This window comes from Papaver somniferum, chromosome 5 (genome assembly GCF_003573695.1).
Source record: "Papaver somniferum cultivar HN1 chromosome 5, ASM357369v1, whole genome shotgun sequence".
NCBI classification, from domain to species: domain Eukaryota; kingdom Viridiplantae; phylum Streptophyta; class Magnoliopsida; order Ranunculales; family Papaveraceae; genus Papaver; species Papaver somniferum.
The window spans coordinates 176863784-176924731 of record NC_039362.1 but is presented as its reverse complement, the minus strand read 5'-3'; the positions used below and the strand labels follow the sequence as shown (position 1 = coordinate 176924731).

General features: G+C 38.2%; 2 protein-coding genes across 2 annotated transcripts; one reads left to right on the top strand and one right to left on the bottom strand.

Annotated features, from left to right (window-relative positions):
• The first annotated feature begins 12368 nt into the window (after window positions 1–12368).
• Window positions 12369–13408, top strand: LOC113280151 (F-box/LRR-repeat protein 12-like). Its single transcript, XM_026528808.1, has 2 exons — window positions 12369–12411; window positions 12498–13408. Exons 1-2 carry the CDS (start codon window positions 12369–12371, stop codon window positions 13406–13408), a joined length of 954 nt encoding a protein of 317 aa, XP_026384593.1.
• A 1762-nt stretch (window positions 13409–15170) lies between these two features.
• On the bottom strand, window positions 15171–23903 carry LOC113280149 (20 kDa chaperonin, chloroplastic-like). Its single transcript, XM_026528807.1, has 5 exons — window positions 23888–23903; window positions 15940–16121; window positions 15695–15850; window positions 15297–15374; window positions 15171–15182 (listed from the first exon to the last, which is right to left on the bottom strand). Exons 1-5 carry the CDS (start codon window positions 23901–23903, stop codon window positions 15171–15173), a joined length of 444 nt encoding a protein of 147 aa, XP_026384592.1.
• Window positions 23904–60948: the final 37045 nt, after the last annotated feature.

Sequence of the window (60948 nt, the reverse complement as noted above, 5' to 3'; positions counted from 1 at the left end):
CTACTTAGTACCTGATTCTATGAGATGTACACATTACCACTAGTGGAAAATAGAAATAAAACCACTGTCAGGACAAGAAGTTATATCGCTAAAAACGACTGTGTCCATCAGCAGTAATCTAGAAGTGGTTTTTTCCAAAACGACTGTGTATGACAAAGGTTGAATTCTTTAAAAAAACTACTTTCTTCAACAGTTGATCGACAAGTACTAATAGACACAGTAGTTTTTATTGAAGATATTTTATAAAAAAAATTGATATTGATTCAGCTGAATCAACTGAACCAAAAACTAAAAGCTGAATCACAATTAAATTAATAATGACTTCAAAACTGAATTCAAACTTAAAAATGAAATTTATAATGGCATTAAAACTCATTTTATATTAAAATATGTATTCAGTTTACAGTTTCAATTAACAAAAATACTGCAAGTTCCAAGTCTGAAAACTTCTAATACTAAGTTGGAGAACCTTAACCTATATTCATATTGCAAGCTTAAGATAATGAATTGGCTTAACTAAGCAGCAAGGTTCTACCATCAGTTCATCATAATCTTCATCTGATAGCCAAGAAGCTCAAAAGCTATTCACCATGACTCTTTTTATATTGTCTTGCAACAAGCTTTGACTACTGTACAAATTCTATCATTCTTTCTTTTGTAGCTCCACAACTCAGTTCAGTAGAAGCAAATTTTCAGAATCTGCACATTTTCATCTTAATATTTATGAACAACATACACAATTTCAGAGTTTAAATGCTTCAAGGTTAATGTTCATAGATACATGTTTATGAGATAATCCAAGATATATACTTATGAGCTATATCAGTTCATGGAGAAAGATCAAAACTCATAGGGTCGGGATGTAAAACAGTTAGCTGCTAATGCTTATCTGAAGTTATAATGGATCTTACCAAAAACGCAGAGATATCAAATTTTACGTTAAATCTACCTGAGTTCTTGTCGAGCTCAAATGCATAGATTTTCATACAGATATTATGTAAAGGGTTGAACAAAAATAAATGGAAACTTACCTTTGAATTAGTGGTTGTTCAAAGATGTTCACGATTCTGCAACATCCTTTTTCCTCATTGCAACTACTCTCCATTCAGAGTTCAGATATTGTTCAACTCCAACAATGAAACAACAAGGAGGTTTAAGGATACAATAGGATATATTCTAGGTAGATTAAATAACACAACAATGCCAATGGTATGCCAGCTAGGAACCAACAGTCCATTTGTAAGTAGACCATGCTTAAATTTAAACAATGCAAATCTGGTAAACCATTTGCCAACATATACACATTTAAACTAAAAATGCATTCTGAAAACCAACAGGGGTGCTGAAATATTTTAATTAGGTGGCTTAGTTTCAATGAGAAGTTGTCAACCTGCATTCTTGTACAAGCAAGAATCCCTAGAGTCTCCCTTTTTTAGTTAACGAACACGATAAAAATGACATGCAGAGAGTTGAATATTTATAAAACTGATAAACTACCTGTTCTTTAATATCATCGTAATTCTTCTTACTTCAAACCTCTCTTGAACCTGCACATGAAGTGACCAATTAAATTGCAATCCCTTTCATACCAAATCAACCTGCTCTGCCAAACCTGCAAAGAGATACTACTAAGTTATACTGAACTCGTAAAGTACTACAATTTCGTAGAAACAAAGACCCATTTAAGTACAAACTTAAAGGTATTAAGAAGAAACAAGAGCTCAGAAACAAATCCTATGTAAGTAAGTATCATCACAATCAGGCATATCATAATTGATCACAATATTGACGCGTTCAATGTTTATTCCTGTATTAACCAAATCCTTGAAACCTTTATAGCGAGTCAACCTATGAAATGTAAAAAAAATCCACCTTCAGGGTATGCCTTCGCTTTTCTTAGTGATTTAATTTTCAGCAGTAAAGGCAGTATTATGTTGACTTAACCATAAGATTATTTTAAAATAAATTACAGTAGTATACTTGTACATTAACCAAATCACCAGCAGATTCACTAGGCACTCGCACCTTCATGCATAAATATCAATGCAACAAGACCGAATGTAATTAGATAAAATCTAAGAAAAAATAGAATGTATACCTTTCTTCCTGGGACATTCCAGAATGGGTGCAAATTGATGGGAAGTTGCACTGAAGATGAGGCACTCTTTTTTAGTAATTCCTTGTGGGTCTTGATGCTAAAATTACCATTGAACACAACAACATTAGTATCAGGCGGGGTAAGTGCTGAACCGCTCAAACTCGTGGAAGATCTCAACTTTAGATATAAGCATCAACATAAAATGATCAAAATAAAGTTTAGTTGCAAAACTTGTAAGCCAACCTTGCGTGGGAACACAAAATTATAACAACAACTTATCCAGCCACATACTCAATTTGCTACAGTGTCAAGAGGCCAAAGACAACAGTTTTTCCCATCCCAGACTTTACTTGACAGATAACATCCATAACCAAAAATAGCTTCATTCATGTTGAACTGATTGACAACCAAAATTTCCAAAGTATTAGGCTCTTCCATAAAGAGAAATACAATACCAAAGAAGTTCAAGTTTTTAACTAACAAAAACTATCTATGGGACAACACAAAACAAAGCCTCGGTATTACTACTAAACTTCAAACTATCTACAGTGGAATCGTTCCTTTGTATAGTACACAAAATCACACAAAAAACGAAAAAGAAAATAAATGGTCACTATAACTAGAAATATACGTGGAGTCATGGAGTAAGCCTTATTTAGATCTAAACACACTAATAAGGAAACGAATAAAAGTTGAAGTTCTGAGGAAGTTATCTAATACGAACTGCCTTTAATTATTCAGTTAAGAGATATAGACAATTTAATTTAGATGCACATAACACCATGATAAATACAAGGGACGAAAAACCATATTTAGATGAGAGAAACCTCAAGGGGAGTTGAAATGACTAAAATATATATGATAGCTTGTTCCTCACCACTGTATTCTGGACATTTACCATCCCTATGAAAATATAGTGCAGCAAAAATATAAAAGGTTGATTACTAAAGATCCCAGAAGCCTTCATTACTCTTTAATTTACGTTAAATCACAAAACTGCCTTCAGTTCTTGTGGCGTGAACTATATGAGAACAAAAATATTATATGATCAAAGCAACTCTCTTTCCCATAACATGAAGACTTATATCTTCTCAGTCAGTACCTAGTTTTGATATTCTGATGAACCATACAAAATCTTTCATACTATGAATTTTTCACTAACACAATATAAAAATATAGATTTATATACTAGCTGAACAACCTTCAAATCTCCAACTACCCACACACATGAACGAAACAACACACAACATGACACAATTATAAATCTGTACACACAATACCTTAAGTGATAAAAATACTGAAAATAAAGTGAATACAAATCAATTGGATATATGCTCAATCCCAAATCGACCACTGCTTTAATAAAAATCTCTGAGTCCAGAACTGTACATTCCAACATACCCCCTTCACTATTACAAAAGATTCACATTAGCCTCAAACTTTAAACCTTAAAATTCCATACATACTACCAGAAATCGAAAAATAATTCCAATTTCTAGGGCTTTAAGAAAAAACCAAAACCAAAATCAATCTCATAAATCCAAAATCATATCAATTTCACTCACAAGATGTAATTAACTTTCAGAAATCCAAAATCACTATCAATTTCATAAAAAATTATTTCTACATTCCAGCAAAATCAATCAAAATACAAAAGTTACATCAATTTCGTTAGAAAAATTTCTCAAATCTAGGGTTTTGAAAAACACCCAAACAAGCTCAGTCTCAAAAGACCATTCAAAAAACCAAATCTAAGAACCAAAAACCGAAACTAAATAAAACCCATAAGTAAAACCTATCCATTATAGAGAACTAACCTCATGAAACAGAGAAATTTTTCTAAGAACCCAAGATTTCTTCACACAAGATACATATGAGAGTTTCATTTGTGATGGATCTCTTTGAAGAATAAGAAGAAGAAGAGGAAGAAAAACCTAATATTGATTCATATGCGATTTATTGTTATGATTGAGAAAGAAAATCGACTGAAACATAGAGTTCCGAGAGAGGGTTAAAGGAAGAAAGAAGGAAGGAGGCCGAAGGAGTAAGACCGAGATAGAGATAGAGATAAGATAAGAGAGAGATGATTATAGAAGTTTCTTTCTCTCACATACGTTTTTCAACTCCAATTAGAGCTTTGTATTTTTACAAATATACCCCCTACAAAACAACTGTGTCAGAGAGAAGGTTTAGTAAAACGATTGTGGCTCACAGTACCTATAGTTACAGCTGCACGGAAACAGTGGTGTTCGTGAAGACCAGAAAGTAGTTAAAAATGAATTTTCCACGAGTGTACGTAGACTACGGGAAAAAGAGTAGTCATAGTTTGTCGCTAGAAGGTTTTGCTCACCAGCTTGAGTTTTTATATTCCGTCATTTACTTTACTTATGCATCTTCTTTAAACGAAGAGATCTGAGCTCAACAACGATGAATCTCACTTTCTAGTGATGGGTTTGTCTATTATTTTCGCAAGTTCTTTGAGTTTATAGCCTCTAAAGAGTTGGGATTTGGAGGCTATGAACTCAAAGCCACCTGCTTCACTAAATCCGAGTTATGAGAAAATTCAAGGGAAAGTTGGGTTTATTATGGACGGTGACATTCATCAACCTATCAGACTTCTTCTGATAATACCAAACATCGGAGGTTAACTTCGCTACTTGATTCCGTAGATATCTAAGCTCACCAGTGCTACCAGCTGGCAGGCAAAGGTTGTCTCAGGACTATGCAACCGAATAAGAACAACAACAAAGCTAAGGGAAAGAAGGAACAACCTATGGATTTGGAGGACTCAACATCCAGAGCAGAATCAGCAGCTTTACGCCCGTCCTCAACAACCTTAGAAGGATTATTACCCTCTCGAGTTCTAGGAAACAAGCCTCCTAGGATCTTTGAGTTTTCCTCAGATCATCCTCCAATGAAGATACCCTAGCAAGAGAAGCAGCATCACTGGACGAAGGTTGATGTGTGCTAACAAGAGCATATTCTTGACAAGCGTGCTCCAACAGAGCATTCAAGTGAGTACACTTAAACCTATAGAACTTGAACAAGGTGCAGCCAACATCTATCTGTTTGTAAAGCTTCAAACAAAGAAGCATAAGAATAAACGGAGGGTCAAAACAAATTATGAAACGGTAAGGAGGGAATCACTTACTGAGAACGCTGAGACGAGGGAGGAAATCAACGTATGTTTCATTGAAAGCCTCCATCTCTTGGATGCTACCCCTGCGAATTTCACCAAAGCTATGGCAGAAGCGAAGGCAATCCAGGTCAAAAAAATAGATCCTTAGCCGCACGATATTGAGCAGACACCACATCCAACTGCGAAGCTACTTCAAAGGAGCTATCCATATGATGACGATCAACCGCAGAAGAAAAAGGACCCTTCGAGTCCCGCATAATGGCTTCAATAATGACATCATCAGAACTACCAAGGCTCAAGCTCTCAGGAAGCTTACCCTTGCTAGACTCAGCAACAACTCCATCAATCGCTTGAGAACAAACATGGATCACGACTACTGATCCCTCACCGCGATGAAGAGACGGCATGGTGGATGATCTGGGAACCGAAGAAAAATCTTGAGCACCACCTAAGTCCATATCACCAGCAGAAGGAAAATTTCCCAGTACGGTCCAATCTGGTGACGAAGGTGGAGGTCCAACATCTTTGCTGAGACTGGCAGTAGAAACAGACTGAGCGCTCCCTAACGGGGTTGGCGTAGCATTGAAGGAGAAGCTGGCCAATGAAATCACAACCTTCTTCTTCGGCTGAGAATATGAGCTGTTAACTCTCATCACTGGGGTAACAACCTTAGAAAACGAACCACTTGATTGAAGCGAAGTAGCAGGAGACGAAGGAAGACTCTTGGAAACTACAACAGCATCCCCAGTAGTAGCCGAGACAACATGCAATGCTCCTCCAGGGACAGAAAACTAAGGAACTTTTGGAGATAAAGTAGGAGCTGGATCTTGAACACTAACAGGGTTAACAAATGGAGCATCACCACCAGCTACGAGGTTCTCACCCTCCATTGAGCCAACACGGATGGGACTGGGGTTATCTTTGGAAAAATCTTCCTCAATATCATCCAAATGAGGGATGAGGCCAGTATCCTCAATATCCTCCATATCTTCATCATCCGACACCTCCTTACCAGCGTTGGGATCTTCATACGATGCCTCAAGGTCAATAATAACCTTCAACTTGCCCTTTCTCTTGGAGGACTGTGGAAAAACACATGTGACAACTAAGAATCAGGGGCAAGATACTAAGGAACCTACAAACACAAAGGTATGACAATAATCATTGCCTCCGCAGGTGTTGGCGTAGCTGTTTCAGCTGAATCCTTTCTTTTCCTAGTCCTAGTTTCTACGAAATTACCAGCAGAGCCTGGAGCAGTCCTAGCAGCAGAACCTGGAGCAATTCCAGCATAAGAAGTAGGGGCAGACTACAAAAGAAAGTCATCATAATATCAAACAAAGATATTAAATCAAAAGCCTTCAAACAGAAACGAAGGTTACCTCATGAGAAGCAGCAAGGTTGAAAACCCAAGGCTGATATCCATCATACTTCTCTGGCAAGGAAAGAGTTGTACGAGGGACGTTGGGATCTGCGGAAGTAAAACCGTAGGCCCAAGGACTCACCACACGAAGAGGAGTACGAGCCCAACGATCATCATGATCAAGAAGGATGCGGTCAGACTTTGGTAAAGGTAGCTTGGCAGAATAAGGGATAACAGTCAAACCAGTCTTATCGATCCCCTCCAGCAGACGAAGGCTGTTACCTTCCCTGATTTGCTTAGCAGTAACATGGATACGATGAGGGCCTACACTCCAAGGAAGAAGATTGCTCTTCTAAATAGCATCAGCGTACGTAACATTGAAGTTGGCGGGGGTATAATCCTCATGCTTATACCTTCCATCAGCAAAGGGGTCATAAGACTTCAAAGTGGTCTTTCCCTTACTACGGTATCAGCTCTCACGAAGGGAACGCCAGTAGTTACCGGTATACTGCATAACTCCTTGGACCTGAGTCTTGTTCACCAGGTCATCCCTGGTAGACAAAACATCGTAGTAGAAGGGATCCTTTATACTAAACAAATGGAGGACCATACCTGCGGCCAACTGACCAACCCTAATCAAGAGGTTATTCTCATCATAAGGAAAACTCAGGATCAGGGATTCGATGAGCACATCGGAGCCATTAACAAAGGACATATCGAACTTATGGAAGCGGAAAGACTTGGTGATCTCAGCCAAGGATAGATGAGCGTAGCCGTCTTTATCACGAAGTGTCAGCCTTTGAAGTTCATAATGAGGAGGAGGAGGTGGAAGATCCTCAACAACAACTTCTTCTACCTCTGGATCCACAGCAGTCTCAGGGACAACAACCATCTCAGTACCAGCAGGGACCTTGGTATCCTCAGGGGGTGGAGACGGCGTAGCATCAGGATGTTCCATCCGCGGAGGTGGGTCAGTATACGAAAAGTTTCTTTGCCCCTTATGCGTAGGCTTCTTCAGAAGTCTCATAATTCCTAACACCAACATGAAGAATGCCTCATCAAAAATGGCGGACTGAAAATCACAGCCGACTCAAAAGCAAATTGGGGGCAAAAACAAGCATACTTTGGGCATGGGTTTTACTAAACCAACCAAAGGAAGCGGTTTAAACTCATCATAAGACGAAATCAAAGGTTATTTATCACCATGATTAAGATTGCAGACGAGGAACAATCATGGAAGAATCATCATCAAAATACGAAATAGGAGCAAACCCAAGTTCGCATGCAACATGAACAAGTAAAAGAGAATTAAGATTCTCACATGCAAGTACAACAACAACTTCCAACAAATCGAAGAAGGGAAGACATAATTAAGCATGGAGAAATACGAAAATCAACAGCGAGGAGCAAAGTATCACTTACGTGTATATGATGATCGAGTGATCGAAGGAAAGATCAAAATTTGACGGTGGAAGAAAATCTCTGTGAAAGAGACAGAGAGCGACAGTTCGAGAGGGAGAAAATGAGTTAATAAAAATTCCTCCTCTTTATTCTCTTCTTATAGGCGGCTGAAGAATCCAAAAATTTATATGTCTCGAAATTCAAGGGGAAGATATTGCGTGAAAGGACGTGCGAGGACCACCAAATTGGTACGTGCAAAAATGGTGGCGTTACGGGAGTTTTCTTCAAATCTTGATAAACGGTAGAATATGAAAGAAATGGGGCAAACTGTGAATACCAATATTCCGCGGAGCCCGTTTCACAATCTCAGTGGTCGCATACAAGATAACTGTGTAGCCCTCGCTATATAGAGGAATCCAAGTGATAGAGGATACCTTCGTAGATCTAATTTATCTCGTCCCAAGAAAGGATTCCTCGACGGCTAATATGAAAGACGTAAAAGCCTAGTCTATGGAAAAGCAGCTGGCGAAGGGACATAGGTAGATGACATATCTAATCAGCATTAAATGCACAAATCTCATATCTACACGCATAATCAAGGCACGCGGAGAGAGGTGATGTGGCGGAACCAGATTGACAGAGGCTGGTGGTGAACGAAGGTACAATCTGTACTGAGACTGGGGAGTTCTCGAAGGAATGTGGGTCAGCTGAGGTGGCAGAGTTCGACTAAAGAAAGCACGCGGCGAACGAAGGTACCATATGTACTAAAGGTATATCAGGAAACGATGGACCCAGAGGCAGCAAAGATATACTTGGAGCAGAAGGGGCTATAAATACCAAGCCTCACCAACAAACTAAAGGCATTCAATATCTAAGAGAGAAGATCTAGTCTTAAGCTTATACCTCTTTAATGTTTAGAACTTAAGTATTTACTTCAACTTGGGTTCTCTCTATTACTTTGGGAAGCATTTAAGATCTTTATAACCACCATAACTTAATACAAAACAATCACTCATTACCCCGTGGACGTAGACGAAAGTCGAACCACGTAATCTCTTGTGTCTCATGTTAACTTAGCAAATTTTACATTATCTTTGTATTCTTAGTTGTTATTGTGATCTTGAGTACCTTTTACTACTTAGCATTATCAGTTCAACGGAGACATCAATACTACTTAGTACCTGATTCTCTGAGCTGTACACATTACGTAGATTACGGGAAAACGAGTAGTCACACCAACATGGTATACCATTCCCAGCTGTTTCTTGTTCCAAAATGTAGTTGTGAGAAATCTCACAACCACACCCTTAGTAAAAAGTATAGAACAATCTAAGTAATTTCCATGAGAATCATAAGAACATTCATTAAGATCTTCAAATTGGATACAAAGGGATAAAGAAAACCTAACTTTGTCTCCAAATAATCTTTTCTCTCCTAAATATCTTTTCTAAACTCTCAAAAAGATCTCCCTCAATACAAGGTCGCTCAGCTCTTATATAGGAGTTTACATAGTGGACGACAGCTAATAAAGCCCCTAATTTCGGATCTGACGTGCGTCAATGTCGCGTGGACTTTATCATTAACGCACGACTTCTTTACTATCACACGGCTCTTCACACTTTACTCGTGATTAAGCTGACGTCATCCGATATGTCATTCTGGATAAGCTTCATGCTGTTATCTTCGCTTTGTCTTGATGATCATTACTTCGCATGATTACTTGGTGTGCCGTATTTTGTATGCACAGGGATGATTGTCTCCACACCTACACCCATCTGAACATTTTTAAAAACCTACCCAAAATGCAATTTTTCATGAAAGTTAAATATGTGATTCATCCAAACTGTTTTTAGGCCACCTAGCAATGCATGCCGGCTTTAAGCCAAATTTTGCTCGATCATAAGGTGTGGATGTTGTGAACCTTTTTAAAGCATTCATTAGATGAAAAGTTGGTGTAACAAATGAGATCTTAAACGCGAATGAAGTATGCCACGCAATCGTTTATCATGAAAGAAGAAGGTGGTGCATGTTAAATTTTCTCAATTTTATTGTTTAGTTTGATTGAGTTGTTTCGCTAATGAATGCTTCCAAAAATATAGCTATTCCATTTTTTTGAGGTTGGAAAGAATGAAGTTTGAGTTTGGAGGCGAGACGAAAAGCAAAACATCCATCAAAATATGACTTCCAAGATGCATATAAGATTGAGGTTAAAGATGGATGCTAATCTTTTTCCATTCTTGGTCCAGGTAAAAGTGCCCGTCAAACTGAGTGTCCCCAATATTGGCACTAGATGATGCTTGGTTAATTACTTCAAGGTTTTTCCGATGAATCCAGTATGAAATTGAGATCGCAGATAATAAGGAAATCAAATAGATTCCTACGTGGTTTTGGGAAACCGAACCAAAATATGGAAATATGTTCCAAAGAGGTTTTGGGAAACCAAATAAAAATTGAAATCCTAGGTCGACCATGCCCAATTAAGGATAGTTATAAATATTGATTTTTAGCTCATAGCAGAGACACAACGAAAAGCTTGTGAGGCAATTATTAAGCTGAATGAATTGTGAGCTTGAAAAAGAGAAAAGATGGCGAAAACTGGTTGCCCAGCTGGTAATTGGAGACAGAATACAAGCAGCAGTAAACAGAATACAAGCAGAGAAAAGAGTCAAAAGACAGGAAGAGCAAAACAGAAAGCCGATCGGAAAACCCTAGAATATGAAAAAAAGGTGTGTGATAGGGTGAAGAAAGCTTTAAGAGGAGAATGGACAAAACAGACAGTTGTAGACTATGTCAAAATTGTGGTTTTCAAGGTGAAGAATGATGATGCTTATAGAAGCGAGCAGAGGCAAGTGTCCAACGATCTTGAAAACTTCCAAGCTCTTCGTAAAAACCTGGAGGCTGAAAAAAATTGTTATCCTATCTCGATGTACGGTTCTGAAATTCTGCGGGTGAACGCAATGAAGAAACAAGCCAAGATGCTGAATAGTTTTTCGAAGATGTTGTGTCATAGAAAACTTCTGGAGGTCCATAAAAAGTGGATTCGGAAACATTTAAATAATTCTGATCCCGATGAGCTGTTGCAGACTGCAAAACGGAACACAAGATATACATATGGGGAGCTGAGAAGAAAGTATGATGAAGATGTTCAGAGTGAGATTGACAAACGAACAAAGAAACCGCTGGGGCATCTGAAGACTTTTCCGGTCAATCAAAGCAAATATCGTGCTACTTTCTTTGTTGAAAGGAAGAATGAGTTCAAGCAAGTTCAGAAACAAATCTCTCGCGAGGAAATCATCCAGAAAGGGTTATCCACTTACCTTGCTGCTTATAATTATACATTGGAGGTTATAAATAATTCAGAAGGGGATCTGAAATATATTCATGAGCGTCACCTTAGTCCTGATGATATTGATAAGGCAAAATACTTTTCATATTTTTTCATATGATGATTGATGAATATTACTAGTTATTTTATTTATTTTTCCTTTCGGATAATGAGTTTGTCATATTGCTCAATAATCTGAAAGTTTTATTATGTTCTTGTTTGGGTTATATTTTCTTAACAAGCATTATATTTTCTTAACAAGCACGTTGCAATTGTGATACTTGTTTTTGGTTGTTCGTCTTCATAATTAGTAATTTTATACCCCAACTTTGATTGAACTTTCCGTGTATAACCCTTGATAACCTTTCAGAACCCGTTGTTTTGTTGGTTTGGTTAGTTGCTTTATGGTTCGCAACAGAAGGTTATTATTAGATAGATGCACTTCCGAACAAATAAAAGTTTTGACCTGGGTTTGAAAGGGCAGCAAGAGCCTTTAGTGTTGACTTGCTGCCTTGTCATCTTTGGGAGACTCAATATCTCTACGAGTTCTTTTTCTCCACCCATCTCTACTACTCGCATCCTTCTTTCATCTACGTGCAACTGAGAAGAACATGTTCAAACATCTTTACTACCCTCATCCTCCTATAATATTCAAAAAGCACATGTTAAAAACCCTTTTTTATGAATCTTTTTATATGAGGTCCCGAAGGTATGTTTAGGGTTATTCGATTCTCTTCAATTACATGAGTCGCCAAAGAGGTATTATAACATAAACCTATTTTTTTTATCACTTTTACATGTCGTTCTCCATTAGTACTTAATTAATCATCCAGTTATAAGTTTCTCTTAGAACTGAATAATTCAAGAGTACCGCAGCCGTAGGTCTATAACATGCTGATATTAATTTATACAATCTTGGTTTTACCTGATAATCTATGGTTGCAATCTGAATGTACATGCAGGAAACTTTAATTAATAAGACTAGAATTTTCAGTTCTCCTTGGTGAAACGAACAAGTACTGTCTTATAGCACAGTGTCTTGATAATGAGTTTATCATCCAGTGACACTGACATCAACAAAGGGTTGGGTAAGTTACAACTTACTTCAGGAGCAGTACAAGAAGAAATATTAATGATGAGGTGCATTCTTGCAAGATAAGCTTGTCAATTACAGATCTCCCAGATGACTGTCTAAGCCATATACATAAGAGACTAAAATCCGGTACTGACCATAGTTCGTTTGGTTTGGTTTGTCATCGCTGGCTCGATATTCAGAGAAACAATCATGTGTCGTTATGGGATATCGATGATTCTGAATGTAGTTTACGTAGATCATCAAATATTAGTCCCGAAAGCTTTTCCATAATCCTTAGCAAATTGTTGACTCGATTCCAACCCCTCAAAAGCTTCTCCCTATGCGGTTTGCCTGACATAACAGATTATGTTACATCACAGTCACAACTCTTTGGATCAAAATTTCGATTTCTGTGCTTAAGATATTGGTCTAAGTATACAGATAAGAAGATGTCTTTGATATTTTCTTCATTCCCTCACTTGGCATCAGTAGGTATGAAGGGTTCTAACATTACCAATAAAGGTTTAGAAATCATGGAAAAGTGTTGTGCAATCTTAGAGACAATTGACCTCAGCAGCTGTCAGATGATTACTGACAAAGGTTTAGAGGTTTTGGCAAAAAGTTGTGCATCATTAAACAAAATCGACCTTGGAAGCTGTCAACAGATTACTGATTCAGGAATAAGGTTTCTCATACAAAACTGTTTGGAACTCCATTCAATTAGAATTTCATATTACGGCAGTGTAACAGGTATTGGCTTTCTTGGGTGTCAAAAAACCTTGTCTAATGTTTATGCAGTGGACGTGCCTAAACTTACAACCGAGGGGATTAAAGCAATTTCGGGTGGAAGCAGACTTCAACGTCTGTGTCTATCTGGAAATCCAGTTAATACTGAAGCAGTCTTTAACAATTTCAAAAGGTTGTCCTCTATTAAAGGTACTGCAGCTAACATCTTTTCAAGAGATACAGCAAAGGACGGAAAGCTATTGGCCTGTATTGCAGAAACTTGAAAGTCCTTTACATTTTTGAATGCCTAAAGTTATGTGATCATGGGATGGAAGCTTTGTGTTATGGTTGTAACAAGCTTTCCTATTTATCTGTATACCCTTGGTGTAATTTTGCTCGTGAGCTTTTCAAGCGAGAAAGACCCAATGTGTGTCGCCTAGGATCACTACAAGAAAACTTGGTTTGAGCAACCAAAATCTTAGCAAGAGCCCAAAAGTTTGGTCGCTTTAACATTCAAGCAACCAAAATTCCGACTACCATAAGTTTTAGCGGTTGCTAACCTGTTACCGCTACTTCTTAGCTACCAAATAATGTTTTTGGTTGTTCAAGTACTTTTTCCAAGTTCTGTATAGCGAGTGCCATAGTAGGTTAGTAGCTATTTACGTCAAGCGACCACAGACTAGCAAGTCAAAATAAATTTTGGTCGGTCAAACCTGTCTCAGCAACCAAGTTTAGAATCACCAAATCAGAAGAGATCACGAGCATGTAGCTAGCTTAGATCATTGGTTGGACAGTTTACTAATCATCCTGCATAAGGGTTCGAAAAAAACAATGAATTTAATCCAATAGATATACACCCAATCGTAATTCAAATTCTCCCCTAAACAATTGTTTGTGTCAAGTTACACTTAATCCAACTTACAGCTGAATTCAATCGACACTTATGTTCAAAATCCGAGAAACACTAATAAAAACTCAAAATTCACACTAGTACAAGTCATTTATTCTATCACTCAACACACTGCCAGATTTGTGTAGATAATGACTTGCTTGCAAGCATTATTGCTTCTCCCCACTTTCTTCTCCTCCAACAGCTTTTTGTAGCTCCATTTGAAACTGCTCATATTAATGCAAAACAGAACGACAAGGGTCATTACGCATACATCAAGTTAAAATATGAAAACACAACAGATAACATAAGCAGAAATAAGAACTAGGAGAGAGTGACACACCTCAAGTTGGTCGGAAGGCTTTTTTTAAGCTCTCGCTGCAATTGAATTACTTCCGATTCAGGTCCAGACCTTTAAGCAGAAATGAATACTAGTTATGCCTTGTGAGTATATAAAGATTATGCAAGATGGTGACTATAGCAAGATTCGTAAAATGGGTATGAGCATATACTAGTGACAAGCAAGGTGCTGAGAAGACCGCAGGTTTTTCCAATCAAGAAAGAAAATAAAAAGAAAAAGAAATGTAGGTCTGCAGAAATGATCTAGCAGAACCAATCTTCGAACTTTTGTAAAGACCCGACATTAGATTCATGGTTTACGGCAACTAGGTGAATACAGAACACTTATGATTGAACTCCTTGTCTTGTTAAATAGGTTGTATTTTAAAGATGAATCAATATGAGTATTTACCCTGAACTGAAGTTACACATGTTCTTATGAGTTCCCCGTTAGTCACCAAATTGATATTCCTGAATAACTAACCAAACAATCATTATGCAAGGTTAAAAGAGATATGCATGACTTACTTCTTTGCTGGCTTGATTTGTTTTTCAGGTGTTGCATTCGTGTTTGTAAACTCTGAAATGAAGGACCTTTTATCTGCAGAATTATAAGAAAACAGTGACTACTCATGATGGACAAACTATGATAAAAAAAAAACATAGAGGGGAATTGCCTAAGTAAATGTCAAGATAGGTGTAAAATTAGCATGGCTATTGCTTCGAATGGCACAGGTCACATCAGCTTACATAGTACATGTACAAAGAAAGGACAAACTGATATACCTATATAAGAATTTCTACAATTCAATTGTATACTATGAAGCACTCTAAATGGACATTTGTACACAGCTCAAAGGTAGGACTTACATGGATATTGACTGAAATGAACCTAGAAGGTAATGCATGTGTAACTCAAACCCGTAAAACAGAAGTTTTCTTACCGTTCCAATGGAGGGCTTCTCCTTGCTATCCTCTGTTAGAAGTAACCCACCAGCAGTTTCCTTCTCGGCCTCCTCAACCTGAACACGATCATGTGTAAGAACCACTATTAAATAGGCAATCACTCAAATATGTAATCACAAATTATACTACAACCAAAATAATGCAAAGAGTAACAACCCCAATCTAAAATATTGCCTGCTTAGGTAAAAGAAACCATGTTCACATGAACCCAATACTACTATGGTGCCTCATAGTGCAAGGTCCAACCCTCCCCTGTAAAATTTACGTGCAATTGTTTTTCCAATTTATTACTCTCCCAAGCCATTCTTTACTTATATCGACACCTTAAATTTCTCTAGATTTATGAAGAATCTGACTATGTAAAGTGGGAACAGACGTTAATTAACACGCGTTCGCTCAGGGGCTTAAAATCCTTGACATCTTCGATCTCGAGAATACCAACAATGCCATCGTCATTCAATAAAAGATGGATTACTCCATTCAAGTCCACTTCAGTTCCGGCATATTTGGAGTAAATGATTTGAGCACCAGTCTACCAACAAATCAGCTTACAATTGTTAATGTCAATTCAAAACCATAGACACACAGAAGATAAATACCCTTAGCTGAGTTAATCATTACCTTCACACTAACATCGACTTGGGCCTTTCCGATGGTCTTACCCTTCTCAATAGCAAGGAGCTCACTTCCTTGTGGCTTAGTCTGAGCGGTAGAAGGCGACTGAATACCACCTATGGTCTTCTGCTCTGCTGTCTTGGTTACAACAAGCACCCTGTCTCCCAAGGGCTTGTGTCTACCAACGGCTTGAGGGCAGTGTACAGTAAAAAAAAAAATAGAGCAAGGTCAATTATAATAAAAAGATTCCAACTAGCAACAAGTGAGTAAAGGTAGGATCCCTGAAAAACAGTTGACAGTCATGGTACTTCATTATCACATACAAATGAAGATGAACCAGCAACTGAATCCAATGGATTCACATAGAAATGATATAGTTCACAAATGTTATCCCACACCTAAATAGGCTTCAAATAAACACACTGAGCAAAAAAATCTACCAAAGCATAATGCCTAATGGTGAGCATAAGAATGAGCCTTTTCTTTCACAAACCCTCTAATATCTCAATTATGACTCAAACAACATAAAACGCTTGTCACTTGTCAGCATAATGGTAGGCATCAAAATGATCCTTTACTTTGACAAACTCTCTCGTATTGCAACAGAAAGCAAATCAGACTACTGTTACCCACATGGCTGCCCGACTGGAACAACATAAATCACATATTTGTTAAATAAAAATATCTTCTAATCAGAACCCCAATCAGCGATTCATAAGATAATGACTAAGCAATCACAACCGAAAAAGCAATACCCAAACGATTAAAATTCACAGGGATTTTAATTTGGGTAGTAAGAAATTTGTAATACACAGAAAGCCCAATTTGTTAAGCTCAACTCCATCACTACCCACTTCTAAAAATCTCAAATTTCCCCTATTACATGAACACAGAATTCTAAAAACTCAACCCACATTTCAATTGAATGAAATCCCACTTTGAAGAAAATCAATTTTGTTCCTTAATTCAATGAAAGTCTATCTAAGAAAAGTAAAATAAACGAAGAAAACATCTAATAGAGAAAGATACAAGCCTGTATAAAAACTAAATAAAACGAGCACGCCCAAAGAGATTTAAGTAAACAGATGAAATATCTAGCTTACTAAATCTTGATAAATTCTTGGTAAAAGAAACAATTTTCACTGAAAAAAATTGAATTAATCAATTGTCAACAATAACCGGACAAAATCGAAGTAATAAATTGATTAAAACCCCAAAATTAAATGAACCGCTCAAGAAATCCAAAAATCAAACAAATCCCATACTGATAAAACCCTGGATCTGAACAATATATAGCATCAAAACTTTCTCAAGGGAATAGAAAGAGAAATCAGAACAAACCTAAAACTGTAACGGCCGCGTCATTCCCTTTCAATTTCTGAGAGAGAAACGAGGGATTCGAGTTCCTTTCAAACTGTGAACTAGAGATGTTACGTATTTGAGGTTTAATTCCGGAAACAAGTTTTATTTTTTGTTTTACTTCATAAGATATGTGATGGATCAGAGTTTTTTTACAGAAATTGAGACATAGAAAGAAAGAAAGAAAGAAAGAAAGGTGAGATAGAAGCTGTGAAAAGGTTCCAAATGAGAGAGAAGGAGAGAGTTTCTGCCTCAGGGTTTCGATTCTAGATTTACCAAACATGAATTTTAGATTCCACCCAAAAAAAGCGCCAACATTCCCGCCAATTCGTTTACCCTAAGATGTTTTCGCGCCACATAAGAGTTGTAGTTTTGGCACCGTTGGATAAGGTAGTAATCCGAATCCATGCTTGTGTTTTGCGTTTATAGCCATACGATTAAAGATCCTTGTTTCCTATTGGCTAAATATATATCATGCGGATCATATCTGGTAGATTTGGTGTTTTCAATTGGCTAGATATGCATCATGAGGATCATAATTGGTATCTCTAGTGTGGGAAGCATCTTGTGTGATTTTCATCGGTAATTGATCTCTAAATTACAGTACTAAGTATCGAAAAATAACAAGAAATTGAGTAAAGTTAAGGTAAGTTGAGTAGCAAAATGTTGGTGGATAATGCAATTAAGAGAGTTTATGACAGAAGGGGAAACCGATAAAATTCATAATTTATTGTAAGTTGAAAATACTTTGTTAGAATGTTAGAATTTCTTTCATTATCGGTTCATTCTCTAAATACAAATTCTCATCACGGAAGGATTCCCCCTTTTTGGTACAAATTGCCAAGAGACTGATTTCACGGTGAGGGGCCGACGAAGAATCCAAGTTGAAGGGTTATTGAAAAACAATACTTTTGAAATAACATGTGAGCGAGGTTAACGGACATTCGTCTTGAATTGACGGATAACCGTATGAACCAGTTGAGTTCAATTAAAATTGAGTGAGGTTGAGTAATAGTAACAAAATTGATAGATCACAAATGAAATTTACCAAGGTCGATGGACATTCCGCTAAAAACAAGGTTGGCAGAAAATAAGTAAAACTAAGGGAAACCAATTGAAATTTAGTTTGGATCAATAGGTAACCACACAATCCTTGGAATCCAGGAGAAATCGAGCAAAGTCGAGCAATATGGGATAAGACCGTGATCGATAGATAACGGGTGAAATTGACTAAGGTCGATGACAATACATTCAATTAAAATAATATATCACTACGGGAAAAATATACATCTACAACTGGAGATTTACAACTCTTCGCTAAACATCGTAGAAAGTCATATGTTTTACAACTGGTTTCAAAGGAAGAGTTGTCGTATATCATCACTGCCAACCCTTAGGAAACAAGGAGTTGCGCTAAGAAAACAAACGACAACTCCTTAAGCAAAAAAGTTGTGACGACATTTATCTATAACAACTCTGTTCCATAAAGGTAGTGACTAAGCCTATCACAATTTTCATAAGAGTTGTTGAAGAACATCAAAATATGATGATGAAAAATAGTGTTAGAGGGGAGATTCGAACATGAACCTACTGCATGGAAGTCTGGCTCATCAACCATCCTTACAGTTCACAAGTTTTGTTTTTTTTTCTTTTTTTTAATAAAAACGTATAACAACACTTATAAGTGTTGAAGTAAAAATATAGAAGTTGGAAAAAATGAGATTAGAAGGGGGATTCGAACATGAATCTACTGCATGGAAGTCTATCTCATCAACCATCCTTACCGTTCACAAGTTTTGGTTGTTTTTTTTTCTTAATAAAAATGCATAACAACACTTATAAGTGTTGTTGAAGTAAAAATATAGAACGTTGGCAGATATGAGGAAGGGGGGATTTGATCCTCAGCCTACTGCATGAAAGTCTACACCACTAACCATTCTTACACTATCACAAGTTCTGTCAAGTTTGTGGTTCTCGGAGTCTGGTTTTCATACAATATGCAGAAATACGGTTTGTTTAAGGTTTCGTAGAATATTCCGAAGGAATCTTACCTGTAAATTGATGGATTCGTCGTTCTTACCAAGTTTCTGACTTAGAGTAGTCAACTCGCAGCCAGGTTTCGATCTCCGAGCCTGGTTTGCATGCAATATTCATAAATAGGGTTTTTTTTAAGGTTTCGTAGAATATTCTGAAAGAATATTACCTGTAAATGAATTGGTCGTTCATAACAAGTTTCTGACTTAGAGTTGTCCACTCCTGGCCAAGTTTCGATCTCGGAGCCTGGTATGCATACAATATGTAGAAATAGGGTTTGTTTAAGGTTTCGTAGAATATTCCGAAGGAATCTTACCTGTAAATCGATGGATTCGTCGTTCTTACCAAGTTTCTGACTTAGAGTAGTCCACTCGCTGCCAGGTTTCGATCTCGGAGTCTGGTTTGCATCCAATGTGCAGAAATAGGGTTTGTTTAAGGTTTCGTAGAATATTCCGAAGGAATCTTACCTGTAAATGGATGGATTCATCGTTCTTACCAAGTTTTGTGTGTGTTTAAGGTTTCGTAGAATATTTCCATGGAATCTTACCAGTAAATGGTTGGGTTCATCGTTTTTGTGGACTTTCAGACTTCTTGTTCATAGTTTGTAAGTCGTTCTACCGAACTTGAAGTTTGGATCGACACTGAGATTCATATTCATCAATTTCGATGATGTATCATGCTAATTTTGAAGTCAGAACCCTCTCAGAGCTTCGTGGTTCATAGATTATAGGCCATTATACCAAGTTTGAAGTTCGAATCGACATTGAGCTTCATATTTATCGATTTTGATGATGTATCATGCTAAGTTTGAAGTCAGAACCCTCTCAGAGCTTCTTGGTTCATAGTTTGTATGTCGTTATACCACATTTGAAGTTTGAATCGACATTGAGCTTCATATTTATCAATTTCGATGATATATCATGCTATAAATGTGAACTAAAGCTACTTCATGACATGTATGACTAGTCAAAATTACTTCATGACCTATGTAACTAGTCGAAATTCAAACCGGAAGTACAAAGAGAAAGCACAAAAGCACAAAGAAACACACCAATTATCGGATTGATTTCTTATTTTTCAACTTTATTCTTATACATTTTTTGTATTTTTTTTATATCAAAATGTCGATAAGAATGTGCTACATTTATTCATATTTTTTTTGGATTTTTTTCGTGTCGAAGGTTGATAATCAAACCGAATACATGAGCTCGTATTAGCACAAAATGAAACACATACTTCTCAATCCGCATGAGCATCCTAAATACAATCTCAACCGTCAAGATCTTTTCTTAATCCGTATGAGCATCTCAAATACAATCTCAACCGTCCATCATTTTCACTCGGATTCACTCTTTTTTTTTTTTTTTTTTCCGAAGCATAATCCTCCTTCAACCACTCGAACCCAATTCCTATCTGTTTTTATCTCAATCACCACCGCTGAAGAACACCTCTACTCCACAGATGACGGAGGCGCTCCATCACCACCGCTGCTCTTCTCTCGACCCCTTTTCTTCATCATCTTCTCTCAATCTCTCTCTTTAAATCCCCCTTTCTCTCATCCGCAACAGTCAATAGTAGCAGCTCATCAAATCCAGATCTGAACCAAATTCTAATCAACCCCATCACTGATTCAAGTTACACAACCTAAATAGTGAAATTCTATGGGTGATTTGGATGAATTCTGGCAGTAAATGGTACCATTGGTCTGTGAGGTTCTGTTTGAGAGAAGAGTTTTCTGAGCTTCAACTGAAAACAGAGATGGGTTCGATTGATTCCCTCAGATAGATAGAAGATGGTACCCTAAGAAAACTCTATCCATTTCTCTCTCTCGTCTTATTCCTCCTTCTTCTTCTTCACAGCGACCCTGCCATGTCCGCCACCACCTGCTCCGCCACCAACTCCTCAACCACCACCATAATCACCACGTACACCGCTCCACACCCATCATCATATACCCCTTCTCTTAGCTGTCTACTTTTCCATTTTTACACGGCTCTCTGAAACCCTAGGCGTGTACAAATGGTAAACTAGGTTAACCTAAAGACGCAAATTGGAAGCAACAGAAGATGTAAGAGACGCACAAGAGGGATGGGTCGAAATCAAAATCAAATTTCAGAGAGTTGGTATGATTTAATTTCGATTTAGGTGAAACCCTAATTTTTGGGGATTTTGATATTTTGATGTTGCATGTATAAATAGGTGTTAAGGGTTGTGAAATTCCCGATACCTGGACTAGCCAGTGTGTCAATTAGGATTAGTTTTAAGTTTTATTCATGTTTGAATGTCAATTTTCATTCACTGTTTAGTTCTTAGGTTTTGTTTAAACTCTAATGTCTTTAATTCAATATCAGTTTCATGTGAGTGTATTGTTCATGTCCTGTTTGTGTTAAATTCCATGTTTGTAATGTTGATTAACATGATCCTGTTTTTAAACATGTTCTAAATTCACCACTAGGGTGAGAAGACCCTTAAGCCATGTTGGTTAGCCTTTAGGTTGATTCTTGTAGAACTCAAAATAGTCTAGGATAGCTAAATTCCTAAAAGCCTCACTGACTTGTGATTAGTGGTGCTGTAAAAAGACCACTAATGCTAGGGGTTAGTGGTAGCTCTAAGGGATTAACCAGCCATATTAGTTAGAGTCCTAGAAACCTAAATGACCTGTGATTGTTTATGCTTTAATCAGATAGGCAATGATAGGGGTTAATCTAAGGATTTTAGGTTAGATAACTTGCCACATGAATTGCCCTGGCCAAGAGACTAGCTTGAACTAGACCCTCTTGTCCATCAGGGACAAGGATTTAACCTAGGCAAACTATCTAGGTGAAAGAGAACTCTTAACCCTAGTGACATAGGTCATGAAATAATTTAGAGTAGTCACACAAGTCATGAAGTAGTTTTAGTTCACACACACAAATTCGTCATCTTCGAGAAAGAAACTTGCTCGGAGATTGAAACTTGTTTTTGATTTGATGTATCATGCTAAGTTTGAAACCATAACCCTCCCGGAGCTTCGTGGTTCATAGTTTCTATGCCGTTATACCAAATTTGAAGTTCAAATCCATACTGATCTTCATATTTATCTATAATGAATAGTAGAAATTACTTCATGACCTATATGACTAGTAGAAATTACTTCATGACCTATGCGGCTAGTCGAAATTCAAACCGGAAACACACAAAGAAAGCACAAAAACACAAAGAAACACACCAATTATCGATTTCATTTTTCATTTTCCCGATTCATTCTTATGTATTTTTTGGATTTTTTTATATCATAATGTCGATAAAAATGTCCTAAATTTATTAATATTTTTTTGGATTTTTTTTCGTGTCAAATGTTGATAACAAAACCGGATACATGAGTTCGTATTAGCACAAACAGAAAAACACTTACTTCTCAATCCGCATGAACATCCCAAATATAATATCAACCGTCAAGATCTTTTTCTTGATCCGTATGAGTGGATCAAACGAAATGTGGTCCGTCGATAATTTTAGTTTTCATTTTGGTTGTATGATCAACTACTCGAACTCTAATTCCTTTTGGTTCTCTGTTTCTTTCTTCCTCTCCTCCGAAGCACACCGTCGGCGCTGCATCACCACCGCTGCTCTTCTCTCAATCCCTCTTATTCATCTCCATTTCTTGATAGAATCGACCCATCTTAATTCTCATCTGCAATTTCTGGAGAAAATCATCACAACCTCAGTCACAGAAACTCATCAATTGAATATCTCAGATCCACCTTCTACAAACCCTAAATCAAACGAACCCCGATTTCAATTCGTAATCTGCTACTGATTTCTTCTTTCACCGATTCAATATCAGAACCCCTTTCAATTTTTCATTCAACATCTAACCTAGCCATAAGAATCATATCTCTCCATCCCTGACATCGAATCAATAACAAAAAATTCGTTATCTCTTCCATCTCTGATTAAAGTTTCTTAATCATGGGTTCGGGTAAAGTTGTTAAAGTTTTGGTGAATTGAATATGGTTTAGTCTTTCATTCGTAGTCACTTATTCATTTTTGTTTCTTTCATAGTGTTTACATTGGGATGAGCTAGAACGGGATTATCAAAAAGTCTTGGCGAGGTGATCCCTTGCACTATTCTCTGCCAGGTAGAAGTGTTATTGCAATTCTGGCGAGTTGAAATTTAAGTCACTTGACTTCTTACATTTTCTCAATTACCTTGTGTTGGTTTGCTAATTTATGCAAGTGGTTAATTGCAGGAACATGGAAAATTAGTTCTATTTGGTAATACTTGCAAGACGATGTTCGAATCAATCATATTTTTGTTTGTCATGCACCCATTTGATGTGGAGATCGATGTCAAATTGATGGAGTTCAGGTAATTTTTTTTTACCGAGTATTATCTTTCTTTTTTGGAAATGGCCTTGTTGAATGTTTTCTCAAGAAACTAGTTTTCATTGAAATTTCAGATGGTAGTTGAGGAGATGAATATTCTGACCACTGTGTTTCTAAGCTAATCTATATGTAGGTAGGACATTTGTGTCCACCTTCATTACATTTTTGGATCATACTAGGTGGTTCAAACTACCTGCAATGAACCCCATTTGCTAAAATATCTGCACAAGCATTTCCCTATTTGTGGATATATGATTCGTACTGTTCAGTTGATTGATAGTTGCATTTTCTGTAGGAATTGATGCAGAGGTCAAGGACATGTTATCCATTATGTTCAGTTGATGATGTGAGCTCCCAAGATTTTGAAGCGAGTTACCAGCCAAAGACTGATTTCTTGAAAGCGTTTGCAATCGTTGGAGCAGCTGCGGCTGGGGCTGTGGCAATTAATCACTCATGGGTTGCTGCCAATCAGGTCCATCCCCATGTTTTGTTTGCCTGAATCTTCATTTAAATTGTGCTTTATTTGATTGCTTATGAGTAGAACCATTGCATATATCCATATAGGTTAAGTTTCTCTTTAACACTGTTCGTTGTTTATCTCCATTGAAGTGCCTAGACATGCAAAAGAACTTGCTGACACTGGTTTAACTGGAAGTTGTATCATGGTACAGGACATATCCATGGCATTGGTATTCGGATTAGGATATGCAGGGATTATCTTTGAGGAATCTTTAGCATTCAATAAAAGTGGAGTTGGACTATTGATGGCAGTTAGTTTATGGGTTATCAGAAGCATCGGGGTAAGATTCATTTCAATTTCTTGAGATTTCAGCTTAATGGGAAAAGTATATAGAAACATGATACTGGCTATTTTCTTTTTCGAAATAATCAGCTGCTCCTTTCATTTCTAACCTCTCTTATCTGGAGGTTTTCATGTTTGTTTCTTTCCCCTATTAAGTTCTTGAGCACTGACTCTTACCCCTTAGAATTGTCTCATGCATATCTTCTAGGAAATTTAAATTTGTATAGGAATGATGGACGCACAAACTTTCAGTAACATTTTCAACCTGTTTGTATGATAACAAACTTTTGAGCAACTCGGGAAGATAGGATTATTGCGCGTAGTTTTCCATTTTGAGGATCCATTAATTCTTTTTTTCGTTGATGTTTTAAATGCCTGCATGCTTTTGTGTTGTCAAACTATGATTTGTTATGAACTATTTTTTGTTTCCATATTTTGGGTTCTTTGATGATACATGGAAACCTAATTTAGGGTAGTATTTGATCAATTTATCTTTTGCTTTTTACTCTAGTTACTGCATTTTGAATGAAAATTCTGCTTATTCTATTACTGTAGTTTTGTTTTGTTGTCTTTTCTTCATTTTCTTCATAGTAGCTACATAAGCTTGAATTTTGATTTAGTTGCTTGTTTTTACAACTTGTATGCAGAAAGAGATGAACCAGATCAGTGAGCAGGTTCGCCGAGGAGAAGTCAACTACACACCTGAGGAAATATATGCAATGGTTGTTGATCCACGTCGTAGAGGGGCTAAGCGTACTCGTAAGTCAAAAGTTGCTGCCCTCTTCAGTTTATATGAGAAAAATGAAGCACAAATGGTTGCTCTCCAAGAACAGTTGGACTCTGAAAAGAAGAAAGTTTCGAAGCAAGACAAAGAAATCTCAAAGCTTCAAAAGAGGGAGCGTAATCTCAGAGAGTACTTGAATGATGTTTTGCAGACGCTTGGTTGTCAACCTGTGCCAGATGATTCAGAAGATGAGTCCTTAGATGAAGGTGAACATGAAGTTGATGATCGATTTACTTGGGATGATGTGCAAGAAGATGAAAATGGCTATGCTAGGAACGATGATGATTTGCAAGAAGATGAGAACAATTATGTTAGGGACGATGATGATTTGCAGGAACATGGATGTGCTAATGATAATTAGCAGAATGAATTGTCAGGGGAGGATGAATAGGATGAATGTTGAATGTGCAGTTTTATTTTGGTGAACATACAGGTCCATTGCCTTCACTGGCTCCTTTTGTTACTTTTTTGTGTGGACCTGTATGGACCTGTATGGTTCTTGTTCTTTTCGGGGATGGTTTGCAAACAATTTGGTTAACTCGATGGTTTTTGTTTTTTTGTAACAAGTTAATTTGCTTGGGTGGGGATACTGATACCACGTGTAATTAAGGAATGGTTTTAATTAATTGGAAGTGGATAATTATGATTATGAAATCTTAATTAGTAATTACCTTCAGTATTAATTTTTAAATGTAATTAATTTTCGGATTTCTAAACCAGGAGTACAAAAATTTGGTTTAAGCAACCAACTTCAGGCCATGTATAGGTATTTTAAATGCTCTTGGGTTGCTTGGTCTAGCTATGAAGCAATCAGAATTTATTTTAATTGCTCAAAGGGTACTTGGTCTAGCTAAGAAGCGATCGGTATTTCACTCTCTAGTTTTGGTTGGTCTATCTATGAAGCGATCGGCGTTTCACTTGCTCAAGTATGGTTGGTCTAAATCTAAAGCGATGGTTATTTTTCTTGTTCTAAGCAGGTCGGTCTAGCTATGAAGCGATGATTAATTTGCTTGCTCTAGGTGAGTCGGTCTAGCTATGAAGCGATGATTATTTTGCTTGCTCTAGGTGAGTCGGTCTAGCTATGAAGCAATGAACAAAGGAGATGCTACATGATAGTTGGTTGATTATTAAAGCAATTTCCTAGATGCTCTAGACCTATAGAGATCCCACCTTTTGCAACTTAAGAGCGAGAGCCAAATTAAGTAGCTCTAAGGGTTAGAGCGATTCAATATGGGCTTTTCCAACCAAAACTGCCAGGTTGCTTAATCCAGTTTTTCTTGTAGTGGATGAATGATCACTAATGTCTTACTTCTTAAAGCGACAGTGAATGAAACCTAGCATTTTGCGGTGACAAACAGGCTTTAACAAGCTTAGTTTTCTAAAATTGTTATTTATTTAGGTGTTTATTTAATGTTCTATTTATGTGAAATTCGCGTACTGCAATTCAGATTTCAACTATTTACATTTTCTAAATGAACTTGTTATTTCTTGTTCATATGAAACGTGTTAGATAATTTATCTGGTAAGATGTCTCTGGAGCATTACTGCTTACCCCCGTTTAGCATTTTCGTTACAGAACCCAAACATACAGAAGACGTTGACACAAAACTGTAACAGATATGAATACGTTGTACGTTTATTTCTAGTGTACAGAATGGATATAGAAGACATTGACACAAAAGTGTAAAAAATATGAATACTTTGTACGTTTCTTGCTAGTGTACAGGATGGATATTACTAGGAGATAGGTGTTTAAAAAATCATTGAAGTGTCTATATCTTACGAATATCTCATTGTTAATTGCACTTGATCTAAACTACCTGAAAAAGTATTGGATATTTTCAAGGTTTGCCGCTACGCAGAGTTATACGGTGATCGACCTGACCGGTCAGGTCGTCGGGGTCTAGGGGGAAACGCCCCCTAGCAGAGTCCAAGACAGCGTCTATCAATGATGGGTACAATATCTTGTAGAAGGTAGTAAGAATGAAATTCTTAGTATGACTAGATATATAATGCATGTTGATGATGACCCAAAAACTTATGCTGAGGCAATGAGTTCCAGAGATGCTATTTTCTGGAAAGAGTCTATCAATGATGAAAAGCATTCACTTTTGTCTAATGGTACTTGGATATATTGTGATTTACCTCCTGGCGTAAAGCCTATAGGATGTAAATGGGTATTCAAGAGAAAAATGAATGCAGACGGTTCCATTGATAAGTTCAAAGCCAGACTAGTTGCTAAGGGTTATAAACAACGACATGGAATTGACTATTTTGATACATATGCTCCTATTGCTCGCATCTCATCTATTCGTTGTTTAATTGCACTTGCATCTACACAGAAGTTAATTATACATCAAATGGATGTCAAAACCGCCTTTCTAAATGGTGATTTAGAAGAAGAGATATATATGGAACAACCCGAAGGTTTCATATTGCCAGGACAAGAAAAGAAGGTTTGCAAGTTGGTAAAATCTCTTTATGGATTGAAGCAAGCTCCCATGAAATGTCATGAGAAGTTTGAAAAATTAGCTTTGTCACATGGTTTTGTTGTAAATGATGCTGATAAATGTATCTATAGTAAGCATGATAATTCTGGATGTGTGATTCTCTGTTTGTACGTTGATGATATGCTTATTTTTGGATCTGACATATCTAGTGTGGAAGAAACAAAGAAGTTTCGTAACTCTAACTTTGATATGAAGGACTTAGGGGAGGCTGATGTGATCTTGCGAATCAAAATCCTAAGAAGGGAGATGAGTTGGTTTTAACCCAATCTCATTACATTGAGAAATTTCTCAAGAAGTATGGTCATTTTGATGACAAACCAGCCCCTACTCCTTTAGAACCTACTATAAAGTTAATGAAGAACACTGGGCGTACTCATGCACCACTTGAGTATTCTAGTATTATTGGAAGTCTTATGTATGCTATGCATTGCACAAGACCGGACATATCTCATGTCGTGGGATTGTTATGTCGTTTCTCAAGTAACCCAGGAGTTGAACACTGGAAAGCAGTTTCAAGAGTTTTGGCTTACTTGAAAGGAACCATTGACTATGGTTTGCATTATAACGGCTATCCCGCTGTATTAGAAGGATACAATGATGCTACCTGGAACAATGTATAATCCAAATCCAAGTCGACTGGTGGATGGATATTTACATTAGGAGGTGCTGTTGTGTCTTGGAGTTCCAAGAAGCAGACCTGTATTTCTGACTCAACAATGTTGTCAGAATTGATAGTGTTAACCGATGCATGTAAGGAGACGGAATGGCTTAGAAACTTACTTGTTGAAATCCCATTTTGGAAGAAGCCATGTCCAGCGGTCTTGATTAATTTTGATAATCAAGCAACTATTTATAATGTCTCTAACAAGACTTATAATGGAAAGTCAAGACATGCAAGTCTTAGACATCAAATGGTAAGACAATTACTCAAATGAGGAGTAGTTGCAGTAAACTATATTGAAACAAGTAAGAACTTGGCAGACCCATTTACAGAAAATCTACCAAAGGAAGTGGTTTCAATAAAGTGTAATGAAATGGGACTAAGGTCTGAGAAATGAAGTTTGATCGCCCATAGCAGAAACCCAACCTATGTTTTGGAAAGGATAAACAAGGTTCAATGTGGTACCAACAAGTTATGAAGGTGATTATGGAGCACTAATACAAAACTTCCCATTTCTAATTAGTGTTGGTTTTCTGCAAGAAAACAGGATGAATGAAAATCCTTAATAAGTCTAACTTTTATCACAAGGTGTCTCGCAGAAATACCTTCGAGACTTACCTATATGAGTATGGAAATCAGGTCGTTTCCTAAGAAAAAAAGACTGTTCTCTAAAGAAGACTCATGAATCCAGGATTTAAGCACATGGCCATTAATGTGCGAGCTACAGAACACACTATTCTCAGAAATCAATATGTGTTGAAATTCCGGTTTTATCATTAGGGGTACTTGGTTCAAGACTAGTTTCACCACTGAACCTCGATAAGGTTTTGAATTTCTTACAATAAGTGAAGGTTCAAATCCAAAAGATACCTATCATTTATGTATTGGTTTCAACGATGATGCTTATTTCCCAAACTAAGCGTGAACAACGTTGGCTTGATCCCACTCGGGTACGTAGGCAGTCACTTTGGTGATGCAGCCACTCTGATTTAATTTTTTTTTTTTTTTACTTTGTGTTTTTTTGTTTTTCTCATTTTTGAAAATAGGGGGAGAATGTTGGATATTTTCAAGGTTCGCCGCTACGCAGAGTTATACGGTGATCGACCTGGAAGTTTCCATTCAAAATTGAACAGACGCGTCTCTTCCCATAAGCCACCATTAATGGCTTTTGGAAGCGTCTGTTGGTGATGAAACGACATTACCAACAGGCATGAATATCACTATAAATAGCGAAGATGTTCTCCCATTCCAATACATCAAAAACAATCTGTTTTCTTCTTCTCTAAAAAGCATCATCAGAACCTTATACAGTGTGATTCTTGGTCGGGCAAGGAAGTACAATCATTGAATTCGATTATGGTGTTAGGGCTTCATTGAATCCTGAAGGCATAATTCGAGAGACCGTTTGTACTCGCCAAATTTATTGGGAAAGGTCGAATTATTGTCTAAAAGAATCGAAAGAGCCTTGAAGTCATGGGTACACCATTTTCTGTTTCTGTTTTCATCCTCTTGTTTAACCCAAAATTTCCAACAAAGAGGAATTAGGTTGTTCTTATATCAAGCTTTTCGATCATTCTTTTCAACCAAATTGACCGACTATAAGAGAAAATTTAATATGAGGCATAAAAATTCCATGGTCAAACTTGAGCAACAAGATACCTTCATGGGTAATCCAAGATATGGAAATAGATTCCTTGGAAGGTTTTGGGAAACCGAAACAAAATAAGGAAATATATCCAAAACTAGGTCGGCCAAGCTAGTTATAGTCATGTTTAGCTCATAGCAGAGACGTATAGAGAGAAGCTTGTGAGACAGGTTTAAGGTTTAGGTTGTGAGCTTAATAAAGAGATCAAAATTGTCTATGTTTTCTTGTGTTCGTCTAATATTTTCTTAATTGTCAAAAGAAATTTTCTGAATTGTCAAAAGAAAATGGCCCCTTGTCCCAGTAGTATCCAGAAACAACAACGAGCAGAGAAAATAATCAAAAGACAGAAACAGCGAAACAAGAAGCCATTCTTAGAACCCTAAAATCTGACACCTGGACAGTGAATTTTTATCTGAGAGGTTATACAAGTTTCCGAGATATCCAACAGACAGTTGTGAACTATGTTAAACGTGTTGTTTTCAAGATGAATAACGATGAGGATTATAGAAGCCAACAGAGACAAGTGTATGATGATCTTTGCAACTTCAGAGCTCTTCCAAACAAGTTGGTGGCTGAAAAGAATTATTATCCTATCGCGATGTACAGTTCTGAGATTGTGTGAGTGAACGCAATGAAGAAACTAGCCAAGATGCTTTGTACTTTTTCCATGTTGTTGCCTAATGGCACAGTCCCGGAGGGCTATAAAAAATGGATTCGGAACCAGTTGAATAACTCTGATCCCAAAGAGCTTTTGCAGATTACACAACGGAAAACAAAATTTACATATGATGAGCTGAGAAGAAAGTGTGACCAAAAGATTCAGAATGAGGTTGAAAAACAAACAAAAAAGCCTCTGGGGCATCTGAAGAATTTCCAGTCCATGTAGACAAATTTCGTGATAGAGACTTTTTTGATAGGAAGCATGAGTTCAAGCAGATTCAGGAACAAATCTCTCGCGAGGAGAACATTCAGAAAGGGTTATCCAATTACCTTGCTGATTATAACTATACACTGGAGGCTATAAATAGTTCAGAAGTGGATCAGCTAGAAGATTATGCCTGCTGATGATGATAAGGCAAACTACGTTTTATATGCTCAATTATTATACTCCCTCCTTTTACATGAAACCAGCCTATCTCTTTGAAACGGAGGTAGTTGTATACACCATAAAATATTTAGACACGTGGAGGATGATTAGAACCACAGTTGTATACAAGCATACAACGTCACACACCGAATCAGTTCTGAGTTAGCTTAGAATCTAAGCAGATGTCATTTTCGTAATAACCAAGTACCCCCTTTTCCCCTATGAAGAAGAGGAGATAAGGTGAAGAAGGGGAGGACTTTTGGGAGAGAGAAAGAGGGAAGAGTAAGAAACCCACTACCTCTGAAGAGAGGAATAATAGATGGGTAGTATTACTACCTTCGTTCTATCTTCGTTTTACCTTCGGAATACCTTCGTTTTATCTTCGTTATACCTTCGTTACTAGAAACCTTCACTGAACTTCATTATCATTAATGGAGTTCATTAACCTTGTAACAAATCAAAAGCATAATAAACTTACTTTTACCTTCCCGTGGATGTAGACACTCCGTTGTCGAACCACGTTAATTATCTTTGCGTGAATCTCTTATTTACTTGTTTATATGTCATATTTTACTTGTTGTTTTATGGTTTAAATCAAGATCCAATGATCTTTTTCATTTGGTTGTTGCTACTAGAAAAATGGTAGTAACAATTTGGCGCTAGAAACAGCAAATGGGTAAAGAATTTATTCTACCTATTCCATATCTATTAGCTTTTTATTCTCTGGAATTAGTTTTCACTTTCTGATTCTCTTCACTGGAGATTTGTTCTGATTTGGTGTTCTCACATAGAAAGTTTAGTTGAGTACCATTCAACTAACAAATACCACCTGACAACACCCATGTGTCATCTTCTAAGCTTTTCCATTATCTGATCTCTCTTTGCTTTTACTCTTGGGATTTCTAGTTGTTAATCTTTGCTTCTATAAAGTGGTATTGTCATACCATCTCCTCTTTTGATTTAACTTCTAGTAGCACAACATTCTAGCAATCTAAAAGCTTTGTTTTCCCATTGCAGTTCAATCCATGATCTGTGATTGTTAACTATTTGCGAAAATGATTCAACGAATCATTGTTTGGGAACTGATTTTTTACATCTTTGTGTTCCTTTTAAATGTTGAAATTGTTTATAACCTGTTTATAAAAATGTTCCCATAAATCATTCCTTTTTTTTCTCCTAGTAATTATCCTCTGTTATCCTTCGTTCAGATCTAAAATTAAAGGGTAAAATCACTTTCTAGTAAAGGTTCATTTCAACTTAGTAGTGTTTAAACCCAAATAATTCAAAAGAAAAAAGTGCTTTTCAGATCACAGATTACAAAAAGTTTTGATTAAAAACTTTTTATTATTTTCTCTTTCAAAAGTTGTCAGAAGATGTCAGATTATTAGTCAAACTACCTTATCTTGTCTACTTTATGACCTTATCTTTTCTAATTTATGTCTTATCTTTCCTACTTTATGTCTTTGTCTTATCAGAAAGTACTGTTTTATCCTACTTCCTAGTTTTTATAAATTAATAAAGTTAAAAGTAGGCCTTTGAGTTTGTACTTTGTACCAGCATCCCAACGAAGGATCTAGGAAGATAATGCTTCGATCCAAAGCTCCGATGACAACTCTGGTCCTCGTGCTTATGAAGATAAGCCTTGTGACGATGGACTAGTTTTGAGGATGCAAGCCAGTATTGGTTCGATGCAACGTCCAACAACAACAAAGGTTCATATGGATCTATGTGGCAGCTGCAGTGCATGAGTCCCGATGTGTCAAAATAATCAAAAGAACAATGCAGGAAAACTCCCTCCCGATGATAGTTCTAAAGCTAATCAACTCAATCCTGACGACGAATGATGGAGCCCGAGGAGCAAGAGATCAAAGACTACTTTAGTTATTGGAACGCTCATTTGATGACAGTCGAATGACCAACATCAAATGGAACCAGCAGCAGTTCAAATTCAGAGATGCATGCGAAGGGGCAAAGTATACGAATACCCAAAGATAAATGACGACGGCAAGTTCAGTGTCAATAACGAAGACACCCCAAGTTCAGATATGACGACGCATTTTAAGACCGAAGCCCCAGTCCAATGATGCAAGGCTGCTGTAGGGTAAGCTGATTAATAACTACAGTCTTCCGACGAAGAAGATATAAAATCAGACGACAACGGTGGTACAAAGCCTTGCTAATCTGATTCAAGCTCCGATGGAGGTGAACCAAAGTCGCATACACGTTAACACAACCCCGGGATGATGTGACAAAGTTAGAAGACGACGATGCTTAATCCAATGATGTAAGTAGCCTGAATCATAGTTCACCTGGTGCCCAACTCAATTCTGACGATGCAGACAAGCTCTGTCCCAATGATAGCCCCCTCACGCAGACCAACTCCATTCGATGATAGTTGCAGTCTAGCTCGATGTTGCTGAAAAGTCGCTACTTCATAACCGAAGATCCATGGTGCGATGACGATGATCTTCGAAAACGAAGAGCCGGAGTCTTGCTACGATGCCCAAAGTATGACAAGGAAAAACTGAGGACGATGATGCTGCCAAGCCCTTCGACGATAGTACAATGCCTTATCACAAGGATGAAACCCCAACGATGATAGTGTCGACTGTCAAGTCCAGCAACGATGAGCCGGAATTACCGGAATGTGTATGGCCATATAAACAAGTAAATAAGAGATTCACACAAAGATAATTAACGTGGTTCGGCAACGGAGTGTTTACATTCACGGGAAGGTAAAAAGAAGTTTATTATGCTTTTGATTTGTTACAAGGTTGATGAACTCCATTTAGTGATAATGAAGTTCAGTGAAGGTTTCTAGTAACGAAGGTATAACGAAGGTGTAACGAAGGTAAAACGAAAGTAACGAAGGTATAACGAAGGTAAAACGAAGGAAACGAAGGTATTCCGAAGGTAAAACAAAGATAGAACGAAGGTAGTAATACTACCCAGCTATTATTCCTCTCTTCAGAGGTAGTGGGTTTTTTACTCTTCCCTCTTTCTCTCTCCTAAAAGTCCTCCCCTTCTTCACCTTATCTCCTCTACTTTATAAGGAAAAAGGGGGTACTTGGTTATTACGAAAATGACTTCTGCTTAGATTCTAAGCTAACTCAAAACTGATTCGGTGTGTGACGTTGTATGCTTGTACACAGTTGCGGCTTCTAATCATCCTCCACGTGTCCAAGTATTTTATGGTGTATACAATAGTAGTTATTTGTTATTTGTTATTTCGTTAATTCCGGTTAATGAGTCTGTCATATTGTTGGGGTGAGCTTTAATTTGATATATTGCATCAACCATTGCTTGTGTTATTTTGAAAAGATTTGATTGTCAGTGATTAATCTAATTGCGTGCATGATTATATGCCATACTTTCCAACAATCTGAAAGCTTTAATATTTTCTTGGTTGGATTATGGTTTGTTGACAAGCCATAATGTTGTTTTTGTTTGTTGTGACGTTTACAATCCTTGATAACCTTTCAGAATCCATTGTTTCTTAGCAACTTTGTTTTGTTGGAGTTATTATTATACAATATTAATTGTTGTGTCGTACTATGTTGTCAAAGGAAATATTATTTTTTTTCTAGACCCTCGCCTAGCGCCTAATACAACATTGGTTTAGAATTACTTATTAGTCCTTGTTCTATATTACTGTAAGAGTGTGAAGATAAGATTAACATTTGGTTTAATTGCAGTTGATATTTGGATGCAAATCATACAAACACTGTTCTCAAAGTTTCATATCTCTTCACAATCCCTTGCTCCAAAACCAAGTATTGCATCTGATAACATACACACTCTTTGGTGTGTTAGCTGGTTCATGGTTGGTGACACAAGTTCATGCCACCCAAAACAAAACAAAGAATAACAACTCTGACTGTACACTAACTGTACATCTAAATCTGTGAGTCACAGTCTTTGGGCTGGTATTTTGAAATCTAGAAACCATATTATTCAAAACACTAGATTTCTTTTCTTCTTTTTTTCTGAAAAGTTATTCCCATGGTATCGTTTGTTACAAATTGTTTAAAAAAAATCTGGAACAAAATATTCCCAAATGTGAGGATGGAAAACTCCCTGTTGACTGCTGTCCGCTGTATGGTCGGCTAGGGCGTCTGCTGCCTGGTTTGTTTCCATGTAGTTGTGTTTAATTTTGTATTGGGAATTGCTTCTAGTCTTCGTTTAATTTCCTTGATCATATCTTTTAGGTACCAGGGAGGTTCACTCGTCTTAGTGATAAAATGAACCATCGTCTGCGAGTCTGATTCAATATAAACTATAGTCCATTAGTGAGATGGTACCATTCTAAGAGCTATGAGTAGTGCCCATGTTTCCGCTATCAATGTTGTTGTGATCCCTAATGGTTGAGACATTGCATCAATAATTGAGGTCGTAGAGTCTCTGCAAATAAAAGTTCCTCTTGCCGGGCCCGGGTGTCCGCGGGCTGCTCCATCGGTGTTGATTTTTATCCATTGTGGATCTGGTTGCTTCCATCCGACCTGGATAGTTCTAGTCTGACCGGTCTGTGAAGTAGAGATTGGTATAGGATTTAGTCCAGGTAGTGGTGAAGATTGTACTCAGTTCGCCCATGTGTACTCCTGATGCACGTGTCTGGCCAATTTTACTGTTTCAGCTGGAGGTTTATGCTTTCTTCCATAAATTAAGTCGTTTCGTGCTAGCCATAATGCCCAAATAATGAAACAGAAAGAAATTGTATCCTCTGAAGATTTCGGTCGCTGGAGCAGTTGTGGTCTTTGATGATGGAAAGTACTGTCAGATTCATGATGATTGAATAGAAGGTCCCAAATATCTTGTGCATATCGATATTTGAGTAGAATGTGATCAGCTGTTTCCGGAACTAAATTACATCGGGGGCATAGATTTGAGGGGGTGAGGTTGATTTTATGTAATAGAGTGAAGGTGGGCAAACCTTCATTTATAACTTTCCACAAGAAAAGATGTATTTTTTGGGGACATTTTAAGTCTCATATGTATTTAGTGGGTGGTAGCTGAATGAGGTTTATGATAGAGTTTTGATGGGTAATCATACCGTATCCGGAGCTCACTGAATATTTGCCAGATTTTGTGTATGGCCAGACGATTTTATCTGGAGGACCATCTTGAGGTAGGTGGATGTTAATAATTCTAAGGCTTTTTGATAAAGTACCCCTACTTTTAACGTTACACTAAAAAAGTGCCCCCGTTTTTTAAAAATTTGTTAATGTTCCCTTCCCTTGACCGTTTTTTTTTCAGAAAACGGGAAAAAATGGGAATTATTAGTTAACAGACGTTAATGCTTAGGTGGCAGCGACAAAAAGTCTAAAAAAACCTTCAAACTGAGTTGAGATGAATCCACTTGAGTCGACGATTCAAAACACCGCTGAGTCAAGTTTCTCTAACTGTCAATTCAATATTCTTCAACTTGTTTTTATAGAAATGTTGAACCCAAGTTTCTGCAAGTCTAGAATTTTCACAAAAGTACTTAATTATATATATAAAAAGATGTTCCAAAATATTACAACATATGTTCAATTTTTTCAGCAACCAAAATAGCACTAAAAAAAGACAACCCTAACTACTGTAAACCACATTACTATACTGCAACCATTCACTTCTTTGTATGAGTGTTGTTATGTTCCTTTGAAGTTCTAGAAGCTTTAGCAGGTTCCTTTGGAATATTAGATGGTTGAGATTTCTTAGATTTAGAAGAAGATGCAGCTTTAAAAGAAGATGGTTGAGATTTCTTAGCTTTAGAAATAGATGCAACGGGTCTTTCATTGAATGTGAAGGTAGCACCATCTACTTGAATTCTCTGCCTCTTTGCTTTAGGATTCTTGCCAACATCACCACCTTTACATGTGCTTTTGTTATGACCAGTTGAACAACAGTTTCGACATGAATATACCTTTGTCTTTGATTTAGGCTCATCCCATGCTCTCCTCCTCTTAACTCTAGGCCTACCTGTTTTTCTGATCTTGATAGCAGATTCAAGCTCAATCTTTTCATGTTCTTGCAACTAAACAGTAATAATGGACTATAAAATTAGAATGAAATCCTAAAGAAATGAAGTAAACAATGCAAATTACTAGAAGAAATTACATGAAATAACTTGAACAAAATGACTAGAAAAAATACATCAGGCCAATCTTCTTGAGCAGGAAATGGAAACACAACTGGAGCATATGTGGCCCTGTATGCAGAAACTGAATAATAATGAGAACAATACCTGCCAACATTCCAAAATTGTTATTGTCATTGCATAAAGACGTAGTAAAGTTGACAAACAACAATAAAAAAAATAAAAAGGGAAGTTGGAAAGTATGTACTTACTTTGTCCAATAAGGTTTGAATGGTTTCAAGCAACAAACTGCATGTTATCAAACAAAAACTCTGAGTTGCCATTGCAGACAACTGCATGTCTTTTCTTCCAAGTTGACAATAAAAACTTCCTTGCTACCTTCATTTATAACCTCATACAATTTACCACTAACACATGGTTCAACTTTAAATGCACTAACCAACTTCATCATCTTCCCAAATTAGTTTCATTGTAGTTGGAACCAATTCATGTGGATTCCAAGATACATTCTCCTTTCTTCTTTTGTGAAATATACTCATAACCAATTGATTGTAAAGAATTCCTAGTCTACATACTGGTTTGTCCCTAAGATTTTTTTCCATGGAATTAAAAGACTCACTGAAGTTGTTATTTAGTTGTTCACACTTACTAGTGTCATCAAAAAGTGCTCTAGTCCATGACTCAACACTAGCCTCTTCAAGGTACACCAAAGCAACAACATTTTATTTCTTCATATCTTCCATATGTTTCTGCATTACAACACAGAGAAACCATAAACATATGGCATATAATAAGACACTTCACATACCATAAAAATATCGACATATATGTAAAGTAATGTTAGATGTTACATAGAAATGTTTCTTCTTGTAGCATTTGGCTGCATTCCAAAGTAAGTTATACAACTTTTGTCCCTTAAACTACTTCTTGAAATTGTTATACAAGTGCCTGAAACAAAAAAAACTTATAAGTAGTTAGAAATTATATGAAAATTTATGTTCAGAACAAATAAATAGTTTAAAATCTTACCTCCAACAATATCTATGATGTGAGCCTGGAAACACAGCATGAACAGCTTCAAGTAACCCTTTCTGCCTATCTGAAATGAATGTCAGGAGCAGCTTTTCATGGCCTAAGAGAAATGGCTTCAATTCAGTCAGGAACATAGTCCAATTCCCAATTGTTTCAGCAGGGAAAACTCCAATTCCTAATGTGACTAATCCATTTTGTCCATCTAACCCTGTTGCAGCCATCAACACACCACCATACTTACCATTTATATGACAAGCATCTAACCCAATAACTGATCTACACCCTTCAACCCATCCTTTGATTGCTCCAGAAAAACTTATTTTCATGGACTCAAATGCCATGTCAGTCTTACAATAAGAGAAACTAGCAACTGAATTCTTGTTGGAGTCACACACCATCTTACAAAACTGGGGAACAAGTTTGTAACTCTCTTCATAACTCCCATATCTAGCTTCCATTACTAAGTTCCTGGCCTTCCATGCAGTATGATAAGTAATATCAATTAGATGAGAAGCCTTGAAATCTACTTGAATTTGTTTTGGTCTTGGAATCACATTTCCAGAGACCAACTTGCTTTGTACAACTTCAGCTACTAATTGAGGATCTGCAGACCTATTCATTATCTTGTCTGCAACAACCTTCCCCTTGCAAGTATGAGTTAAGTTAACTTTCCTTACCTTAAATGAAGATTATTTGTTAACTTTTGAGCAAAAACAAACCACTCACACTCAACATCTCCTCTATGATTAAACCTATTTTCACACCAAACCCTAAGTCTTCCCCTGTCACTCTTTTCATCTTTATACTCACATTCATTTAATACACAAAAAAGCTTTAAATGTTTTTGGAATGCATTTTTATCAGGAAACTAAGTACCTACAATCATTTGTTCTGGATCCAATGGTTGAGCAAGGTCTGAGTCATCAAACAACTCACAAGGTTCATCCTCAAACTCAGGATTATCGTCTTGGAATTTCTTGTAATACTCAGGATTTTCTTCACACTCCTTACCTAAACAAGTACAAGCCAGAACTAATTAGTTCTACACCATCATCACTTACCTAAACAAGTACAAGCCATAACTGCACAAAAACAGAACCCGAGTCTTCACAAACAACATGCTTTTTCAGATTCGGATTCGAAGACAAAAAATAAAAGGAAAAAACAAAAAACATGATGGGTAATGAAGATTCTTCAAGGAAAAAACAAAAAAAAAAGATAAAAAAATTATGCAAAAGTTAGATTTCATAAAAATAAAGTTAGGGTTTCCCTTTATGTCGACAGAAAAAGCATCGAAATTATTTGATTTCATGATGCAAGTACAGATCTACAAAAACAAAAGTTAGGGTTCCAAATCTTATTACCTGGACAGCCCTTTCTCATTTCCAGTCAACGTCACAGACGAGATATCTTCGTTCATCTTCAATTGTTTCAATTAAATCATCAACTACAACCAACTAACCTATTGTTTCAATCAAATCGCCAATTTTTCCCCCTTTCAGAAACAAAACATAGAGAAAAGAGGAGTGTCGGCTGAAAAAACAAGAAAGAGTTTACTCTCTCAAACTCGATTAGGTTTAGTGGGGTGAGTAAATGGTCATATGACCCCCGATTTTGACTTGGTAAATGACGTTTGACTGATTTAGTGGGCCAAGACGTGAAATTTAACTGTGAGGGCAGTTTAACAAATTTTTAAAAAACGGGGGCATTTTTTTAGTGGGTATTCAAAAAGCGGGGTACTTTATCAAAATTCCAATAATTCTACTCATAGTTGATTGTGGGAGTTGCATTAATCGATCATGGATCCAAGAGTGTGATATTGGATCAATCAGATCAGAGGCCCATGATAAGTTTTGGCATTGGTTTTGGGGGGGTGGGGTGGGGGTAATCTGGAATCCAGTTAGAAGTTGTCGGCATAGACATGCCATTACCTACTTGATGGAAAACATGAGGTATGAGAGTGGAAAGCAGGGATGTGAGTTGTTTCCAAAGAGGGATCGCCGTGGGGGAGGGTGTTTGGTTGGAAAGCAGGAAAGGTTCATTAATGAAATAATTTTCTCTACACATTGATGTCTAAATCGAGTCAGGTTGGTCTTGTATTTTCCAGACACTTTTTAATAATAGAGCTTTGTTATGGTCTAAGATTTTCCTAATTCCTAATCCTCCCTCTTGGATGGGTTTGGACAATTTGTCCCATCCTATAGGATGTAGTTTCCTAATTGAAGAGTCATGACCCCAGAAGAAATTCCTGGTAATCTTTTCTATTTCCTTATGAACATGCATGTACCGGTAGAAGGGTAGTCTGCATAATGTGATTAGCAGTAGGCATGAGTGAATTTTTAATAAGTACTAACCTTCCCATTGGATTGAGACATTTGGTTATCCATCCTTTTGCTTGGCGTGCCAATCTTTGTAAAAGTGGGATATGTATATGAGATGATGAGCGTCCACCTTTGAAGTGTATTCCCAAATATACAGGTGGGGTTGAACTAGATGGCTCGTCGAAAAAACTTTGAATGTACGTTACTGATGGAAGTAGGGTCAAGTTGTGCATGATGAATTATGTTGGATTTGATGGTGTTGACTTTTTGTCCCGCAGAGCTGGAGTAGGCATCTAATAATTGATTTAGATGTGCACAATTGTTGTTTGATGCTTTGAACATTATGAGGAGATCATCAGCGTACAGTAGATGGAGAATCGGAGGAGATTTCTTTTAAAGCAGAGTCATTTGATGTTGTTTCTGGCCTCTAAGAATGCCAGATTTGTAGAGATGATCTCCGCACAGATAAAAATATATGATGAGAGTGGGTTCCCTCTTATTTCCCGATAAAGAATAATATATCTAAAAATGCGGGGGGTCTAACAACCACACCTAATAATTCGTTTGGCAATCTGAGAGGACTTACTCCAATATACTTTCTAGAGAATCAACTAGACAGTCAGACTCAATCTAGAGAAAAGTATATACATGAGTTTATATCTCTATCTCTTTATTCAATCTGCAACCAGCAAATAGAAATCTGCGAACCCGATTGAATATTAGAGAAGTAACTTGAACGGTACCAAAGACCAATATTCAAGGATCAATCAATTCCAATCAACAACCAAAGGTTGGATTTGCTAATTGATCGATACAATGCACAACCTGTGATATTTCAATTGTATAACAAAATATAATGCGGAAAAGAAATAACACAGACGCCATAATTTTGTTAACGAGGAAAACTGCAAATGCAGCAAAACTCAGGGACCTAGTCCAGCTTTTAACACTACACTGTATTAAGCCGCTACACACACTAGCATACTACCAATGAACTTCGGACTGGACTGTAGTTGAAACCTAATCAATATCACACTGATTCAAGGTACAGTTGCGTTCTTTACGTCTCTGATCCCAGCAGGATACTACGCTCTTGATTCCCTTAGATGATCCCACCCACAACCAAGAGTTGCTATGAACCAAAGTAGAAGTCTTGATAAACAAATCTGTCTCACATAGAAAAGTCTATAGATTGAATAAATCTGTCTCCACAGAAATACCCAAGAGTTTTTGTTCCGTCTTTTGATAAATCAAGGTGAACATGAACCAATTGATAAACCACTTATATTCCCGAAGAACAGCCTAGTATTATCTATCACCTCACAATAATCTAAATCGTATGGAAGCGGAACTAGATATTGTGGAATCACAAACGATGAGACGAAGGTGTTTGTGATTATTTTTTATCTTGCCTATCAGAGATTAAATCTCGAGAAAATCTCAGAGAATATGGTACTTAGATGATAGAATCGGGCAAGATCAGAACATGCAACTACAAAGAAAATAGTTGGGTCTGGCTTCACAATCCCAATGAAGTCTTTTAGTTGTTAACCTATAGGGTCTCGTGAGAAACCTAAGGTTAAAGGAGAATCGACTCTAGCTTATACAACTAGTATCAAACAAGAGGTGTGGGAATTAAGTTTCCCAGTTGCTAAAGTTCTCCTTTATATAGTTTTAAAATCAGGGTTTGCAATCAATGTTAGCTTAGTAACAAAGCATTCAATATTCACCATTATATGAAAAACATGATTCAACCAAGATAATATCTTTCAACCATTATATCGAACTTCGCTTGTTACACACAAATGAAATGTCCCCTGATTTAGGTTTATGTAACCGTACCTAAACGTGTACACCATGTTGACTCAATAACAGTTAACAAAAGTTAACCATATGATCACTCTCATATCAGCCTTGTTCATCTTAACCATAACTAGTTCAAATGACTCAAATGAAACTAGTTAAAGAGTTGTTCAATTGCTATATTATCACAGAAGTATACAAGAACACAGTTGAAGCAAAATCGGTATGATTCACCTGAGTCAATTCATGAACATTAGATTCATGGTTTGCAAAGATTGCATTCCTTATTATATAAATGTTTAAGTTCATGTACATAACTGATTTTAGAACTTTAACCTTCAAGTATGCAACCGGGTACGCATACTTGAAATACCCGGACCAAGATTGGGTTTCGCCAGTACGCAAATGGGTACGCGTACTTCCAATCCCAACAAAAATAATCGTACCTGAACCTTACGCTGGTACGCAAACGAGTGCGCATATTAAGGTTCCCAAATTTCTCAAGCCAATTGGTATGCATACGGGTATGCATACTATGGTTCCCGGACATGGATTACATATGTGCAAGAATACACAAAATGAAATATCTAATAATGTTTAAGTGTTTCAAACTCTTATTTCAATCATTGAAAATTTCTTAGTGAATGACAATAGACGTTTTCATACTATTAGCATCAAAGCAATTTTCAAGTTATTGAAATAATCATAACGAAACATTCCAAGTCTACATCAAATGATTGTATCACACAAACCATGTAAGATGTTACTCGGAAACTTTCACGTGATCATATTTTGACTTGCGTCAAGAATATAAGATGAACTTGGTCAAAGCGAAAGCTTTCCAACACATATTCCGAGAAATATGTAAGCGAGTTAAACTCAGCTCGAAATCTCAAATGTGTATAATAAAAAACTGTATCGTAACACGACTTATGTCTTAATATAGGAGATAGAGTATAAATAAACTTTCCAAGTGATAGATGAGTTTCAGTCTCCACATACCTTTTGTTGATGAAGTTCCACAAGCTCCCCTTAGTAGTTCTTCGTCTTCAAATGATGAACGTCGTGAAGTCTAAGGCTCAACTGCACAATCTGTTTCCTAGTCTGAGACATCTATAAGTAGACTATAAATCAAGACTTATAGTTTTAATCACTAACATTGACAAACATGCTTGAGATAGCAATGCATGAGAGTTCGACCGAGCAGTGCTCTAACAATCTCCGCCTTTGTCAATTTTAGTGACAAAACTATCAATACATATGGATTACAAAATAAATAAAACTTTGTAGCTTGTCATCCATATGCTTGATCTCCTTGGCATCTTCAACACGACTCGAAATCTTCGTAACTTCCAAGTACTCCATGATTCTAAACGTGTTCAACTCAGCATCATAGTTTTTGAAGATCCGTAGCGATAACAATGAGAAACAGTTGTTCTCAATCATTATTATACATTATCATAGTATCATTACACAATATCAAAGTTCAAATCGTATCACAACTTTGACAACACTACTATGGTGATATGTATCAGTCCCCCTTAGTTAATACTTCATCTCGACATGAAAACCACCCAACCTTACATAATGATCCGTAAACAATATGTATTTGTAGTATGAAACTACACATTAATTCTCCCCCTTTTTCGCAATATAAATTGGCAAAGGTACGAAAACTAGTGGGATCCTCATGAAATTTTCATAGAGATACTTCATGACCAAAAGAGAATAACATACCAACTTATTTAGATGCAATGATATAGCCGAAGCTAAATGCATTCATCAAGGAGTTTATAAAGATACAAGAAAACTCCTACAAAATTCCACAACCGCACTCCCCATAAAGATTTGGCAATCAAGCACAAGTTCAAAAAGAAATCTCCCCCATAAAATTTCATTCCCGAAAGAACAACAAGAGCGACCTTACTTTTAGGAGAAAAGGAAGGATTTTCTTTGGACATAATCAAATCACATGAGAAGATGAATTTGTATCCAAAATTCACAATTGAATTAGCCATAAAAATGATCAATCAATTGGCCATGGTCAACATAATGGAACGTACGGAGCAACACAGTATATGCACAAAGATGTGGATCAGGGAAAAACCAATACTGCGGAATAAACAAAGATTCATTCTAGTTTTCATCACTATTTGCACAATGACATATAATAGACTTAATCTTTGTAAAAAAAAGTTAATCGTTTCTTCCATCAAAAATGACATAAACGGCTTAACTTTTGTATTCAAAAGTGTATTCTATCTTTTATCAATATTTGCATAATGACATATGATAGACTTAACTTTTGCGCATAGTTCACGTACGTAAACGCACATATCCCATAACAATTTTTGCAATATATAAAACCAATAAAGATTAATACTGCAAAAACAATCTTTTCCCTTGGAAGGTATAATCAATATTTTTTGCACGGATTTACACCAATAATAGCTACCAAATGCGTACAAAAAGGGTTTCTTAACAAAGAAGAACATACAAAGTCATTAAAGACCATGCATCATAGTTCACATAAGATGGTTGTGAACAATCAAGAATCCCATAGCAATGTGTGTTATTTCCCATTCTTCAACTTCCTTCTTTGTGATTCACCAACAACATTCTTGTAAATCTACAAATGAGCTTAGAATAAAGGTACTCCAAGAATCCAAGTGACCATATCCAAGAGAATTGGAACAAGTGCGACGAAACGGAGCAAAACACTCAAAAACAAGAAACAGGACAAGGACCAATTTTAACTCATTCAAATTCAGTAATTCTCATCTTTATTTTGAAGAAAATTCAAAGAGGAAGATAATACAAAAAGAATGAGGTCATTCCGAGTTCGGACGAAGAAGTTACGGCCAAAACAAGTTTACCGATTATCGACGTCTACAACCCAGTATGCATACCTGGTATGTGTATCATGAAGTCCAAACATCCCGAACTACAATTTTCAAACATAAATTTTTAAGAACCTTAAACACAGATCAACTTAGGTATAAATGAACGATAAGCAAGGTACAAGGGTCATTATAAGTACTCTAAGAAAATAAATAAAAACATAAATCTTGCTCAAGTTTATAGACATACCTTTTTGGAGGAATCCAATTGAATTCTACAGACTTACCAAACATAATATGTGCGCCCCAATCTCGTGCTTCCCTCACTGTATACATAGCAAGGCGTTCCTTAGTGAGGATGCACTTACAACACACTCAAGTTGTGTTGAGGTGAACATTGTCTTGCTCACCACAAGTGACTTTTGGATTATCATGAAAGAGATCGGTCGCTTTTAGAACCTTACACATCCAAATCCAATTTTCTAAAGAACCTTTTAAGTTCCAACATCATGGATACTTCCTTCTCCATAGTCATGGAATTTTCTGGGAGATCATTATTATTCACACTCAAAGCATCATTGACTTTCTTTCGTACCCGCTTCTGAGTGCATTTAGGAACAATCAGAACCTTCTTCCCATTACTCTCTTCTAGATTTATAGAAAGAGAATTGGATTGAGTATTCTTTTGCAAGTTAGTGCTTCTCTAATTGGGAGCATCGGATCTTGTCTTCGTCTTTACAAAGTTATTCTTTTGATAATCATTACAATTGTGGAAAGACTTCGTATGACGTTTATAGGCAAATCTAGGATTATCGCAGCACTGATTCCTTAGCCTAAAGGTTCGACGTTTACAACCGGTAATGTCAAGAGTGTTAGCCTTAACATATGATCCCGGTTTAATCACTTCTTTTGATACCCAAACAAGAATATCCTGAAGTTTTTCATTCCTTATACGAAAACGACATCTCCTTTCCAGGTGACCTTTGTTTCCACAATAATGACAAATAAAAGGAACGTTCTTACCCGGATTCATGTGTGTTGGTTTTGGAGGTTGATATAGTTTGTTCTTTTGAACCTTAACTGCCGGTGAAGGTATTTCACTTTTATCATCAGTGGAAACCTTGACAAATTTTACCTCTTTGATAATACTTGGAGCATCTATTCCCTTATAGCCCATTCCTCGTGTATCACGATGATTTTTACTTGCTCCTAGCATCGTGGTTAATTTTCTTGAACTAGTATTGAACTTTTTCAAGTCATCTTCCAATATCTTGATTTATCAAGAGCAGCAGATAAATCAGCCTCAAGGCATTTTTCTCGAGCGAGATAAGCGCTTTCTCTGTCATCAAAACTTGTTTGTTGAGAGTTAAACCTTGCTTCAGATTCTGCAAGTTTCTCTTCCTACGAAAAGTACTTTTGATAAAGATTATCACATTTAAGTGACTCCATACGTAGGTTTTCCTCAGAATCCTTGAGGATCGATTCGTTAGAACGATTCGAAACATAACACCTGCGTAACCTCTTCTCGATTTCTTGTTTTCTTGACATAGAGGAGTCAGAAGAGGAGTGACATGAGAAGTTGTCATCTTATTATTTTCCAACAAATTCAAAACCTTCACATACTCAGAGACTTCCTCATCAACATCTCTATTAATATTTGAATCACCTTCATCAGAAAGTTCATCCAACTGTTCTTCTAGGCGTGTTTCCCAGACTTCAACGGTTTTTACATTAAGAGAATGTTTGGATATTGACTTAGATGTGATAGTAGTCTCAGGTGAATTCAAGCTTTGAAAATCATCTGGTAATTTCTGACCTGGTACGTTATTAGAGATAGACTCGTCCATAATAATCAGATTGCTACAAACACAGACTTATGAGGTTTTTAACGTGTTTTCCTGCTCTGATACCAATTCAAAATGCGGGGGGTCTAACAACCACACCCAACAATTCGTTTGGCAATATTAGAGGACTTACTCCAATATACTTTCTAGAGAATCAACAAGACAGTCAGACTCAATCTAGAGAAAAGTATATACAAAAGTTTATATCTCTATCTCTTTATTCAATCTGCAATCAGCAAATAGAAATCTGCGAGCCCGAATGAATATTAGAGAAGTAACTTGAACGGTACCAAAAACCAATGTTCAAGGATCAATCAATTCCAATCAACAACCAAAGGTTGGATTTCCTAGTTGATCGATACAACACACAACCTGTGATATTTCAATTATATATACAAAACATAATGCGGAAAAAAAATAACACAGACACCATAATTTTGTTAACAAGGAATACCGCAAATGCATAAAAACCCCGGGACCTAGTCCATCTTTGAACACCACACTTTATTAAGCCGCTACAGACACTAGCCTACTACCAATGAACTTCGGACTGGACGGTAGTTGAACCCTAATCAATCTCACACCAATTCAAGGTACAGTTGTGTTCCTTACATCTCTGATCCCAGTAGGATACTACGCACTTGATTCCTTTAGATGATCTCACCCACAACCAAGAGTTGATACGACCCAAAGTAGAAGACTTGATAAACAAATCTGTCTCACACGTAAAAGTATATAGATTGAATAAATCTGTCTCCCATAGAAATACCCAAGAGTTTTTGTTCCGTCTTTTGATAAATCAAGGTGAACAGGAACCAATTGATAAACCGAACTTATATTCCCTAAGAACAACCTAGTATTATCAATCACCTCACAATAATCTAAATCGTTTGGAGGCGAAACTAGATATTTTTGTTAGAGCATAGCTCGGTTGAACCCACCAAGCGTTGGTATGTCAAGTTTGGTTGTCATATTTTAGTGAATCAAAACTCATTTAAAGAGTCTCTTGATTATATACTAGAGTCAACTTCGTATAGGTTAGCTTGAAAATATTAGGATATGAGACATTACAAGTATTACGTGAAGACTTTAAGAATGTGAAGAAGAAAGAAACTACAACGACGACATCATCCTTCCACTTGAGGTTAGTAATATCTGACTTGAACTGTTTCATTCCCTAACTTATCTTTCAAGTCGTGCATATTGAAAACAAAAGGGCGAAGCTATGAATGATTATACTCTAGTTAGACGTAGTGTTAAGGAATACAATACGAAATATAGCGCTTATCTTTTGAACTTAATATATAAGACATCGACATAATCGTTTGAATGCTATTATGATTATGTATGGGTATGAGGTGAAGATTTCATCCTAGGAAACAATGTTTTACATTCTTTTAAAGGAAGTAATTAAATTCATGAACTTGTTTTGTGAATCGAAAAGGAAATCGCTAGGCTTATTGGTATTGTTAATGCATATCTTTTGAACTACCAATATATGTGATTAGTATAACCTCTGATGACTTGCTTATGTTCTTGGTAAAACTATTCACAAAAGGCCTAACTTTTGTATTGGTATGACTTTTATTAGTGAAACCGATCTTAAGTAATCACCTGAGATGGTATGATCGATTTGTTGTAATTGGTATGACCAACTCTAGGAAAAGGGGAATCGATCCTAGTAAGAGGTGCAACCGATCACAAAAGGGGAATCGATCCTTGTAAGAGGTGCAACAAGTTTCTAGATATTGGGAACCGCTCCTATGAACATGTGCAACACGTTTTTAGACATTGGGAACCGATCCTATGGACATGTGCAACAAATACAAGTTAGATACCATATATATGTGGGAACCAATACTAGTACCTAGTCAACCAAGTTTTGGTAACTAGCGTGACTGATTCTAGTACCCACATAGAGGTAGAACCGAAACTTGTTTTGGTAGAACCATGAAACCCATGTTTGGTGATTTGATAGGATAATCAATCCCATAGTTCTTGGAAGTCAGGTGAACTAATTCTAAACTTGTTTGGAAGTGTGGAAAATCGATCCCAAGATTGTAAGTATGAACGAAGACTTACAAAGTAAATATGTCGACATACATTGAACATGTGCAGTAACGCTTATCTTTTATTGTTCAAAGATATTCCTTAATAGCTAAAGGAGAATCCCGGATTGAAAATAAATTGAGAATCTTTTAATTAAGGTTTTTAATTTTATATATGGAAAATAAAAATTAGTAATATGCATTGCATTTACTAATTAGACATTTTCTAGTGAGATTTTGGTCAACACTTGGACAAAGCATTTCCAAGAATTATGGAAACCGAATTTGGAATATATTGCATATCTTGAGAATATTTTCGGTTTTGGAAATTCCATGGTGTCCAAACTTCCTTGGTCTATAAATATCAAAGTTTGTATTTCGAGCAAACTAATCCTCAGTGCAGCAAAACTACCTAGTTATGTTGTTATTGGTGGAGCCGCCTATTCGGAGAGGAAAGTAACCTAATTAGGCGAAATCTCTTAGGGCCGCTCGGTTTAAAGACTTCTTTGGGATTGAGAAGCTCTATTAGTACTGTTGGTGGGAAGCTACATAATTGCGGTTTATTATTAATTAGTTTTCGATTGATTTGATTGACTAACAGTTTTTGAACTTTGATTGCACCTAGTTTGTTTATGCTTGAGAATCTTCTCTTCTGACATAAGATTCACTCAAACTAGATCGAAGTTTCGACGGGGATCTTTAGACTGTTTTTAGATCTAAAGACGTCTTTTGATAATCCATTGTTAACAAACTCCGTTTTGTGTGTGATTGATCATAAGAGATTCAAGTTGATTGTGTGCAGATGTTTATTGAAGATCTAAGAAGATTTGAAGACGAAGAAGATTTCTGATTTGGGTTCATAATATTTAGTGTGCACAATACTTGTTTCGGGTAAAGAGGATCCAACTATAATCGGTTTATCTTTGTGATAGATTGGATTGATTAATTGAGTAGATCGGCATCAATACAATTCTTTGTGATTCAAAGTATTGATTGCAAAATATTGACAATTACTTTGGTAGTTTTTATTGGATAGATCCAAGGACCTGAAAAAGGAGTTTATTGGGATAAATGGAAGAGCCTTTTGTCGAACTCATATCACTTGATTGAAAAGAGTTGTTACCGAACATATTTGTTGTTCATTTACTGTTTGGAATACGAACCAAAGGAATTGTTCCAAGTGCGTGACTTATTAACAAGTTGGAGGCGCAGGGATACAGACGGAAGTAGGAGAAATATAGGTTTAGTTGATTGGTCTCAACTATACGAAGTTGGTTTGATTTTGTATAGCGGCTTAATCCTTAGAGTATTCAATTATGGACAAGGTCCCGTAATTTTTCTGCATTTGCGGTTTCCTCGTTAACAAAATCTTGTTGTGTCTTTTACTTTTCTATTTCCTCAATTATAACTGTTTTTATTATAATTAGAAGTACACAAACGTTAATTCCTATTTACTTGATAGTAATCCTATTGTGTTTCGTTAAGTCCGAACCATTTATCAAGTAAACGTACTTCGTTGTTGTATTGTCTCGATCTTGTATCCATAGTCAATCACACAAGTAATCTTGTTGTCGTATTGTCTCGATCTCGTATCCATAGACGATCACACGAAGTGTGTACCGATTAGTTGTATTATCTCGACTCGGTCTATAGACAATCACTTTCGGAGAAAAGACTTATAGGTGGAAAAGTTTTAGATTGAGGTATATTTGGGTACCCTCGTCTTTTCAATCGGTATCAGAGCAGGCAAACACAAAAAGATCTAAAAATTTGTGTTTGTTGCGATCCATCTGTTGATGGTGGTTTTTAGCTTAGCGTTAAAATCGTAAAACCTTGGTCTAACGTGACGTCACCCTGTAAGGAAACGGATCTGTAAACACCAATATCTCCACTAGCGCATTTATTGAGCCTTTCAATACGTCTGTGAGAAATTTACCAGGGTACCTTTTTTTTAGGTATACTAGGTTCCACGGCAGAACCCTCAGTATCGACTGGCATTGTCTCCGCACATGTCAGCCGCGCATGCTAGCCAAGTGTGCCAACGACATGCCAACCATGCCAGCCACACCCCTGCGCCAAAGGCATGCCAACCATGCCAGCCACACCTCCGCGCCAAAGGCATGCCAAGCATGCCAGCCGCACCACCGTGCCAACGACATGTCAACCATGCCAGCCACACCCTTGCGCCAAAGGCATGCCAGCCGCACCATCATGCCAATGGCATGTCGTGCCAGCCACATCTCCGTGCCAAAGGCATGCCAACCATGCCAGCCGCACCACCGTGCCAATGGCATGCCATGCCAGCCACATCTCCGCGCCAATGGCATGCCATGCCAGCCACATCTCCGCGCCAAAGGCATGCCAGCCGCACCATAATGCCAATGGCATGCCATGCCATCCACATCTCCATTCCAAAGGCATGCCATCCATGTCAGTCGCACCACCGTGCCAACGACATGCCAACCATGCCATCCACACCTCCGCGCCAAAGGCATGCCAGCCGCACCATCGTGCCAATGGCGATCCATTCCATCCACATCCCCGCGCCAAAGGCATGCAATCCATGCCAGCCGCATGACCGTGCCAATGGCATGCCATGCCACCACATCTCCTCTCCAATGGCATACGATGCCAGCCACATCTCCGCGCCAAAGGCATGCCAACCCTGCCAGCCACGCCAATTTCATGCCATCCCTTCCGACCAAACCCTAATATTGGTCGTGCCTAAAACATTTCCAAATCCAAGTCGGCCATGCCTCCATGTCGCTGGATGCCAAACGAAGGGTTGCAACAATCAACGACCACCCTTCCTTCTGAGATGCAAATCTTATCCCTACAAGTTCGCCACCAAACACGTGGCAACTTCTGGCCCAATGCCAAAAAACCCTAATTTTGGTCGCGCCTAAAACATGCCAAAGCCATGCCGGTCACGCATCCATGCCGCTGGCTACCAAACGTAGGGTTGCAACAACCAACGGCTACCCTTCCTTCTGAGATGCAAATCTCAGCCGTACAAGGTCGCCACCAAACCAAACGACTTGTGGAAACCTCTTGGCTACAATGCCAATTCTTTGATCACGGTGTCAAACCCTAATTTGGCCACGCCAAAGCCATGCCGGCCATGCCACCATGCCGCTGGCCGCCGACATCCCTCCTGAATTCTTCCCGAGTTTTACTTTCGGGCTGTTTTGACCTCCCGAACGAGTTCAAAACCTAAATATACCCTCGTAACGAGATAGGCAATTCTTTTCCGTGCAGAATGAAGGGGCGGACCATCAAAATCCGAGTCCGTACGAGAATTATACAACGATTCTAGTAAAGGGCGCTAATTAGGGTTTCAGCATACCAAACCCTAATTTAGACAAAGGCGCAAGCGCTTCCCTTCCCAACCACAAACGCTTCCCTTCCAAGCCGCAAGCGCTTCCCGCTTCCCTTCCAAGCAGCAAGTGCTTCCCTTCCAAGCCGCCAGCGCTTCCCGCTTCCCTTCCAAGACGCAAGCGCTTCTCTTCCGAGCCGCAAGCGCTTCCCTTCCGATCCGCAAGCGCTTCCCGCTTCCCTTCCAAGCCGCACACTGCCAGCAGCTCCACTTCACTCCAAATCCATGTCGGCCATGCAACCATGCCGCTGGCTGCCAAACGGAAGGTAGTCACGATCAACGGCTACCCTTCCTCCTGAGATGCAGATCTCATCCGTACAAACTTGCCACCAATCGACTTGTGGAAATCTCTTGGCTGCGGTTCCAACTCTTGGCCACAGTGCCAAAACCCTAATTTGGCCACGCCAAAGCCATGTCGGCCATGCCTCCATGCCGCTGGCTTCCAAACGAAGGTTGCAACAATCAACGGCTACCCTTCCTTCTGAGATGCAAATCTCAGTCGTACAAGTTCGTCACCGAACCGGCAAGCCTCTCAATATTAACTTTCCAAACAATAACAACATGCTACACGTTTTCCATGAAAACACTCGAGACATCAAAACATGTCACAAATTGGGGGACGCTCATCAGGGTATTGATCTGGCGGTTTATAGCGTGCGGCGTGCAATACGACCGTTACAGGAAAGTGTCAAAAGAGTGAGGCGGTTAGTAAATACAAGAAGTAATGGTGAAACGTTTCCTTCATTATGGAAACATAAATTCCAGGCGTTACCCGTTAACGCTTTCTTCCATTACTCAACCGTTTCCACTTCTTACGAGGCCAGGGTACGTTTCATTGCGACTGTATAAATAGGTCTCACCTATTTCCACCAAAGACAAGTTTTGGTCAGGAGCATACCACACTCAGAAATCACTTGTTAGCTTCCAAATATGCTAGCGTTTCACTTTATGATACAAGTCGTCAAACAACTACTCTTCCAGAATCAACTACTCTGGTCTTAATACTCTCTTCGCTTCCCTCTCTAAGACCAACCCTTCTCCTTCACTTTGTGACCGAAGCAAGTCTGGAATGACCATTTCTTGGTTTAGGCCGGATTTGTAAAGATTGATTTCTCTAATCAAAGTACTCCCTTGCAGTACATTGTTTAGGATTTAGACTCGTTCTCACCCGCACACCCGAAATTACCAAAATCAGCAGAAACTGTTTTCACCCTTCAAACAATTGGCAACCACAGCGGGAGATTAATCTCTCGGTTACAATATCAATTTCCAATTCCCGGTTTCATTCTTCAACCCAGATATCAAGATGGTAGAAGCAAATGATCCGCTCAGGGATCAACAACTCAGTTACCAGACGGCTCAGTTACCAGTTATCACACGACAAAGGATGACTGGGGACTTCTAAGATGGTGGAAGCAAACGATCCGCTCGGGGATCGATGGCTCAGTCACCAAACGGGTCAGTTACCAGTTATCACACGACGAGGAATGACTGGGGACTTATCGCTGCATCGCCCATAAAACTATGGCGGACATGCCTATGGCTAGGGTTTGCACCAACAATAGAAGAGCAAACAGAAAGAATAAACACGGAGATACGTACTTGGAATATGTTCACCTGCTTTATTGCTACCACTCTTCCGCTAGCACCAAGACATGGAAACAAAGCCAATAATACGAGGTAAAGAGGATAGGTGACGCCTTTCATAGGCATAGAACTTTTCGGAGTTCGAATGGAGGAAGGTTTCTCGTTTTGGGATATACACGGAAAGAGGCAGCCGGACCCGCGCTGGCAAAGCTCCATGGCGCCAATAGGCCGCGTCCAAGCTAGCGCCAACGATTAACATCCCAGCTAGCACCACGACCGACGCCAACATGCCACTCCTAGCACCAATAATCCACGTCATATTTAGCAGCCGTCCCTGCCATTCCATGATCTAGCCAGCGCCATATTTCCGCTCCACATCCAGCCAAAGTCCAGCGCCATCTTCTCCGCTCACAACCAACCAAAGCAGTGCCATCCTCACTCTTCGAAACAGCGTCATGGCTCCAGCACTCCGTGATCAAAACCGCGCCATCTCTGTATGTTACACATCCGATCACGAGATCCAGAGCCGCTTCCGCCTCCCCCAACGTTTCTTCAAGTATGACAGCTCCAACCGTCACCAAAGCCGTTGCTACTCTACCATCAGGACGAGAGACTGTCAGAAAAAGCCGACCTCCTTTTACCACTGTTGATTTGATGAAAAGACAAAAGGTTCTCGTAAGGCTCAGACAGATATGGATATAACTCGGAAAGAGATACCTATTTTCCTCAAGACACTAACGGAGCGGCCACCATAAGAGTCACGTCAACCCAAGAGGGAGCTGACAAGGAATACTTTTAACATCCGGCGCAGTCACTTCAGCAGGACGTGATTTTATAGATGAAGAGGCTTGCGTTGCTCTTGAACGCCCAGTATAAGGGAATCAGCAATCCAATTTCATGACACGTAAATATCAGGAACGACTTCTCCAAAATTGAAGCAAAGGAAATCAGCAACCCTCCTGAGTTCAGAAACACTCTCTTCCCGTCAGGAGCTGCATGATTTTTGGGGACTTCGCCCACAAAATCGTGCAGTCTATAATGAAACATTTATGTGAGATTCCATATTTCTCCAAGGCACAACGTCAAGATGTATTTGCAGCCCTCAACCACACTACATCAGGAAAGCAGCAGTCTCCAGCCAGGGAAGCTGTTCCCGAACCCCAACTTCTCCCGAAAAGCACGATTGATAGATGGAACTGGGGAATCCTAACCACTGTTCACCTGAAGGATGTCGAGTTTTACAGAACGCTGAGTGACGCGGTCTCCGACTTCAACATTGTAATCGTCAAGTCTCTGAGAGTTGCAAGGCTCCGCTTCAACGTTCTCTCCAGAAGTGGCTCCGCTTCAACGTCCTCCAGCAGCGACTCCGCTTCAACGCTCGCTCCAGTAGCCGCTCCGCTTCAACGTCCTCCAGCAGCGGATCCGCTTCAACGTTCGCTCCAGCAGCCGCTCCGCTTCGACGCTCGCTCCAGCAGCTGCTCTGCTTCAGCGTTCTCTCCATAAGATGCTCCAGGATCTGAAACCGAAGCTTCAGCTCTTTGCTCCATAAAGTTTCAATGTACTCTCCAAGAGCCGAAGCCGCTTCAACGCCTCCTTCTTGCCAAGGATCGTGTTGTAGACGTCACTCCTTCTTTCCAAGGATCGTGTCATAGCCGCCGATCTCCCTTGCCGAGGATCGTGCCGTAGCCGCAACTCCTTCCTGCCAAGGATCGCGCCACCACACTCCCCATGTTAAGGATCATCATCGCAACCATCCAATCTTCGTAGTCGTGGCTACCTTTTGATCCATCCCGCCAAGGCTCGTAGTCATGGACAGTTTGCTCGCTTACGCATCCAGACAATCCTTTTACTTCCATGGATGCCCATACAATTCCAGCCAACCTACTTTGTTCCCACGAAAATGTAGTCTCTTCCGATTACATTTGCTACCAAGAACTGTTGCCGCTCATTTGTTGATACCAGCTAGAGCTTCACCGCAGCAGCAATCACTACAAAGGTAACCCGTACTCCTCCATATTTTAGTTTCACTTGGAGGAAGTAACAAAATCACCAGTACGAACGCACGATGGTGATGTCTTTATCATGGTCAACCCACTGACCATACAAGATGGAAACATGTAAACCATACTTGGGGACTGAGGATCTACACGGAATCCCTTCAATGTCAAATCTCATAAGACGCAGTCAACCAAAAGGCCATAACCACAACAAGGTCATCTACTCTTCAAGGGTGTAGCGCAAGAATATCATCACCTCTCTGTCTAGAAGACTCCTTCAACACTTTACAAGTCCGCGGTGGATCCCAAGCCTGCTCAGAGGAAAACAACTTCAGAAACTAAAGAAAAATGCGACTGGGGACTACTCATCGCAGTCCATCCCGACGACCATCAAAGACTCATGAGATAACTCCAGAGACGCGGCTAAAACATTTTCTTGAAGAAACAGAGGGAGCCACGATAAACAACATAACTCTCTCATTCCTACCTCTTCGTTATCCAGAATATTCCGTCCATGTGATATCCTGAGCATCCCAGCGTCTCATCCAGAAGAGTACAATAAGCTTGTATCAAATCCCGTGGACATGGATTCAAGGTGATGCAATGAAAGTAGGCTACACATGGGGACTACCAGCATGGGACGCTTTCACTCCCCTCAACCTGGTTATTTCTGATTTCAACATCATCACTGCCGAAGTTTTACGAGCCGCGGGAATTTCTCAACATGAAGCCGCACATGTGCATCGAAGACTTCAAAAGAACGCCACAAAGATAAATTCACATATTCGTCCATGCCATCGGATCTAACATAAATATAACTTGGGACTGCTTACCGCATCCCATTCTATACGATAGTCCAAGATTCAGAAGCTGGTTCGAAGGATGTCTCTTGGAACAAAGTACTTGAAGACTTGATAGCAGAACATAGGCAACAGAATGTCTCCAAACTCATCTATTTCATCATGTGGCTTCGGAAGATTTCTACCATACAATCATCTACAGTATATCATCATCGCGATCATAAGGTCCAAACACTGAACAACCTAAAGTCAAGAATGGACCGACAACGCAACCACAATCTCCAAGATTAGCCCTGACATGATCGTTGCCAAGCATATATTTCATCCATCCATCCCAAGAATGCAATGGAGTTTGGTAAATTTTGGAATCCACTGGAGAGACACTGCAGACAAAAGCACGGATACAGACGAGCAACAGAAAACAGAAGAAGGTTGATACCTCTTTTCATGCGGATGGAGTTTCAAGAGTTTGAACAGAATAAATATTCCTTCTTGCTCCATGAATGGGGACAGATGATTGGGCGCGGGACCGCAACATCCCCCATGAATTCTCCCTGAGTTTTACTGTCAGACTGTTTTCACCTCCTAAACGAGCTCGAAACCTAAATATTCCCGCGTAGGGAGATAGGAAATGCTTTTCCGATCGAAATGGAGGGTTTGGACTGCAAAATCTGAGTTCGTATGAGAATTATACAACGATTTTAGTAAGGGGCACTAATCATGTCGAAACCCTAATTTAGACAAAGTTGTCATCATTCCACGGAACTGAAGCCAGTCGTCATCCTTCCACGGAACTGAAGCAAGTTGCCATCATTCCATGGAACTGAATCCAGCACTCAAGCCAGCGCCGCGCCAAGTTTATGATGGCGGCTCCTTTCCAAGCCGACCAATGCTGACAGATCCATTCTAAGCCGACCAATGCCGACGGCTCCATTCCAAGTCGACCAATGTTGACGACTCCATTCTATGCCAACCAATGCCGACGGCTCCATTTCACGTCAAGTCTATGCCAGCAGCTCCCTTCCAAGTTGATGCCAACAGTCTTCATCTCAGCCAGCAACCACCTCTACCACTCCGCGGCCTAGCTAGCAGCACCAGAGCCAAATTTGTGCAAAGCCGCCAACGCAAGAGTCATGGATTTTCTTTATCTCCCGGAAAAAGGTTAGTCGGATCTTCCTGACCATCTTTTCATGACTTGCCGTTTCGATTTTTCCCTTGTCTGTCACCATCTCATGCTTACCTCAGAACAAGGCCCCTGTTCCGAGCTAAGCAGGGGACTTAATGTTGATGGTGGTTTTTAGCTTAGGGTTAAAATCGTAAAACCTTGGTCTAACGTGACGTCACCCTATAAGGAAACGGATCGGTAAACACCGATATCTCCACTAATGCATTTATTGAGCCTTTCAATACGTCTGTGAGAAATTTACCAGGGTATGTAACACCCCAAGTTCTGGAACAGGGTCAAACCCATATGGAGATCCGAACTCGAAGTGTTATGGGTCGGAAAAATACTTGTGCATATAGTTTATTATATATATTTATTACAACATACACACCAACATGAGTTTAATTGAAAATAAAATAAACCCACTAACAACATCCTCAACATAATATTTAGATGTGATTACATTTCAAACAATGACAAGAAATAAAACGATCCACAAGTTAACTAACTTCTAAATTCCAATTCCTCCATTTATGAAATCTGCAAAAGATGTCAATTGGGGTGAGATGCATCTCAATAGAATGTATCCAATTCTCCAAAGATGTGAAAACAGATATCAATCAATCAAAGAGAACATACAACAAAAGACTTTGCACAACTTTAAGGATTCAATTATATGTTCGATTAACAAACTCGCAACATCAATAATATTTCACAGTAATCCAATTTACAATTCAATACATCATTGATAACAACACATTTTGAATTTCAACGCATGAGTTCATAACACCAATTATGTTTCCAACAATTCATTTAATCTAGATTTCAACACATGATTGACAAATTAATATTGTCACAACAAGCCATGAGTTTACAATACCAAAATAATCATCAACAAGTCATTCATTAATGATTCAACACATCTATTCACGTATTAATATAGTCACAGGGAAATCATGAGTTCACTAATCACCCATTTGAGATTTAACACATCAATTCACAATTCATGAGTTCATAAAACCAATTATGTTTCCAATAATTCATTTAATATATATTTCAATACATTTCACCAACAAATCTTGAGTTCACGGTACGAAAACCTTGGTTCGTACACCCACCTATCATTTATCAGCATGGACAGCCTCCACCGATGGTGAGGAATGAAAGTTCCTATGGGGATCATACCCATATGCTCTCGGGGATCATTACCTGTTTCATTCATAATACGAAAACCTTGGTTCGTACACCACCTATCGTTTATCGGCACGGACAGCCGCCATCGATGGTTGGAAACACAAGTTCCCATGGGGATCATTACCCATTTAACTCTCGGGGATCATTACCCGTTGTTATCATGAAACATGTTCCATATAACGGTAAAACATGAACTCATTTACTTATATAAATCATTTTTACAAACAATACAAGCAACCATGGCTTAACATATGACAACAACATGAGTTTCTTTCAAGCATTTATGAAACCAAGTTAACTGCAACCATTTTACATCATACATTTCAGGATGATTTCTTTATCTGATCTTATTGAAATTTCTAGACAAAATACATAGTTCAATAAACAAACACATATCAAAATTTCACACTAAACTAACGGCTCCATCAAAAGATAATGATTTTATATTATCAATTTAAAATATGGGAAGATGTTATTAGCAAACAATTCATGGTAAATTTATAATAACCTGAAATTAACCCAGTCCAAAGCATAGTGATAGATAAATCACAAAGCTACAATTTTTGTTAAGGATTCAAATCATTTTAAATCATTAAGACTTCCTAAGAATGTCAAAAACATAGCAAAATGGAACTTTCCAGAATTTTATAAACTATCACCAAAATTTAAACAAACTTTCGACGGTGAATATGCGGTGGAATACTCTCAAATTTTAACTAGTGATATCCAATCATGTTATATACCAATAGTGAAAGTATGATCATCAATAATATGCATCAAATTAAATGGACAAATTTCAGAACCATAATGATATAAGAATAAACAAAATTGAAATCAAAGTATAACAAAGAAACACAAAGAGAAAGGGATTAAACATTCTACCACTCAATTGCTACAAACTCCTCTTGATTTTTATTTATCCTTCTTCTCTAAAAATCTCTAGCTCCATCTCTTTCTTATTCTCCTAACCTTATGTTTTCTAACTTATAAAATTTCTTTTCTAAACTATTTTATTTATCTTTCTATTTTCCCTTAATTTTATTTATTATTTATTATTCTATTTCCACCCTAACTTGTAGCCTTTCTAGTTCAATCCACCCACCTAGGCTAAGGCTAAAGAACAACAACCTAAGCCACGAGGTTAACTAATCCGGGTATAACCCGACCCGAAACAGTATATCTAAAAATACAGGGTATTACAAGGTACCCTTTTTTTTTATATGTATACTAGTTTCCACGGCAGAACCCTCAGTATCGACTGGCCAAGTGTGCCAACGGCATGCCAACCATGCCAGCCACACCCCTGCGCCAAAGGCATGCCAACCATGTCAGCCGTACCACCGTGCCAACGGCATGCCAACCATGCCATCCACACCTCCGCGCCAAAGGCATGCCAACCATGCCAGCCGCAACACTGTTCCAACGACACGCCAACCATGCCAGCCACACCCCTGCGCCAAAGGCATGCCAACCATGCCAGCCGCACCATCGTGCCAATGGCATGCCATGCCAGCCACATCTCTGCGCAAAAGGCATGCCAACCATACCAGCCGCACCACCGTGCCAATGGCATGCCATGCCAGCTACATCTCGGCGCCAATGGCATGCCATTCCAGCCACATATCCGTGCCAAAGGCATGCCAACCATGACAGCCGCACCCATCGTGCCAATGGCATGC

Coding starts and splice junctions, on each gene's coding strand:
- LOC113280151 (XM_026528808.1), top strand. CDS start 12,369: ATGAGTTTATCATCCAGTGACACTGACATCAACAAAGGGTTGG. Junction 12,412..12,497: donor TGACATCAACAAAGGGTTGG/GTAAGTTACAAC, acceptor TGTCAATTACAG/ATCTCCCAGATGACTGTCTA.
- LOC113280149 (XM_026528807.1), bottom strand. Junction 15,851..15,939: donor AAGTCGATGTTAGTGTGAAG/GTAATGATTAAC, acceptor ATTTGTTGGTAG/ACTGGTGCTCAAATCATTTA. Junction 15,375..15,694: donor GCGAACGCGTGTTAATTAAC/GTCTGTTCCCAC, acceptor GATCGTGTTCAG/GTTGAGGAGGCCGAGAAGGA.